This window comes from Thalia democratica, chromosome 5 (genome assembly GCF_965202585.1).
Source record: "Thalia democratica chromosome 5, ktThaDemo2.hap1.1, whole genome shotgun sequence".
NCBI lineage: Eukaryota > Metazoa > Chordata > Thaliacea > Salpida > Salpidae > Thalia > Thalia democratica.
Genome location: NC_139169.1, coordinates 61,041,426 through 61,113,514, shown reverse-complemented (window position 1 = coordinate 61,113,514; position 72,089 = coordinate 61,041,426). Strand labels below are relative to the sequence as shown.

The window sequence follows — 72,089 nt, the reverse complement described above, 5'->3', positions numbered from 1 at the left end:
CTTCTGCAACTGTAGATTTAACAACAGCAAATAGTCAACCAAACATAACTTCTGCAACTGTAGATTTAACAAAAACAAGTATTCAACCAAAGATAACATCTGCAAATGTTGACTTAATAACAGAAAACATCCAATCAAACACAACTTCTGGAACTGAAGACTTAACAACAACAAATAGTCAATCCAACACAATTTCTGCAATTGTAGATATAACAACAACAAATACTCAACCAAACATAACTTCTGCAACTTTAGATTTAACAACAACAAATATTCAACCAAACATAACTTCGGAAAGTGTAGATTTAACAACAACAAGTTTTCAACCAAACATAAGTTCGGGAAGTGTAGATTTAACAACATCAAATTTTCAAATAAACACAATTTTTACAACTGAAAACTTAACAACATCAAATATTCAACCAAACATAACTTCTGCAAATGTTGGTTTAACAACAGCAAACAGCCAATCAAACACAACTTTTGGAACTGAAGCCTTAACATCAACAAATAGTAAACCAAACACAACTTTAGGAAGGGAAAATTTGACAACAACAACAAATACTCAATCCAACACAACTTCTGCAACTCTAGATTTAAGAACAATGAATATTCAGCCAAACATTACTTCTGCAACTGTAGATTTAACAACATCAAATATTCAAACAAACATAACCTTTAGAAATGAAGATTTAACATCAACAAATAGTCAACCAAACATAACTTCTGCAACTGTAGATTTAACAACAGCAATTATTCAAACAAACATAACTTCTGGAACAGTAGATTTAACAACAACAAGTATTGAACCAAACATAACTTCTGCGAATGTTGGTTTAACAACCGCAAACAACCAATCAAACACAACTTCTGGAACTAAAAACTTAACATCAACAAATAGTCAACCAAACACAACTTTTAGAACAGAAGGTTTCACAACAACAATTAGTCCGAAAGAAACAACTTTTACAACTGCAAATTTAACAATAACAAATACTCAATCCAACACAATTTCTGCAGTTGTAGATTTAAGAACAACAAATACTCAACCAATCATAACTTCTGCAACTTTAGATTCAACAACAACAAATATTCGACCAAACATAACTTCGGAAAATGTAGATTTATCAACAGCAAAGATTCAAATAAACACAACTTTTACAACTGAAAACTTAACAACAGAAAATGTTCAACCAAACATAACTTCTGGCTTTGTAGATTTAACAACAGCAAATAGTCAACCAAACATAACTTATGCAAGTGTAGATTTAACAACAACAAGTATTCAACCAAACATAACTTCTGCAAATGTTGGTTTAACAACAGCAAACAGCCAATCAAACACAACTTCTGGAACTGAAGACTTAACATCACTAAATAGTCAACCAAACACAACCTTTGGAACCGGAAATTTAACAACAACAATTAGTCCACTAGAAATAACTTTTAGAACTGCAAATTTAACAACAACAAATACTCATTCCAACAAAACTTCTGCAATTGTAGATTTAATAACAACAGCAAATACTCAACCAAACATAACTTCTGCGACTTTAATTTTAACAACGAAGAATATTCAACCAAACACAACTTCAGGAATTTTATATTTAACAACAGCAAATATTCAAACAAACACAACTCTTACAACTGAAAACTTAACAACAGAAAATGTTCAACTAAACATAACTTCTGGAACTGTAGATTTTACAACAACACATATTCAACCAAACATAACTTCTGCAAATGTTGGTTTAACAACATCAAATATTCAACCAAACACATCTTTTGCAACTGTAGATTTAACAACAGCAATTATTCAAACAAACATAACTTCTAGAACAGTAGATTTAACAACATCAAAAACTCAACCAAACATAACTTCTGCAACTGTAGAATTAACAACAACAAGTATTCAACCAAACATAACTTCTGAAAATGTTGGTTTAACAACAACAAATATTCAACCAAACACATCTTCTGGAACTGTAGATTTAACAACAGCAATTATTCAAACTAACATAACTTCTGGAACAGTAGATTTATCAACAACAAGTATTGAACCAAACACATCTTCTGCAACTGTAGATTTAACAACAGCAAACAGCCAATCAAACACATCATCTGCAACTGTAGATTTAACAACAGCAAATAGTCAACTAAACATAACTTCTGCAATTGGTGATCTAACAGCAACAAGTATTCAACCAAACATAACTTCTGCAAATGTTGGTTTACTAACAACAAATACTCAACCAAACACATCTTCTGCAACTGTAGATTTAACAACAACAAACAGCCAATCAAACACAACTTCTGGAACTGAAGATTTAACAACAACAAATAGTCAACCAAACATAACTTCTGCAACTGTAAATTTAACAACAACAAGTATTCAACCAAACATAACTTCTGCAAATGTTGGTTTAACAACAACAAGTATTCAACCAAACATAACTTTTGCAAATGTTGGTTTAACAATCGCAAACAGCCAATCAAACACAACTTCTGCAACTGTAGATTTAACAACAACAAATAGTCAACCAAACACAACTTTCGGAACGGAAAATTTGACATTAACAAATAGTCCACAAGACACAACTTTTGAAAGTGAAAATTTAACAACAACATATACTCAATCCAACACAACTTCTGCAACTGTAGATTTAACAACAGCAAATAGTCAACCAAACATAACTTCTGCAAATGTTGGTTTAACAACATCAAGTAGCCAATTACACACAACTTTTGGAACTGAAGACTTTACAACAACAAACAGTCATCCAGACACAACTTCTGGAACTGAAACTTCTGGTTCAAGTGAATATTGAATTTTATTAGAGTAAAAAATTGTTTTACTATAAATTCTTTGATTTATTGGAAATCTCACTAATTGATAGTATTAACTTTTTAAATATAGTATATTTTGTATTTTTGTAGGTTTATTTCCAAAATAGAACAAAATTTATCAATTTTTTTTAAGTTATACCACTAAATCATTAATTTTATATACAGTTTTTAGATTAATCGTTTCAAAAAGCTCGTTTATATTTTCTAAATAGTCAGTCAACTTTCGTTTCATTTAAGTACTAAATTAATTATAAAGTATGGGAGCTTTTTAATTTTTCAATTCTTGCAAAACAAACACAAGCATTTAAAGGCAATGATGACCAACAGAACGCGCTCAGCGAACTTTTCATTACCCAGTTCAAGGAAATGTGCGAAACTTTTCGCATCATTGCTGATTTCGAAGCAACAGAAACTCATGTAATCCGACCCGAGGACCAATCAGACGCAAGCACGACGGTGCCCCCCACCGGTGAAAACGAACAGTTCGAAGAATTTGTCGACAAAATTTACTTCATCGAGGATCTGATGACATACACTGAGTATGACGTCAGAGAAATGCTTGACATCATCGGCATAAAGGAGAACATCGGTCTCAAACAATTGTGCTCGGAAATCGAAGAAAGTGTTTAATAAATACACTTTTGTTTTTTCGCCTTTAACTTTTGTTGACTAACGTTTTTTTTCAATGCGTTTTGTTCAAATTTTTTCCTAAATAAAACCAAAGCTAATTCGCTAAACTAAAGGAACCAAGCGTTTAAAACTAAATATTAATAGTGTAAAAGCTCACTAATTTTTTAGAACCCTGACTTTCTTTAACTCAAGTTTAACATTTTTTAATTGTTTATCGAACTCTTAAGTAATCTTTGATGACATGTTAGGCTTGTTATTCATAAAAACCAGCAAAAACTTTGGTGTGAAAAGATTTTAATTATTAATCACCTCGGGCGAAAAAAAAATAGTACTCACTAAGAAACGCTAAAATTATATGTTAATGCTAATGAAATTAGATCTTTCGTTATAAACTAGTAACATCTTCTTTTGAAAGATATAACCAATGTTTTTTATACTGCTTCAACTAGTAACCTTTATATTTAATTACATTAAACCTAATAGTCTTCAAAATAAACATAAGTTTAAAAACTTATTTTACTTTAAGTAAAATAAAACTGACTGTATATTTTTCTATTATGATTTTAAAAAACAGATTATTTTAATCTTTATCAGATTTATATTACTTTATATATGTCTCATGTTAAATATTCCATCAATCCAATTAAAAATTTAAAGGCACTTGTTTAATTTTCACACAATATTTTAAGAAAATCGACGTAAACTTTAAAACTAAAATTGATTTAATAAATTGGTTTCTGTTTTGATCATATTTATAAAAGGGACTGCGCGAACGCATGTTCCCCGTGAGAGAAATTGTACGGCCGAGTTGTTCACATTTGGAACAATCGCAGAGGTCAGTTCCACCAATGTGCAATGATGAAACCTCGCCCTGAGTCAACAGCCTGCCTGATCGCTGTTAAGACTCCCGTCAGGTAAGTTTAACTTTTAAGCAATCAACTGCTACGCATCCGATAGACATGAAGTACCAACTGGTTTTTGATGAATTGTGACGTCACAATTAAAGAGTATTCAAATGAGAGAACGTTTTGAACCTCCTTACATTACAACTTCTATTTTATTATGTAAGGGGCTCATAACAACTTTCTAAAAAAATTTCTCATATTTTTATTTAAATGTAAAAGTTTCATTGAAATTTTGTTTAATACATGTTATAAAAAGTAAAAAACTAAGTTTTCATTTTTTATGTTCAGGCTGACTAAGGCCAGATTTTGGTTATATAGGTTAGCTTTTTTAAATAAAAGAGTGACAACTCTGTCATAGTACTACATTTTAATTCATTGCTATCAATAAAAAAAAAGTGGTGCTCACTGTGTTTAACCATAATTAAAAGTTTTATGGTGTGACTAAGGTAATTAAATATAAGGAAAAAAACATAAAAACATGTTTTGTTTTTATGTTAACTGTTTTTTTGAATGTTAAACTATAACATGTCAAAAATATACTTAAAATTAAAGTAAAGTGAGTAGATCAAGGTTGCCAGAAGTTTTATAAAAATTCCGGGTATTCTGAATTTCTTCCAAATTTTCGAAATTAAAATTATTATTTTCAACTTTTATTTTTAAAAAAATTTAAGGTAAAAACAATCCTCAATGCTACATAGTATTGAAAATTCACTGTATAATGTGTTGTAAAATAAATAAAATTCTAAACAATTTAAAACTTATTGTGCAGATAAGAATAGTTAATAAATCTAAATTTTATCATTTTACATGTAAAGTTAATAAAAATCTATGTTTTTTTCATATATTTTTTAGTTTAAAACTTCAGGCTTTACCAGTTGTTAATTCAAAACTCTCTTAATTTTTCTTTATGCCTAAGTTATAAAATTCCAGTTGTTTCCATATTCTATGGCAACTCTTTTAAATGTAAAAAATTATAAAGTAAATAGTAGTAAATCATTGATGATACAAATAGAAAAAAGTATTGAATTAAGATTTAATTATTACTTTTTTTTTTGAAACTGACTTAACACTGCATTTTTATATCAAATAAAACAAAATTCAGAAACTGTAATTTTTAATAAGTTTTAATTAAGTTTTGAATAGCTTTAAAAAAACTCAGATTTTCAAAAAAAAAATAAAACTAATTTATCTATAACATTGATCTGTTTAAAATTGCTTTTCAAAAATTAAGCTTTTAGAAATTTTTGAACTGACCATTTTCCTTATACTTAAGTCTAGAACTTTTATTGTTATCTATATAGTAAAAAGTACATAACATTGATCTAATACAGGGTTGGGCAGCCTTTTGTAATTTATGGGCCAATTTTTTCATGAAAAATGCTCGTAGGCCGCACTTTTTACAAAAAAGTTTTCGAGGGCTGCAATTGTTAAAAAATACTCATAGTAATTAGTAGAAAAGTACAATTCTAAACTAAAATGATACAAAATAAACAGTAAAATAACACTAGTTAAGAGTAACTATTAAATTAAGAGCCTGATTGTAAGTTTTTACTGAAATAAAATTTTTTATATTCTTTTCAAAAAGCGTGCTTTTAGCTAAAAAGTACTTTGCGGGCCGCATTTGGCCTGGGGCCGTAGTTTTCCGACCCCTGATCTAATAGATATTTATTTGATAAACTGTACTTACTAAAATAGACCTTCAAGTTTTTGGCTAAAAATTTTTGTACATTTGGTAATCATCACAAAAACACATTCTACGCATTATCAGAGACGATTTAGAGAAAGTGTAGTGAAGATTTTTTTTTGTTCAAAAAAAACTTAAAATTAACAAAAAGTGATAAAAAATAAAGAAAATCAAAAATTTATTTATGAAACTTTCTTTAAAGCAGCTGAAATCGCGTAGAATGTGTTTTTGTGTTGTTTGCTAAATGTACAAAAATTTTCGGTAAAAACATTAAGGTCGAATTTTGAGGTCCCATACAACTTAAATAGTGTTGTTTTCAGAAAAATTTAAATAGTGTGATGGTAGTAAAAGCTAGGAAAACACTTTTTTTGTGTCTTTTTTCATGTGATTTGTCATGCACATAAAATTAAACTATGAATTAAATATCAAAAATTTTCATTTCTTAGGGGCAACAGATGCACACTGGTTTAAATATTATTTGCCTTGAAGGTTTCATTTTTTATGTTCAGCCTAGAGTTTGGTCATTAAGTTTAGATTTTTAAAATTAATGAGTATCAACACTGTCATTAAAAACCAGAAAGAAATTTTGTTAATAGCTATGAAAATCTTCATGTGAAAATGATTATATAGAACAAAAAAATGATCTCTCTAATTTGACCCAGGAGTGTGAAGTTAGCTGAGAATAAATTTTTAAAAAATGTCCAAACTTTGGATCTAATTATTTGTTTATCTTAATAGCTAATTAAAAACTTTTTTTTATTTTTGAGAACGGTCATTTGTCCAAAAACTAGAAAAATATCCGATGGATTGGGGCTTCGTTTTTTGATTAAGGCCCCTTAGAAAAAATTGGGGTTTTTATATTTTTTTTCATTTTATGAGTTTGAGTAAAAAAAATTAATAATAAATTTTTTTTCTAAACCTTCTGAATAATATGTGTATAAACGGCTATAATTTTTTTTTTTTACTATCTGTCAATATTTTGTACAATTTGGCCTTAATTGGGTTTTTTTATGAGTTTTTTTCTTTTATGAGTTTGAGTTCATAATTCATAAAATTCATAAAAAAACCCAATTAAGGCCAAATTGTACAAAATATTGACAGTTAGTAAAAAAAAAATTATAGCCGTTTATACACATATTATTAAGCAGGTTTGAAGATTTTTTTTTTACTCAAACTTAAAAAATAAATTAAAAAAAAACAATTTTTTCTAAGGGGCCTTACTCAAAAAACGAAACCCTAATCCATAGGATGTTTTTTAAGTTTTTAAACAAAGGACCACAAAAGGTATAAATGTTTTTTTTTTTTTTAAAGCTCTGAAACCAGTTTTTTATTTTTTTTTTCTTTAACCCATTATATTAATTAATTCAATTCGTTTTTAAAAATAAGTACCAGTTTAACCTAGTTATACTCTGACATGCCTGAATTTTCGTATATGCAACATTTTAGTTTTTGTTTATGTTTCTAACGCATGAATAAGTTTTTAAATAACAGTATAAATAACTAACATTGTTATATGCAGTTTAATATTTTATTTTTGCTTGAAAAGGTCGCAATTTTTTGCCACCGAAACCGGTTGCGAATAAAATATATATTTATAAACTTAGACTTAAAATCTATCATAAGATAATTTTAATTTTATCAGTTGATATACTGCTATTAAAAGTAATTGCAAAGTAGCATAGTTTTCAACTTATAGAAAAGGTGATAATCAGGCACTTATAGCAAATTTAAATTACTGTTTAAGTTATCAAATAAACAATACTTAAGTAGCTCATTAGTGTTAGTAGCAGAGAAGTTTCCAAAATTAATTGTTTTTATCCATGGAAATTTTTTATTTAAATTATCTAAAGAGAATACTGGGCCTTAATTTTTTTGATAATATAGAACACTATAAAACTTGGTTGATTTTTTGCTAACCGTATTTATTAATACGTAAGTAAAAAAAATTTACTTCATCTCTATCTTTAAGGTTAAAAATAGATATAGCAACTTAATTTAACAATAAAATAGACACCAATTCAATAAGAAACACATTCTAAGTTTAAAATTTATTCGCATGACGACGTTTCGACTTTCCATTAGTCATTATCAACAAAATACTGTGCAAAAATAACTAAAAATTAGTGATAAACAACTAAGTATACAAAATTTTAAGTAATACAGTATATAAACATTTATAAATTAAGATTATAAACTACAATAAAATAAAACGGTAAATAAATACTTACAAATTTTTAAATTTATACATATCAAACTAATCAAAAATTCTTAGTGTATGGGTAATACCCGGTTTAGTTAATTGTTTATTTAAAATTGGATTATAACGTTTAATTAGTAGAGCTTCACTTATCAGGGTCTCAAATTCATTTCTACATTCTTTCAAAATTCCAAAATTATTAATAGTTAGTTTTTAATTTTTACAAACATTACAATTGCTAATGTGGTCAGATACAGCTGTTTTGTCTTTTAAATTTTCTTTAATTCTTTCTACTAATGGTCGTGAAGTGAATCCAATATACTGGATATTCTTATCATAAGAGCATTTATACTCATAGACCACGTTTGATTTTAATTCATGGGGTGTCTTATATTTATTACTGAAGTAATTGCTTACTTTTGTTGTGGTAAAAATTACTTTGAAGTCTTCGATGTAATTGTTTAAAAACTTTCCTAGTTTCTTTTTATACTCATTACTAGGTTTTCCAATATAAGGTACCTTTACGATATTTTGAAGTCTGAGCTACTTAGTTTTTGCTTAGTGCAGTCTTAATAATCTTAATAGATCTTTCGGTTATGTCATCAACGAATCTCTTTGAATACCCATTTTTAAAGAATTTTTCTTTTAAGTTTGTGATTTCTTGTTTGTAAATGTTATGCGTAGAAGCTATAAAAATAAACAACAACAATTACGTACAGTTCATTACTTTCACGAACAAAAGATACAAAATGGTGCGCGACGCTTGAGGTTTCTACATATTAAACTTATATGAGCTAGTTTAATTTGTTTTACTTTAGCCTATCGTAAATTTTAATTAAGGAATAATGCTAAGTTGTGTTCGATTGGTAAAACTTTTTTTTTCATCTGCGAAGAGGCTAATGTTGCTGCTAACATCAACTTCTGAAGCTATATAATTTAAAAACTATTTTAACTTACTAACCAGACTGCTATGAATTTTGTATTGTGATAATGTTTTACTTTTTTCAAATGGAGAGACAGAGTCAAAAGCTTTTACTTTGTGTAGATAACTTAGTAGACTTATAGCTTAAAAATATACCAACCAAGAGTGTTAGCAATATAGTAATTGAAAACAGAACGTTCAACATTATAGTAATGCAATAATCCAAGCTTAAATCATGAAAAATGCGCTACTTTATTGCTCTTTTTATTCTCACGCTAAATTTACAAAAAAAATCCATACAACTAAAAAATAAACATCAAGTAAAATCTTAAACACCTTTATACTTCATAAATTAACTAATTTTTTTTTTTAACTTAACAAATGTTTAAAATTAAAATTAACTTTAAATATTTGTTTAATAACTATATATTGCTAATTTTAACATCAAGAGAGATTCATGATGTCTCAAGATTCGTGTTTTAAAGCCCTACTAAATTAAGTTTATATTTCTGTTTAAAAACTAACTAAATTCAGTTTACTTTTATTTAAAGTATTCAAAATTGTTTTAATTTTAAATTAAAAAAACTGCAGTTTGTTTAAATTAAGATTATAAATATGAATTAATGAATTGTGGTACGTAATAACGCTGATAAATATTTTCACTTAAACTAAAATTTTAACACTATTTAAAGAAAAATTTATAATATATTAGCAGTATACATTTTTTTTTACTGAGGTACAAGAACTAATGCTTTTTTTTTATTTATTATAGTATTCAAAAGTTTATAACGTTTTTCCTTTTTTATTTATTACTAAAATAGTTTTTAAAGCTATATGTAGCTTATTTTTAAGTGAAAAAAAACTATACCTTTATCAAAATGTCACTACCAAATGTTCTGTATCAAAAAACAGCTTGGATTATATTTATATGTGTGTTTTAATTTAATAACTTTCTTTTGTTATATACTATTTTATATTTCTTAAAATAAATAACTAAATTATAAAATTCCGAACGCAAATGAGCTAAATTTAATTTAACATATGAAAACTTCACTAACTAAATGTAAGTTTTAAATCTTAATAAATACTAAAACTTAAAAAAGCGCTAGTTGTAGTAAAAGTACAAATCTTAACAAATTTTGCGTTTATTAGCACTTCTTTAGTGACTACTAACTGTTATTGTCATATAAATGCATGTTTTAAAACAAAATTTACTGAACAACATAATCTCAACTACGGAGTTATAGCGAAAGTTTATTATTTTTATTGATACTTAACCCCTAGAAAGCTTATGCGTTTCTTTCGAATGGAAAATTATTCAAGAACTTCTATGTTTATAAAAGTATCTTAATTTTTTACTAAAATAATAGTATATTTTTACCTGCATTATTTGTTAAGAAATTAAAAATTGTAGATATTTTATCTCATAATTATATTTAATTAGTTAAGTTTAAGTTAGTTATGTTAATGCTACACATATAACTTATATACCAACAAGTTAGTTCGATAACGATTATCTTCATACAATGACGTTTGCTTACATATTTACATAAAGAACTCACGAAGCTGAAGACATCAGCAGCCCATCTAACGAACATTATGAAATTAACTCACAAAATGCACACGATCTTCATGCTACGCCTTGCATATCGTGTAATGAGTTTCAAATTACCGAGGGGAAAGGTTTAATTGATATGGCAAGTACGGAGTTAGAATAAGAAAAAAAACGCTTCTAAATTGCACTGAATTTTTAAAAATTGTATAACAAATTGTCTGAAATTATTTTTAATAATTTTTAGCTGAAAACCGCCAAGATTGTTACAGAAAATTTCTGCAAAACCACTGCTGCCTGCGTAACCAAAACAATTTGTAAAAAGTGCAAACAACCATGCCTGTTAGTATAAGTTGAATATTTATTTATGTATAAAGTAATTAAGGGTTTTTAATTGTTTCATTTTCCTACAGAGAAAACGCAAAAGTTCCATCTATTGAAAAATAGAAAAATAACTTCTTTGATTATTCAAATAAACTGGACGGTTGTTTAATTTTATGGTAAACTTTTACATCATATCAAAAATAAATACTCTGCATACAGATATAACGCAAAGAAAAATACATTTATACGCAAAAAACAAGTTAAAAGAGTAAGATGCAACTTTGAAATTGGTGAGAAGAAAGGTACTATTTTTGAAGGTTAATAAATAATTAAATAAAATATATGCTTAATTCATTTTGTATACTTTATTCTTTCTATGAGGCCATAGGTAAAAAAAATGAAATAAGATATAAACAAACTTATTAAATATATTTACTTTTTCGAATAACAACAAATATAACAAGTAAAAAATAAAATAGATTTTTGTAGATTTTGTCATAGAAACTTAAAAACGGAACTGTAGTAAAAGTAGTTAAAATTACAGTCAAACTAAGCTGTTATTACTTGTACACAGGCACAAAAGCGAAATACGGGGATCTAGTGTCATTTTTCAGCGGGTTCGTCAAAAAAGACTTTGTGAACGAGGATGCGTGCAAAATAGATACTTTCCTAAAGCCAGCATAAATGGTTGGTGGAAGAAATGTTGCAAGGTATTTAGTCGTCACAAAACTAATATGGCACTGACTAAAACTAGAAACAAACATTTCTTTGCAAGTTTAACTAATTAACTTTATAAGTTAAACAAGTTCACATTTTACAATGAAAACTCATAAACCTTAGCTTTTAGTTTAAATAAAAAATGGTCCATTTTTTCATTCCTTATTATCTTTATTAAGAATCATAAACTTATCATCTTTTCTACAAAGACATTAATCAGGACCAAAGATGTTTTATCATTAAAAAAAATGAATAACGTTAAATACTTTTTTAAACTTTATAACATTAATGTGTTCAAAAGTATAAAATGTTAGTTTAATTTTCTATTTACACTGCTTTCGATATAAAAACAAATTAGTATTGTAGGAAGGTTTTTTTTAGTAAACTAATATTATATTTATCAAGTGTCTCTTTCGTTAAGGATAACTTATTAAACTGTAATTATATGCTCTAATTTTAATGGGTGCACAGTAAATTAAATTCGGACTATTTAAACTCTAACAACTAAAATTCTCTAAAAATTTGATTAAAATAAGTTTCCAAAAATTTTACTTTTTGTAGTTTTTAAAATTCTCTTTTACTTAGTTTTTTCAAACGTTTTTTCTATTGACATAATTTTAAAAGTCAAACACATGTAAACTGTTTTTTTTTTTTTTTTTTAAGTTTTGGCCATTTAAACAGTTACTTTTCAATAATTTGAATAAACGGAATTGTCCAAATCCGAATTGTCATGCAACCAGTTTTTTAGGATTAGTGGCTAAAAATCAAAAGTACTAGTAGTAAAACTGGGTTTTAAATTAAATTGTAATGTTGAATGGTCAGGGAATAAAAAAGTTGAAAACTAAAAGAAATAGTTTGTAACACTGTAAGGGTTGTGTTTCAAACAACAGGGTAGTTAATTTCAAAAAATTATATAGACTACAGGGTAATATATATAGATTCAAGAATATTTCTTCAATTTTTCATGTTAGTATTTCACTAGTATGGGATAACGGTTACCAGTTAGAAATTTTTTCAACAGCTGTTTGTAAAAAAGGGTCGATGTAAATAATATATATATATATATATATATATATACAGTTTGGCTAATATATGCTTTCACTAAAAAATCAAAGTATAACTATACGCTTTACAGGTATGCGCGCACGCACTCGATAAGGACACGATCGGAAGTCAAAATTGACGACATCCAGTTCGAAGTAAACAAGGACAAAAGAACTGACAGGAACAAAATAAAATGCAGGCTGTTCGTGTTGTAAACGCGCAAAACCAGCAAGCAGTCGTCGTTTACTTCAATGACGTTGACGCAAATTTACCAATCGACGACTTGGTAAGAAAGCACGTGATGCCAGGCTCGATCGTAATTGGTAAGGGAAAGGCGGGGCACGAAAGTATACCGAGTTTGAAAAACTATGATGATACGTACGAGTTCGACGAGCGTCAGGACTATTTGCCCAACGTGGAGCATTTGTTTGCGAAATTGAGGTCAAATGTTGGCAGGAAGGGTCTGCACGCGTCCTGTTTGGAGGGGTACGTAAACAGGTACATGTACTGGAAGAAAAATCCCCGAAACACCTTACACCACTTGTTGCTCGACATCAGCTTTTTTACAACTTAAAAGATACAACACCGTGTTCACCACCGAATCATTCAGCTTTGGGTGAAGTCAAGTCTCGCGAAATAATTCAACATCGAATTCAAGTGGTGGAGTTTTAACTTGTGATTAATACTCCGAAGGTGATGAAAACTCATCAAGTTATTTCACTAGCTAATTAGCTCAACTTTCTATAAAGGCTAAACGTCCTAAAGGCCGATAAAGAACTTATTTACAAAATCCTTCTGTATTCTAGATACGAAAAAAGTTATTTATTCCCTTATTTTATATTTTGTTTATTTTTATTATAGTTTTTCAAATATAATCACATAACTTTCATTTTCCTTAATATAAACTCAAAATTTGAAATTTGATGAAAAATAATTAAAAAATAGATGAGGTAGGTTTTAAGTTTAAAATTTTTCTACTTAATTTTTAAGTTACTTTGTATAAATCATATAAGGTACGGTGTGTTGTTTTGGAGCAGAACTAATAAAACGAAAGTTAATGAAGTCAACGTTCTCATAAGTACAGCACTTAGGTGCATTCATTATAAAAAATACAACGAGAATTTAGGTTACTTCAAAAAGAAAACATTTTAAATACCGAAAGCTAGTTCAAATACAAGCCAATTCTTTTTTTATAATCACACTAAATTATTTATGTATTAAATAAACAAATTATACAAAAATTTCAAAGGTCATTTTAATTTTCAATGCTAATTTTAGTATGTTTAATTTGCCTAATACTTAAAAAATGCACTGATACTTATAATTACTAATTTCATTAAACTAAGTTTGTCTGGCAATATTTAAACAAATGCATTTTGAAATCTATTGAAATATTTAAAGCTAAACAACCACCCTTAATAACACTAGGTTTAAAAAATATTACTAAATATTTGAAAAAATAAAGAGATTACTAACAAAAACAAGTTAATTGAACAAAAACAAAAAAAAGACCTTTCGTCCATCGAGTCGTACCACTTTTGTAGAGTACTTACGTATTTAAAAACATCAAAAAACGTGGTTTGAAATGTTATTAATTTACTGCGGTATTGTAACTTTATCTCGTTGCACAATATTATGAGTTAAATGAATTCAAAAGCTTTACTACAGAAGCTGACGACCTCTTTAAGTTTTTATTACAATGCTTTTGCTACTATTATTAGAACCACTACTATAAAATTTTAATTTAAAATTTAAAAGTAAAGCTAAACGCTTTAATTGTATAAAAAAACAAAGTTATATAACCCTAATTGAAAAACTTTATAGGATGATTGAAAAAAAATAAGACTTCTTTAAGATGTTACTAAAAAAAATGTTTTGACGTTTTTAAATACGTGTGTACTCTACAAAAGTTATAAGACTCGATAGACAAAAGGTCTTTTTTTTTTTTGCTTTTGTTCAATTAACTTGTTATTGTTAGTAATCTCATTTTTTTCAAATGCTTAATATTATTTTTTAAACCTAGTGGTTTTAAGAGTGGTTATTTAGTTTTAAATGTTTCAGTAGAATTCAAAATAAAATATATTTGTTCAAATATCGCCAGACAAACTTAGTTTAATAAAATTAGTAGTTATAAGTATCATTGCATTTTATAAGCGTTAAGCCAGCTACTTTTACTAAACAAACATGTTTTAAATTATTTACTTACCAAAGTTTTTAATATAGTCTAAAACTTAAAATCATTTTATCTTTTGTTTTTAATGTTTGACTTATGAGTAAATTTGTTTGATTAAAAGTAAAGTATCCTAAAACTACTTTTGAAAACTTGATTAAAAAGCGTGGGATTAATAGCGTGGGAACAAAACGTATACAAAACAAGACAAAAAAAACTAAAACAAAACTTTAGTTTTCTTTACTTCTTTTGTTTGAACTCACTATATAACAATAAAGGAGGATTAAAAAGGCACTGAAAATTAAAGTTAGCAATAAAATTATATAAAACGTTTTTCACTAACATTTTTAACAAAACAAATAAAATTTAATAACTGAAATAAGCAATTTAGAAACTAAAAACTTATTAGAATAAATAAACTTCTTTAAGCTTATCTTGAACTATTTTTTCACTTTTTGATCAATTAAATGAAAATAGTTTTGTTTAGTCTATTTATTATTTTATAAATTTGCATTGCTTTTGTAAAATTGTAGTTAATAAAAATGTTGTTTACAAACTTTTTGAATAGAATTAAGTGCGTATATAAGAAAAAAAAAGTATTGCCTCGTATTTGAATAAACTTTCAGCATTTAAAGTATTTTATTTTTGAAGCTACTAAAACTCTCGTTGTAATTTTGAAATGAATGCAATTAAGTGCTGAATTTATAGGAACGTTGACTTCATTAACTTTTGTTACGAGCATAAAGTTATTGTTATAGGAAAATTTATTAATTTTTCAAAAAACATAAAACTTTAATGTCAATTATTTTCCTTATCTTAAAAGCTATCTAAAAATTTTTTTTTATTTTAGAGATCGCACCTTTGCCTTTAATTTAAAAAAAAAATTATTAAATTTGGGGTAGGAATTATTTCATGGGGTCCCTCCAAAAATAAAGGTTTTTTTTCGTTTTTTTTCATCAAATGGTATTAGAACCAAAAATAAATATTTTTTTTAATTTTTTTTTTTGATTTCCCTTAGTTTGCATGTTATTAAAACTATTAAATAGTTATTTTATAAATAATGTTAATATCTTTTACGATTTTGCCCAAAATCAAAATGTAGTATATTACACTATCATTTGCCTTGGCCATTTCCTAGATAAAAAATTGATAAAAGGAAAAAAAAAGTTAATAAGAATGTGAATTACATCAAACTAAATTAAAATAAAATAATTTAATTAAATTTGTTGTATATTCACATTCTTATTAACTTTTTTTTTCCTTTTATCAATTTTTTATCTAGGAAATGGCCAAGGCAAATGATAGTGTAATATACTACATTTTGATTTTGGGCCAAATCGTAAAAGATATTAACATTATTTATAAAATAACTACTTAATAGTTTTAATAACATGCAAACTAAGGGAAATCAAAAAAAAAAATTAAAAAAAAATATTTATTTTTGGTTCTAATACCATTTGATGAAAAAAAACGAAAAAAAACCTTTATTTTTGGAGGGACCCCATGAAATAATTCCAACCCCAAATTAAATATTTTTTTTTTAAATTAAAGGCAAAGGTGCGTTCTCTAAAATAAAAAAAAAAATTTTAGATAGCTTTTAAGATAAGGAAAATAATTGACATTAAAGTTTTATGTTTTTTGAAAAATTAATAAATTTTCCTATAACAATAACTTTATGCTCGTACTTTTGTTTTATTAGTTCTGCCCCAAAACAACATATGACCTTATTAGACATATATAAAGTAAATTAAAACTATAGATGCAAACTTTACTACAATTTAAACTTTTTTTATTGTTTATTTTAATTTTCAATGTGTATATAAACAAAATCTGATTTTGTAAATTTATGTAAATTTTTTCTTTAGTTTCCTCAAAGCTACATAAGTAGTTTTCTTACCATTAATCTCTTCAAGTCCACTTAAGACAATGTTGTAGACCTTCTGAGTTCTGATCTGTTTTATGAAATCAAGATGTAGGCTTATACTTTGTTTTATTTCTATAAAAAGCGATTCTCATTTTAATTTTATTATTTTCAACTAATATATTTTCAAATAACAAAGTGTAAGTAAGACACTCGCATTTCATAGAAAACGTTTATTGTTGCAAAAATTAAAGTATTAGACTAATGTTTTTTATTGTAAAAATAACTGACTCCTCCACTGAGCTTTGAGTTTTCAACATGGTCCTTTTCTAAGCTCTTGATTTCTTCTTTTAACAAATTAACTTCTTCATCTTATTCTTTAGGCCTTTAATTTTAATTTTCTCAAACCTGCTTGTTGTGCGACTCTACATTCTATCTATATTTTTTATAGCTTCTGTCATACTTAAATAAAATAAATTGTAAGTTAAACTTATTTAAACCATAGTTCGAAAATTTATAAATGCTGTTATAATATTTTTACATATTATTATTTTAGATTGACATAAAAGTGTAAAATCAACAATCTAGTTAAAATATTTTTTTATTCTCAACGAACGTGTGTAATCATTCATGGGTTGTGCATTAAAAGAAAATAAGTACATTTTGTTTATGTTTTGTAATTTCTATGTAACACTGGATTTAGGAAGCTAATCATAAATTTAAACAGTTTGTAAATTATATAAACTAAATTAATTTTATAACTGCATGAATTCCATACTAAAAAAAGTTTACCAATTAATTAAGGTAGATTTAATTTAAATTTATTTAAATTATTTCCTTAGATAAAGTCAGCCTTCTAAACATTACTAATGGTTTTTAGGGGATTTTTGTTTTATACTTAATTAGTACTAAACAAAAATGGTCAGTGTACCTGGTGTTCAGGAATACCTCAATGAGCTAATCACCATTTAGTTATGCTGAACTTTATAATCTTTAATATAACTCAACTGTAAAACTGTTAGAAAATAAAGCACACAAAACTACTTTGATTTTTTGTCTATGTGTAGATCATTGAGTTTGAATATTGCAACATTTAACTCAGATTGTTTGAGTTTTAAAAGCCCCATTAGGCCACACCACTAACATAATACTTTAATTTTTTTAATGTTGATCATAGTTGTTTACCAGTGTACCAGAACTTACCTTGCTTTACATATTGATTATTACAGGGTGAATGAATAGCAAACTTTGACAATTGAAACTCACACAATTCAAATTCTTGAAAAGAAGTTTAAAAGATCTTAACTAAAAATAATAAACTTAAAAAAATAAAAATAAAACAGCTTTGGTCTAATTAATACCTTCAAATCTTATTTTTATTTTGATTTTTAAATATTCTTAAAATATACAATTTAAATTATAGTAGTTAAAAATCATTTCTTTTACTTTTTTGTATATCGTTTTTACTATCTTAATTGTATTAATTAGACCAATAACATTATTTATAGTTTTTTCAAGTATGTAAAACTTATGAGTTGTTTCCCTTTAAATTTTTTTACAGAATTTGAATTGTCATGTATGGGTTTTACATTCATCTGCATCATTTTTTTGCTTGTTCTGAAAAGTAGCCAGTAAAATACAAAAAGTTTAAGCAATGTCAAGTCAGTAGTATAAACATGATGTTATAAAATAAAATTTCCCCAGAAAACGTTTATAGTTGCAAGGGGTAGAGTTTGAGACTGATTTTTTTTTACCATAAAAAAATACTATATATTAATTTATAAATAAAAATTTTTATAACTCCCTAAAGTTGAAAACAAAAGGTAAAATAAAAACATAAAAACTAAAATACAATAGTGCATGCAGTAAAACTATGTTTTTTTCCTTTAGTTATTTTCCTTTATGAAAGCAACTCATTTATGTGTAAATAACTTACTAAATAAATACAAATAGCAGAATTTGTCTTAGTAGAAAACAAATTAAATAGAAAAACGTATTTTAGGAAAGCTTAGTGCATAAATAGCAGGGTTGTCACCTAATCAGGTTACTTAGGATAACTCAGCCTAGTCAGTTTTTAAAAAACTAAGGCCAATTTAGGCTGGCTAAAGATTTTTTTTTTTAAACTGATGCAAATTTAAATATGGATCCAAAATTTCAGAATTTTTTGATTTATTATTAATTTTCTTAGAAAATGTTGGATTTTCTTTAGTCTTTTTGTACTATTTTATTTTTCTTAGTACAGTGCTTATTCACTTATCCGGACAGGTTGGGCAAGATTTTTCTGTAAACATGTCCAGATAACTAAAAAAATCTATTTTTTTATATAATAATATAACTGCTGCATACAATGCAATGCATAATAAAAGTCTTATGGTAAAACAAATATACAGTAATTGTGAGTAGTATATAATAAAATGATAAATAATAAAATCTAAATTTAAGGTTAATTAATTAATTTTTTGTAAGGTAGAAAAAAATCAGACTTTTTAAGCCTCTGCAACGGTATACGTTTTTTGAGGGTCAAGCAAGTAAAATTCATGATTTGTAATTCCACCTGCTCTAACTATTAGTTAAAAAAAAGACTAATTTTTGTTTAAAAGAAAAAATAAATTAAATTTATCTTTAAAAATAAAAAGTAACGTAAACCTATCTCTCTGAATGAATAAAAAACTTTCTAAACAAAGAAAAAAAAAAAAACAGACATAAAGAAAATGAACACAATTGCAGAATTTATAAAATCACTTAAAGTTTTCCTACAGCATGAAAACTTAAATATTTGTATCATACAAAAATGTTAGTGTTTAAATTAATTTTTAAATTAGTAAATTAGTAAAATATTTTGAGTTTTCTTCCGACCGAAACTGTCTGGATAAGTGAATAAGCACTGTATTTAAAATTAGTCAGTTGATTTTTTGGTATCTACCTAGGATGATGTTGCACCAGTATCAAATTAAAAATATATTATATTTGATGTCCTATTTAACCATAATTATAGGCTAAAGATCAATGTTTTAAGCCTAATATGTTTAATCTAAAAAAATAAATTGTTTCAAAAAAGCTATATTAATACATAGTAAGCATTAAAGTTATTTATGATAAACTAAAATATTAAATTGACTTTATTTTACAATATTGTAATCAATATAAATTATTGTGTTGACATAATAACTTTATATTGTCAAATAAAAACGATTAAATATTTTAGTTTTGTTAGTTTATGATAAACAAATTTAATTTTATTTATATATTTATAAAATAAAAATTTTTAGCCTAAAAATATGGTTAAAAAAGACATTGAATATAATATATTTTCAGTTTGATATTGGTGCTACATCATCCTAGGTAAATACCAATTTATTTTTTTGTTTTTGGCACTCTCTAATTTGAAGTCAATTTATTTGTTTATTTTTTTGCCACAAAATAGTTTGTTTTTCAAACCAAAATAACTTATGAACTAACTGTTGTTGTGACATCATAGTTACATTATGAATCAAATTAAAATCTTAACCTAGAATATTACTTATATTTTGCAACAAAATGTAGTAGAAAAAATAAAGCTTGCAAGTAATAATATCCTTAGTTTAATTTTTCAAATAAATAAAGGCTATATAGAAGAGGCTTGTACAAATTGGTCATACAAGTTAATCTTATTTTTTGAGCTGTGTAAGAATTGTAAAACATCTTTCACAGTTTAAGAAAGTTCAAAGAAATGTTTGAGATATAAGGGATCAATGTTAGTGAGTTCTAGAGGTTCCCTATTTGAGATTGTTAATCTCCCAGTCAAACTCCAGACTAGTTAATATTATATTAGTAAATTTCAGAGTAATTTTTATGAAATTAAAATTAACTATTTCTTGAAAATTATGTATTTTTTTTTATTACTATCATATTTTTACAGAGTTTCAACTAACACATTTATACATAAACAGTAAAATTTTAAATTTTTGGATATTACTGATAGTTTTTTGAATTTTCTTTTTAAGTCAGGCTATTTTGGTTTACTCCTGCTAGCTTTTGTCACTTTGGCTGGCTTTTTTTTTGCTTATAAAAGTGACAACCCTCAGGGTTGCCACTTTATCTGGAAACCTAGAAAAACCTGGAATTCAACAGTTTAGGCAAAAATAACCTGGAAAAACCTGGAATTTGAGAAATTAAAAAAAACTTAGAATTTTGAACAAAAATCACTAAAAAACTTGGAATTTAAACAATTTTCACATGTTCAGTAGTAAAATTTCGATTTGACTCAAAATTTGTCATCATCTAAAATTTTTTTTATTAAAAACATATTTAAAGTAGTCTTACATTATCTTTTCAATGTTTTCATACTATTTAACACAGTTTCTTACCTTAGACTTAACTTTAAACAAAAAATAACCCCAAAGTTGTGTACTTTAAAAAACCTGGAAGAAATTTGGAAAACCTGGAAAAATCTTGAAAAAGCAAGTGGCGACCCTGCAATCCTTTACAATAAATCCAAACTAAAACAGCAAAAAAATTAGACTGAGTTGGTACTTTATTGTAGTTTTTAACTAATTTAAAGTTTAAAAAATTCATTCTTAGCTAAATTTAAAAAAGATGAAGTGCAGACTAAAAAGAAATCTATTTTTTAGGAAAAGCATTGATCAATTTAGGAAAAAGCAAGAATCCAATTTTTTATTTTATCAATATTTTAAGTGTTATTAAAAGTTTGGCAATTTTTTTAGTTACTGATTTACCAGAAAAAAGTATATTCTGCAGACAGGACTTGTGTTGAAAAATTTTTAGGTGGCGTACAATATAAAAAACGGTAGATTTAAAATTAAAAATGTTAAGAAAAGTTGCAACAAAGTCATTGATGGGTATAATGGGGAGTAAATCAATACTCTTACGACTTGATATTGTTTTGTAGAGTTTTAACTTAGCTTTAAGTTATTTTCTACAGCTTTTTTATATTCAATCTAATTTTTGAGATATAGGAGGTTGAAATTGATAGAGTACAGTAAATTCTTATGAAAGGATAAAACTAAAACAATAAATTTACAAAAATAACTAAAAGTTTATATTTTTGAGATAAATAACAAAACAACTTTGAAAATTTTTTTATGCAAAATTTTGTAAAATCTGTATTAATATATTTAAAAAAATAAAGATTAATAATTTTATGACTAAAATATCTAAAAAGATATTTTTTAACTTTAAAAGATAAGACAAGTCAAAAATTTAACAGTTCCTTATGAAATATTTTTATAAATATTGAAAGGAACATTCTCTGAAAACTTGAGTTATTTATCTCAATAATGGTAGAAGAAAGATCAAATTTTTTTTTGCCTTTTTAGTTTTCTTGTCCCACCTGGAATTAAATTCTCTGGACTTAAACCAGCTATATCTCAAAACTTAGTTTAAATATCAAGAGTAAGTAAAAAGCAGCTTGTACATTAGTTAAAACTCTACAAAATAAAATAAAAATGTATAAAAAAAGGTTAATTCTATAGTCTTAACTTTAATTTTTGTTTCTTAGAAATAAATTTTTATTAAATCTTTTTGTTATTTTTGTAGTATGTTTAGTTATTTAAGCTTTAATAAGAGTTTATTTTTCTGGTTTTGACTCAAATAATAATTTTTTAGACTTTCTTATAAACTCATGCTAAATTTTTTGGTCACTCAACCTAGCTTTTTTGCCTTAAAGAGTGGCAATCTAGTTCTTTGTTTTTTTTGGAGTTTAATTTTCCCTTATAATTTATGTTTAGTCAATAACTTATAAAATCTTAAAAATATCTTTTATTCCCAAATTAATAAATTTTTGATAATTATTAAAATATATTTCAATAAAAAAAAGCTTTTTAAAACTGTAATTTAAATGTTTTCTGAAAACAAGAAGTCTTTTGCTTGAATATAGTTTGACTTTTAGTGAACTTAAAATAAATAGAAACACTCAAATAATAGATTAACGGTCTATGTAGTTCAATGCAAAAATTGTTACTGAATCAAAAGTATTTCAAAACTTGAATAATTTTTTTAAATCTATAAACATGCCTAATGCTCTAAATATACTTTTAAGAATAAATTTTTATAGAGGTCAAAAATAAAAAATCATTAGATCAACTTAGAGTTGTAACAAGTTATGTTATTATAAAACAGTTTTAGGACTTTAATCCTATAGTTTCAAATACTTTGATGAGTAGAAATACAGCTAGCTATGAATTAGAAAAAAAATATCTACAATGACTTTAAAAAACTACTTTTTATTTATGTTTATATTTACATTAAAACAAGACAAGAAACTTGATCTATAAGACTTTAAAAAAAGTTCGAAAACCTAGAATAAGATTAGAAAACCTAAAACAAGTTTATAACTATTTAAGCTACATTTTATGTACTTTAGTTAATAGTTTATGTCTTTAAATGAATTTTGTACACTCTAAACATGTTTATGATTGCCACTTTCGTAGCCAAGAAAGTTGTAAAAGTGAGATAAGATTTTTTGTTTTGAGAAAAAGTACAAAAATCTTTGCTGAATAAGTCACAACAATAAGTTTAGTTTATTTGACTAACACTTTTATTTATTAAATAACTTATAGTTTATATAATTCCTGTGGTTTTAAACTTAAGTTAAAAAAAAGTTTTAGTTTGTTTTCAACATTGTGTTCTTAGTTTCCAACTTCGATTGCTTATATCTCAAAGTTAAATTAAACTAAAAAAAAGGTAAAAAGCACATAGTAGCTTAGTTGTTAAAAAAAAACTGTTTTGCTTTATTCTTCAACCTTAAATTTTAAGAAAAAGTAGTTTATCAACTGCTATATTATTTGAAAAATTTTCGGTAATAAACTTTACTCAAATAAATCAAAAAGGTTTTTTTGCACTAGTCCTAGGAACAAATATTTAAAGTTTTTTTGTGCTGCAATAAACTATAATATATTGAAAAAAAAAAGTTTAAAGCTAGTATTGCTTAAAATGACTTATCTTTTTAGTCTAGCCTAAAAAACCTATTTTTTAATTAAAATTAGTATGCAATATAACTTCACTGTTATTTTGCATTTCTTAACCTAGATTTTTACTGATAAAAACTTCTAAGTAATATTTGATATAAAACTGAAAAAAGTTATAAAATTCTATTAAGATTGTAATAGCTAGTATTTATTTCTGCCATCATCAACAAAGTTGAGATGTTTTTTTCCATCAATAATAAACAATTAACTTCATTGCACCATCAACAACAACAGCATCTGAGACCACCGGTTTGTCTTGATTGCTGTTGTTGTTGATTGTGCAGTGAAGTTTATTGTGTATTTTTGTATTATTGTGATAGAAAAAGTAAACTTACAAGGCATAACAGCTATTTTATTATAGGAATACCTTCTACAGTTTTATACCATTTGCTTTTAATTATTTCAGTCTAAGTTTTTTTTTTGACAAATTTTTAAACATATTGTAAAAGTTGTTTTTTACTTAAACTATCTTTTTCTGACTCAAATAAAAAAGTTTTTTTTCTAATTGTTAGGGCTTAGCAGACTATTTTATTGTTTACAAGTTTATTTTTTTTCAAGTTGAACTAAATGTAGTGTATTACAGCTAAACAGGCAAATCAAAGTTATACTTTTAAAATAAAAACTAAATTAAACTGACAACAATGTTTGTTAGATTTTAATAATAATGGTATGATCTGTTATTAACCAGGACTTTGCTCAGTTTGCACTTTGGGGTAAACTGTAAGTGCAATCAAGGGCAAACTACTACAGTTCATAATTTAAACTTTCAAGGCCATGGGGGTCCAACATTATTTTTTGATTAAATTGACATTGGCTCTTATAGTTATATTATAGCTAAAATTATGTATTATGATAATACAAAAAAATATAAACTTTGATATATAGTCAGTTGTGTAAAATGTTTCCAATACAAGGAGAAATTTTTATTTCCATTTTCTTGGAATATTGAAATGTTTACTAAAAATATATCTTCTCCTTCATTTTCAACCAATTAACCTCAAACTTTTATAAAAAAATTTCTTGCAGTAGTAGGACCTATTGTAACTAAGTACAAACATCAGGGTTACAAAAATCTGGAATGTTTAAAAACCTGGAATTTAAAAATTTAGGCTAAAATCCAAGTATTTTGAACAAAAACCGTTAAAAACCTTGAATTTAGAACAACTTTTGTATGCAAAGTAATAGAATTTTGGTTTGACACAAAAAATTTTTCATATCGATAAAAAAATTACTATCATTAATATTTTTTAAACACATTTAAAGTATCTGTACAACATTTTTTCAATGTTGTTATATTATTTAAGACAGTTTTTTACCTTAAACTTAAATTTTATACTAAAATTAGATCTAAAAACTTTTACTTTTTAAAACCAGGAAGAAATTTTTTAAAAACTCTTATAACCCTGTAACACTTAAGAATTTTTTAAGCTAAAAAACATTTTTTATACAAAAATATTTAACTCAAAAGCAAAAATATCTGCAATAGGATTGTTTATTATAAGTCCTGATTTAACTGAGAAAGTTTAAGAACAATTGCTTAAAAATGATAGATTTTTGATAAAATAGTCTTTTTTTTGCCCTTTTTCCTTGCTCCTTTCACAAGTAACCTATTGAACTCTTTGACTTAGTACCCTTAAATCTCAAAAACTAATTTGAGTTAATTTTAACAGTCCAGTAAAAAGCAAAAGCTAGCAATTCTACAAATCAGTTTACAACCTTTAAAATAAGATCATCATGTGAAAAAAGTTTCTTAACCCTTATGACCTTAACTAACTTATAAATTTAAAAATATACTGGTACAAACAATTTATATGATACAAAACAGTAGCACCTAAAACGCACAAAAAAAAAAGAATTATATTTTAAACTTGATCAAATAATCTGATAGACTTGATTTTTCAAATAAAATATTTGTTTTAAATTCATGGAATTAAATTTCAAACATGTTGCAAAATAAATATTTTTCTAAAACTAGTATAGACACTTTAAAATGACACTTTACGATTCAGGTCAAGAGCTAAAAAGTATGTTATTCTAATTAATTTTTTTTGTTAGGGCATAGGAAGACCAACATTTTTTAATAAATTGAATTGAATTCTATATGAAATCTTGAAGTAAATAATAAATTATTTTTATAAAATGTAGAAATATAAATTAACTTCTGACATATACTTTATTTTGTGAAACGTTATTCATACAAATCTGTGTACTGAAAGTTATTATTGTCAACTTTCTCAGATTTTTAAATATCACCAAAAGTTTATTTACTAGAAACATTACATTTTCAGGAAATAATTATTGCAATTTTTAGAAAAATCTGTTGCACAAATATTTCCAAGTTTTAAATATAAAATATCAAAATGTAAAGTTAAATTTTTTCACTAGCTTTTGCTAACAATAGTTATTTTAGTTAAAAGTTTAAAAGAACCTTCTGACTAACTTTCAAAAAGTTTGACTGAGAAAATTAAAAAACAGTCATTTATAATTCAATATAAAAATATACTTAAAAAAAATGGTTTTTGCATTTATAGTTTTCCCCATCTATTAGGATTTTTAGATACTGTAAAACTCTAATTGCTTATGTTTCAAAACTTACTTTGAGTTTTAAAAACTTCACAAAGCAACTTTTTTTATAAAGGCCATAGAGTAGTTTATCTTGTTTTTTATACAAGTTAGTTTAATTTGCTAGAGTTCTATCTTAGCTACTAAACATTCTTTACCACTTGGCAAAATTTAAAGTAATTTTAACATTCAAGCCCTCGAAGTTTGTGACTTTTGTAGGTTCACTATGGAAAGGGACTGCTTAGCAACAAACAATAATTTTACCAAAAATCTACAATTAGGCTGCAGCAGTAAGGTTTTAGTATTTTTTCATTCATGATATTGAGCAAATGTGGTAAAGTAATATTACAGAAGTACATTTATAGCATCTAAACCCATTTTACTTAAAATTTTCCTTAAACCTCTCTACCCAAGCTTAACAAATAATTAAAAAAGTTGTTAATTAAAACTTGTAAAAAAGACAATTAAAATCAAATTAAAAGCGCCTAGAATTTTCTGCTGATAAAAAATATACCTTGTTGATTTTTGAAACATTTTGGTTTCAAGTTTTTACATTAAGACCATTTCTAGTATTTAAAACTTTTAGTGTAGAATTTTTTTAAACACATTTTTCTAATGATTTTTTTTGTATTCAATGGTTTTAAAGTTCAAAATCTTGAAAATAGTTTGAGGATGTTTCCTAAAAATTTAATTTAGTTGCCTCAAAAGTGAAGAAGATTTGTTAGTAAGTTTTTATGCTTCTAAAAATAAAATAATGCAATCCTTATATTTATAACAAAAATTTTACATAAAAAATGATGACTTACAACAAGAAAACTTAATAAAACATACAGTAAAAATAACCATGCCAGTTAAAAAATTAAATAAATAACCTCTTTATTAAATAGTATATTCTTCTCATTGTTGTCCAAAAGAATTTTATTTGAGCTAACGTGTTTGTGTTTTCAGTTTTTAGGTTTTGTGCACAAAAAATGAAAGAATACAATAAGTAAGTATTTTTTGCAATTTTAGCATTAAATGCCACAATTAAATCTGTCATTTCTCTAGTCTTTGTTGGTTAGTTACCTGCCCTGTAGGGATTATCACTAAATGAAATAATTTAGTCTGTTAGTAAAAAAGCTATTTGCTTTTTATTTCAATTTTAAAAAGTTTTTTAAGAATGACCCTGATTTACCTTATGCATAATTATGCTGAAAAAGTTTTAATGAACTTAAAACTTAAAATGTGAGTCTTTAAATTAACTAAAATAATTTTTATTTTTTACATGGTTTTTACCTTTAAAAAAAAATTATATCTAAAAAAATTAATAAGTAAGTAAAGTGTTGTTGCAATTATTTTATTTTAAATGTATTGTTCAGCAATTCTGTACTAAAAATTTAGTGGGTCAAGATGATCTTATAAACATTTGTCCACATAAAAGCAGTTTTTTTTTGTATATCAACCAAACAATGCATAAAATTGATTGAGGGCAGAGGGGGGGTTAAACACTTTTTTCACAATTTGGTCTTATTTTGTTGAGTTTTAACTAAGCTGCAATTTTTTTTTACAGATTTAAAAATTTCAAATAAATTTTTGATATATAGCTGGTCAAAGTTGGAGCCAACAATAAGTTTCTTATGGGAGGCACTAACTAAAACTACAAAAAAAGACAATTTCATTAAAAATCAATCTCCTCCTAGGTTTTTGAGATAAATACCTCAAACTTTTAGGAAATATTACTTGAAATGTTTTGAAAATTCTGTTGCAAAGATTAAAAAAAAAGCTTATTAAACATTTTTTTAATTTTGTTCCGACATAATTATATAAATATTGCAAGGAACATTTCCTAAAAGTTTGAGGTATTTATCTCAAAAAACGTAGGAGGAGATAGATTTTTAGTGAAATTGTCTTTTTTTGCTGTTTTAGTATATTTTTTAATTGTTCTACACATATTAACCTAAGTCAACTTGGATTTTTAAAGAAAAAACAAATTAGTCTAGCCTCAGTTTAAAAAAAGTATTCTAACTAGCCTGAGTGTGTGGCAACCCTAATTCAAAACTACCCTAGTAATTTTGATGAAATAGAAATATTATTCTTAAACAAAGTGTTTATCAAACAATTGAAGCTTTAATTTAACAAAGCTAAGTAAACAATTAAAATTTAGTCTAATTGATTTACTTTCAATTATTTATATCAAATAGCAATGTTTTGATCAATGAGTTACAGCATATGTATATATACATATAAGGGGGCAATTGCTGTTTGGAGAACATTATTTACAGAGCCACAGTTAACTCTGTCGTTGAGACAAGGTTCTACGTCCGGCTTGTGCTTGACTCAATTTAGATTCAGGTATGCCCATCATAAATTTTTTTTTAAAGGCGGCATATATGAAAATGACACTTAGCTTTCAAAGTATGTTTGTGGCTTAAAGCGCAGCGGCATTGACTTTGAAATATCCTGGGAAGTTATAAAAAGAGCACAACCTATAGCTGACGGTAATAGCCTGATATGTAGGCTGTGTCTCAAAGAAGCGACAGCCGTTGCATACGCACTGAAAGACAAAAGGTGCTTAAAAAAAAGAAGCAAGTTTGTATTGTCCTGTAGACATGGCATGAATTTTCATTCCTACTCAAAAAATCCATTATATCTTTTATATGATGCAAGACAAGTTTATCCTTATGTGGGAAAAGGTCAAGTTAAAAAAAAGTGTAGTAACATAAACAATTTTATTAAACATTTTTCTTATATTTTATAGATATATATTCATAAGAAGAAATCCATTACAGCACCAAAGGCATAATTTTGTAAAAGACTTTAGGAACAAATTTTAATATGGACACCACATCATTCCTAAATTGTTAACAAATGCTTAATTATAAGTTGAATTTGCTAAATAGAATAGAATATAAATGTTAAGTGTCAAATAAATCACATATAAATACTTATAAAGATAAAATATACTTATTATTAAAACTAGTAAAAATTTTTTACAAGTTATATTAATTTATATAAATTTAACTCCTTTTTTTAATATATGTTTAGTTTAGTCTTTTGTTAATTTATAAATAAATATTGTTAAAAGTGGGAAAGTCCCCAGTCTGCTTTAAACTAGAAGCAATATCAAAAAACAGCCATTATAGTAAGTATATTTGGTACCTCTTGTTTCTTTACAACCTCTTGTATCTCTACGCACTTTTTCTGTGGACACAATGTGCGTAAATAGGCGAGAGGTTACTGTATACTTATGAGCTTATTGAGGAAATAAAATAATATTTTAAAGGAAATAAAAGTTTGATGATAATTTTGAATATATAGAATATCTGTTTACTAAAATAAGTATTACTGATACAAGTACTAAACATAATTATAAAAGTTTAGCTCTATTATTTACAACAGCTAAATATTTTGATAATGATAAAGAAAAGCATAAGATTGCTTTATTTTATTAGTTTTATTTTTAAGACTAAAATTTAAACTTAATTTTAAGCAAGAGTAAAGCGAACAATTAGTTTGCTAACTAAAATATGTTGTAAAAGGTAACGTGTTATTTGGGAAGAAGTTAACTTAACTTATTTTCAAATATTTCAGAGGCATTTTTTTCCTAGTTAAAAAATAAATATTAAAACTCTAATTTTGTTACACCTATAGTTACATTATTAAATTTAATCAACTTTTTAGTTAATAAAATTCCCTAAAAATTGAAAACATTATTTTTAATTTGTTTTTTTTGTGTTTTCAATTATGTCTCATTTTAAAAAGTGGTTTTGTGTTTGTCTCTTACTAATTGGTGCGAAAATTATTTTTTCAATAGTCAAGTTTTACAATTTAATTGTGCAAGTATATGTATATTTTTTCATTCCCTTATATTTTATTGAAGTACAATATAAACTGTTTTTACTAGGGTTTGTATTCATAATAGTTATAATTAAACTCTTGAAGCTAATTTATTGTGGCTTTTTGATTAAAGTCTAGATATGTTTAAGTAATTATTTAAGAAATATTGTTCAATTTTGCAGATGATTTTATGAGTATTTAAATTTTATTAACATTTACTGCAGCCATTGGGCATATTAATACTAAACACTCTAAAACTTCTAATACTCAAAGAGGCGGAAAAGTTTCTGATCAAAACTCATCATTAAGTAAAGACAATCATATGGAAGACAACAAAACAGCTCAAGACTCTCCAATCACTCCAATGGTTGATGAAACTAACGAAAGCGAGATTAAAATGGAAACCGAAGAGCCACCAAACAACCCTTCAGACCTGACAGTGACCAATGGAAACAGCTCAACCGCTGTTGAAGAGTCAAAAATGGAGGATATGACAGACGATGAGTTTGGTTATTACAGGTCTGAAGCTACATTTAAGTTTACAGTACCTGATTTTCACAAGCTGTCCGAGTCAGTCACCAGCCCTTCTACTTATGTAAGAGGGCTACCCTGGAAAATCTTGGTAATGCCAAGGCCAGGTCACGACAATCGAACTAAAAACCTTGGATATTTTTTACAATGTAATGCTGAAAATGAGTCCACTTCATGGTCTTGTCATGGTTCTGCAGAACTTCGTATTTTACCTGCCAAGGAAGGTGTGGAAATGATAGAAAAGAAAATTGATCACATTTTCTATTGTAAAGAAAATGATTGGGGCTTTAGCACATTTATGTCTTGGAATGATGTTACCAACCCTGAAAAGGGTTACATATCTTCAGATAAAAAAGTAACTTTTGAAGTTCATGTTTTTGCTGATGCTCCCCATGGCCTTGCTTGGGACAGTAGAAAGCTTACTGGTCATATTGGCCTTAAAAACCAAGGAGCAACCTGCTACATGAACAGTTTGCTTCAAACATTGTTTTTCACTAATAAGTTCAGAAAAGCTGTATATCAGCTACCTACTGAAAATGATGACTCATCAAAAAGTGTCTCACTTGCTCTTCAAAGAGTCTTTTATGAGCTTCAATACAATGATAAACCAGTGGGAACTAAAAAGTTAACAAAGTCTTTTGGCTGGGAAACATTAGATTCATTCATGCAACATGACGTACAAGAGTTGTCCAGAGTACTACTCGATAATGTAGATCACAAAATGAAAGGAACCAGTGTAGATGGCATGGTAAATAAGCTTTTAGAAGGAAAAACTAAATCTTATGTAAGATGCAAAAATGTGGATTACATTTCTACTCGTGAAGAGTCATTTTTAGATGTTCCACTTGTAGTAAAAGGACAAAAAGATGTTATTGAGTCATTCAGGACTTACGTAAAGCCTGATATTCTTGATGGAGAAAATAAGTTTGATGCTGGTGATTATGGCATGCAAGATGCTGAAAAGGGTATCATATTCAAAAAGTTTCCTCCAGTCCTCCATCTACTGCTGCTGAGGTTTCAATATGATCCAGATACAGACATGTATGGAAAAATCAATGATAGATTTGAGTTTCCAGAAGAATTAAACCTTGACGAGTTTTTGGAAACTCCAGATCCAAATGAGCCAGCTTTGTACACTCTTCATGCAATTTTAGTGCACAGGTATTTTTGACAATCTTTGTATTATACTATTGAAAAGGAAGTTATAGTATTTACTTAAGGTATTATTTTATGTATTTTTCATACATATGTTAGTTTTTTAAGAATCAATAAAACAATCTCTTTGAATAGTTTAAACATCCAAAGTAATTTTATTTATACTGTTGTATACTCCTTTAAAGCATTTTGAGTATAATATTAGCGCTTGAAAAACTTATTTTCATGTACTATAATTTTAACTCAAATTTACTCACTATAAAAAAGTAGTTTTCTAGTAGCGTTGTAAATATAATCACATAATGTAAATCTTGCTTAAAGTTCTAGAAATATGTTAATGCATAGAGAGTACTAAGGTAAAGTAGATAGTAGGATTATAAAAAAAATTTACTAATAAAAACTAACTTAAATATTATTATTTTAAACTTTAAAGAGTGTTGACTTGGTACTACTCATTATGATAAATACTAAAGCAAGTTATTAATGGATACTAGTTTGAAATCATACTATTTTCAAAATAATTACTAAAACTGAAACATTGTCAATTATTTTGAAATTGAAATAATTTTCTTTAAAATTCTAAACCTAAAAGTTTTTGTTTTTAAATATCTCAAAATCTACGTTGAGTTTTGTTATCGTGTAAAAAATATGGATAATTAAGATGAATTAAGTCTTTAAAGTAGGACAAACATGGAAAAATAAAGGTCTTGTATGTTGAGTATTCTTTTGTTTATTCATAAAAAAGTATGGTTTAAAAATTCTATTGTAAATTATAAGATAAATGTTTAGGTTTTGCTTTATAGCATCTTTATAACTACTTTTAAATTTACTAGTTCCCCTCCTTTTTGTGAATGATCATCTTAAAGATTTTTTTAAATGACCTTTATTTTAAAATTATTTTTATTGACTGTTTGCTACTTTCTTTTCATTCTTTGTTAAACTCAAGAAATTTACATTATTACTTACATTATAAAATAATTGTCTACCATTTTTGCTAGATTAGATAATTGGATTTCAAAAATTATTCTTAATAACTTATAAAAATTATGACACAATTTGTATAACAAAGTTTTACTAGAACAATTGTCATAATTTTAATTAATTGCTGTGATGATAAAAAATGTTAAAAGATAAAATGAAAACAAAAATTTAGTAATCTGTTATAAAAAATTATAACAAAAATTTTTATAGTCAAAATACTACAAAAGTAGTCAACACTAAAAAATATAAATTAAAAAGTTTTAAATAATATTTTAATGCTTAAATATATTTAATTTATTAAGCAGCACTTCCCAAGTTATTAATGTCTTATAAATTTATCAAGAAAAAATAATTATGTTATGTGTATTTTGAATCCTTTAAGCTGTTCTTTTTATAAAATTTATCTAAAGAAGATTTTATAACCACAAATTAGACTTTTTTAGCCTTTGTTGTAACTTTTCTACATTCTAACTTTAGAGTTCCTGAATTGTGTCTCTAAAATAGTTTTGGAGTATAATGAAGTTAAAGAGAATGATTAAAAACTTGAAACTTTATGAAGTCTTATAAGAATACGAAAATATATATTGTTGGGGTTAAAATTTTCAATATGTGAGGGTTTTATCAACATTAGATCAGTGTTGCTACAAAGTCAGGAAAAAAAAAACTCAGGAACAAATGTGAATTTTTAAATAAAGAATTCAAGATATTTGATATAAACATGCTCTTATAAGAAAGTTTATCATCACTAAAAACTGCATTTTGCTTATATTGTTTTCTGAAAAGTATAGCTTTTGCAATAATCTTTTTTTCAGGGTCTAATTGAATATTTGGATTGAATTGAAAATTTTCAAGATTTTTGTTATGTGTTTTTGAATTTGTTAAGAATTTGATTTAAAAAAGTCAGGAATTTTTTTTCAGCTTGATCTTTGACAACCCTGTTAGATTCTTGTAGAAAATTGTTTTAATTTCTTAACATAAACATAATAAAAGACAGTATAATTAAAATTATAAAGATTAAACTAATTTTTAGTTTCTATAATGTTGATAACAAAACATTCAAAGCCTTACTGTAACTTTCTGTTAACTTTTAAAATTAGACTGATATAGGCTGCATAACGTGAAAACCCTGTAAAACGTTAACTATGAACTACTACCATCAGTATAACAATTTATTATAAAACAAATTAATTTGGTACAACTAAGCAATCTTGATTTTTTTAATTTTCAAGGCAGGTGTTGGCAAACTGAGACCTGCCAAATTAAATTTTATGGCTCACAGTGTCTTTTTCCTGAAAAATTACTTATGCAAAATAGCAGTTAATTGCTTTTTCATTATAAAATCAACGATATGTTTTATTGCTTGTGACTTAACTCTGCTGCCTACATTGTATTTGTTTCATCATGAATTTGATCTTTAGTTTTAATTAAAATTATATTGTTAAAGGTACTGAGGTTCGTAAAGATCTTTTTTTAGTAAATCTGACCAGTTTCTGATTAGTAATAAAACTAAATTTTATTTTAAAGTAAAATACGAACTTTGATAATTACTTATTCGTAAAACTAGTATGTTAACCGGCATTGTGACAAAATCTAATGATTTTTATTTCAGCGGAGACAACCACGGTGGCCACTACGTCGCGTTCCTCAACCCGAAAGGCGACGGAAAATGGTTCAAGTTCGACGACGACGTCGTGTCCAAGTGTTCCAAGAAGGAAGCTTTCGTGGGAAGCTTCGGAGGCACAGGCGACGAATCGTTTGTTGGAAGAAGCTCAACAAATGCGTTGGTTTGATTATTAAGATAAAACGGATGATAAGTGTGTTATTAGTTTCTGCATGTTGTGTCTTACGACTTATTTCTAAATAAAACTTTTAAATAACTTTGTAAGCTAGTTAACTTTTAGAGCTTTCTCAAATCCGTTTTAAGTATAAAATATCCTTCATGATTTTTAATTCAACTAAATCTTGTTTACATCTGCTTGGTTTGAATTTTTATTTAATAAATTAGATGTTAGAAGTAGCAATTTTATTTCAAGACTATGTTGTTTTAATTATTTTGTATCTTTTCTCACGCTTTTAAAATTGTAATTAAGTATGTGATATTGAAAGTTCTATTGTAGTTTGAATGATAATTTTTATATTTAGTTGTACAACTTTTTGTTTTATAAAGTCAAGTCTGTTCTTGATAATAACAAATACATATACTCTAAAAAGCTATAAATTAAAGATTGTTCATTTTAAAATTTATATAGCTACATGTTGGTGTATGTGCACAAAAACCAGCTGGAAGATGTGTTGTGCCCGGTCACTGACAGCGATATACCTGAGCAACTCATGACCAGGTTAACTGAAGAGAAGAAACTTGAAGCCTTCCGTCGCAAAGAAAGGTATTTCAATATTTTGTGAATAGAATCTATGTGTTTCAAATATTTGTAACTTTTGTTGTGTATGGCTAGGTTTTAGATTTATATTGAATAGTTTTGAAAAACTTAAGTTTATTAAAATATAATTAAACTTTTTTTTCATTGTTTCTTAATTATTTATAAAGGCTGATGATTATATAATAAAAGCTATATTATATATGGTGATTGAAATATTAAAAACGATGTATAAAAAGCCTTATGTTGGTTGTCAAATTTTCATTAGTGTAATACTTTATTTAAAAAAAGTACTTGCAATAATTTTAACTAACAATTTAAATTACAATATACCAAAAATCTATGGACTTTTATTATTCTATCAAAAAATTTACAAATTTACTTCCGTTTATATAATATAAAAGTCACTAAGAAAATAGTACATCTTATAAATAAAAATTAACATCTACTAAATTTTAAAAACAAATCATAAAAAATAGGTTTTACTATAAATAAGCGTTTAAGGGCATAAGGGGGTCCGACATTTTTTTTTACTTAAAATAACATTGGATCTTATATGAAAGCTTGAAGTACAAAATACAAGTCAGTTGTTATAGAATAAAAAAATCTTATTTAACTTTTGAGATATTGTAATTTTTATAAAACGTTTCCGATACAAACGTATGGACCGCAAGTTTTTCGGTTCAATTTTCGTAGAAAGTTAAAAAATCACTAAAAATCCATCTTCTCCTTCATTTTTAAGCTAGAGACCTCAAACTTTCAGAAAATGTTCCTTTTATATTTTAAAAGACTTTGAATGTTGGAATTTAAAAAAAAATTAAAAAGGAAAATTTTAGATAAAAAAACAAAAAAAATAGGTAGTTTTTTTTTAATAAAAACTTTATTTTCGGAAATTGAAAAAATTCCTGCTTTCAATATTTTTAAAATTTAATAGTACACTTTCTGTGAAAATTTGAAGAAGATTGTTAAAAAAAAGAAGGAGGAGATAGGTTTTTAGTGAAATGGTCTTTTTTCGCGTTTTTAGTTTGCGTTTTTTATAAGGAACCTATTGAGGTCACTAACTTTGATCTCTCATATCTCAAAAATTACTTTGAGTTTTTTAAAGCGGTTAAAAATGTCTGATAGCTCAAATAAAACTCTATAAAATAAGATCAACTTGTAAAAATCAAGGTGGATACCCCTATGCCCTTAATTTATTAAGACTTTTTTTCTTGATTAAAATAAAAATGAGTTGTCATTTAATTCGAAATTAAAACTGCTATATAAATTCTTTGAAGTTGATATTTTCTGAGTGGCCTAAACCTGGTATGGCCTTAACTAATGTTGGCTTAAATAATCTTTTAAATGGAAAACATAATTTTTATATTTGTTATAAATGAGTATTTAAATATTTAAAAATAAATTTTAATGTTATATTGTAATCTGGAATTCATTAAAGTATAAAACAATTTCCTCAAAACCAAACTTGATAATTTTAATGTTTTATTTCAGGCAAGAAGCTCACTTTTACATGTCGGTGAACATCATAACTGAAGATTTGTTTTGCGGGCATCAGGGTGAAGACTTGTTCGAGTTTGAAAGGTGCCATTTAACCAGGTGAGTTATAAAAATAGATATTACAAGTTGAAAAATTACCTAATATACAATATTGAAAGTGCTTAACGTATTAAGTATTTTATAGTACTTATTTTGTAATAAATTTTGTGTAAAAGTTTTAGCTGTTAATTATAAAAATACTACTAATTCTTGAAGTCACTTGTTTGTTTGAATAGTTTTTATTTTTAGTATTGTGTGGACCAAGATTTATATAAGTTTAGACCAGGGGTCGGCAAAATGCGGCCCGCGGGCCACATTAAAATTTTTATTCAACTTGTTTAATATACAAAAACACAAAAAATAAAATTTTAGTGTTATATTTAAAAGATATTATATCGCCTAATATTTTTTGTTCAAAAAAATTGTTTTTAAATATTTTTTTTAAAGCACATAAAAAAACGTGCCTTTTTGACCTGCCGACCCCTGGTTTAGACATTCAAAAATTATAATTTGATCTTCCAAAATCTGTATGACTTCCTTATATTTATATTAATGTTTTTTAATAATTTCATTACAGTTAATACTTCCCCTATAAATTTCAGTATTAAAAAAGAATTATGACTTGAACAAGTATATATTACAGAAAAATTTAAAATTAAGACAAACCAAAACTTAAAAGCTTATAGTTTATATCAAACATGCAAAAAAGTAGCTATCATTCAACCAACAATTTTCCAGGCACGTGAAAATATTGAAAACTGCTTCGTACACCGACCTGATGGTGGCCATTTCGAAAGCTTACGGGTATCCGACCAACCAGTTCAGATTGTGGCTCTTCTCGCAGCGGCCCAACAACACGTGGAGGCCCACTCTGCTCGAAATTCCAGAGGTTTTTGTAATTTTGTGTTATAATATACCAATAGTAATGTGAAAAAGATTTTAGAAAAGTTTTTGTCATTGTTTTAAAATAATTAAGGCTTAGATTCGTTTTAAACTCTTAATTTTACAAGTTTTATGTAAGCCTATAACTGTTGGTATTTGTTGTAATCCGTAAAATATAAATTAAAACTTACTAAGAATTTAAATGTTTTTGTTTATGTCTAGTCAAAAAGTGTTTACTGTACTTAGTCTTTGGATAAGTTTAAGCTCATTGTTTGTAAACAATGCAAGTTATATACATATAAAATATGCATTGATGTTTAGCTTAAATTATTATTATATTTAATCTTAATGTAGTATATCAATAATTTTTCGTAAATTGTTAAATAAAAAGTGGTAACATTTGTTATTGATATTACCATAGTTTAAAATTTAAATACAAAGATTATACATTTACGATGACCAAGTGAGTAATTTGCAACAATTTAAATTTGCCTGCAATTAAACTTATTACCTTTCAAAATATCTTGGGTTTGGAAATTAGTTAATAGTTTTTTATTTCTGCTATCGGGTATTATATATTAAATAAAGCTACTTTTTTTTTAATTTTGATTTTATGTTTTTATGTTGATCTATTTTAATTTAAACTGTTTTAAAAGTTTTTGTGTATTTATAGATAGTCATTATAATTAAAACAATACCCTCAGTTTGTCAAATTTAGTTTACTTCAACTTTAAGCTTTTGTTAACTATAGGCGTGAAAACAGTAAATGACAAAAAAGTGTTGTATATATTTGCACTTTAAATCTAGGTTCAACATACAAAGTTGAGCAGCAAGTGACTACATATATACATACATTTTTATATCAAAATATAAACTTTATATCATTTCTTTTTATCATTTCATTATAACGTGTCACAACTGATTATGCTAATTGATGAGTTTACTTTAAAATCTCCACATCTCACGTAAACCATCACCAAACCAACAGTCGGCGTCGAACAAGCCGCTGATCGAGCTGGCCGAGAACGAGAACCCGTGGCACGTGTGGCTCGAGTTCGCCTTGCCCGACGCCGCAACCACTCAGCTTCCGTCGTTCGACAAGCAGGGAGACATCTTGTTGTTCCTGAAAATGTTCAACCCCCGCACCCAGACCATCTCGTACTGCGGCCACCTCACCATTCCCATCGACGGGCCCACCGTGAGTTGATTTGTTTTTGTTCACAAAAACATTAAGTGCTATGAAATGTTTTGTTTGACTGTCAGAAATAAGTAAACATTTGAATTAATTAAAATTATGTTTAATTATATCAAAAAACTTTTATAGTTATTTGTCTTAATTAAAAAAGACTGCTCAATTTACTGAAATGTAAAGAGCTTGTTTAAATTTTATCAAAAGCTATGTATCCAAATATTTAGAAAATAACTAAAGTCTTAATTTACTTGAAAAAATATTTAGCTCAGTTTTTGTTTTGACATGTATAACATAACTAAATCACACAACTTAAAAGAGTTTCATAAGTGTTTGATACAAAATTATTTTTCATTATGTGTAGGATTTAATTGCAATGCCGAACAAAACATGTTGTTACATAAATCCTATACCGTAATGAATGTTATGAATAATACATAATTTATACCTTCATTTTTTATTGGTAAATTGAGTTATAGTGACGTTGCTAACTTAATTTACTGAAATTCCATTCGATATAACTTAAAAAAAAGAGCAATTGGACTTGTTTTCACAGTACTTTTTTTCTTCAACAAAGATTTTTGTAATAGGTTTTTAAGTTTAAAACATATTGGATATTTAAAAGCACAAAATTTTTTAATTATTAGAAGATGTTCTTTTAAAAATATACGTTGTATTTAAAAAAAAACATTACTGATTAGTAGCTAACAAATTTTTCATCTATAGTTACACCATTTAAGTTGAAAAATTTGTAATAAGACGTAGTTAGCATTAAATAAATCAGTAATAATAATTATAGTCTAATTCGGAAACCTTGACTTTTTGATAATTTCATATAAAACTTGAAACGCATGGCAAAGTTCATCATTTCCTCCCATAAAAAAGCTTAAACTCACAATTTTTTTTGTTCTAAAACTATTAATTTTGAGTACCAATTGTTATGAAGGTGAATTTATTTGTTGGCAAAGTATCACTCATGATCACTACAAGTTGAAATGCAACATCAACTTGAAATTTTTAAGATTAAATTTACTTAAAACCATGTCCAAAACTATCAAATATTTTTTCCTTGTTTTTTCACAAAAAACCTGAGTTCACAAAGAGAGCGTATTTGCTTGAATTAAATATATTGCGAGAAATTCTTAATCAATAGATTTGTTTATATTCTATTGACAAAAAAGTCAACAAAGGTCGGCGAAATGGAGGTTTTGCTGCGGAAGCGCGGAGGCCTGCCCGACGACACCCCGCTGCAGGTGTACGAGGAAATATCGTCGGCCGAGGTGCGCCAGATGAAGGAGAAGGGGCGGCAGATGGGCGAGGTCATGGACAAGCTCATGGACGGCAACATCATCGTGTTCCAGCCCGAGTGCGAGGACAAGCCGGACGCTTCTCAGTACTTTTTGGACATTTACTACCGGGTCGATGTGCTCATGTGTGACAAGAACGACCCGGCCGATTCGGGGTTCCTGGTGTCGCTGAACAGGAACTGGAACTACAATCAGGTTGGTTGAGTTTTTTTTTGAGTAAATCAACAGTTTTTTGTGAAATGGTAGTGACTTGTTTAATAAATTACTTTTTAATAAAGAACAAGAAAGTAAGTTTACTTGTATTGATTTTAAAGTTTTTTTGTTAAAAGCTTTAAAGTAAAAACATTATTTTTTTAATAATTTGTTTTTACAAGTAATTTTTTCAAGTTTTTTTAATATTTTTTTTTAATAAAGATAAGTTAAAAAACTAAGTTTTATATAGAGCACAGTCATATGTTGAAATTAAGCTTTGTTTTTGTTGTTAAAAGCACAAACTTTTTCCTTAGTCTTTTATTTCAACAAAGAAATAATATTTTGTTTTTGTTAGCCATCCATTGTAATTAGATTTTTTGTTAATTGTTTATAGAAAATTTCAATTGTTTCTTTTACTTTTTATTTATACTTCAACTTTAATGTTATACAACTACTATATATGTTATTTTGTTACAACAAAGCTAAATTTTTATATTTTGCTTTAAATTCAGTTATGCTCGTAGTAATCTATTAAAGTTAAATTTAGATTTAAAAATTTGCGCCCGAAAAACACAATTAAACCGCCAAATAACAAATATTTGAAAATACAATCACAACATTATTTTTCTCTCAGATGGCGGAGAAAGTGGCTGAGAGGCTGGACACGGACCCGATGATGCTGCAGTTTTTCAAGGTCCAGTCCGTCAGAGACATGGTCGGCGCAGTCATCAGGTCCAATTTCGACGGCCAAGTCAAAGACCTTCTTCAGGTTCGCTGCTTTTTATGCTTTGCTTGATTAAAGGATTTTATTTCGCTTTATAAAAAACAAATTGTTTAATGATCTACTGTATCAGTCTAATTTTACTTTGAAAAAAAGATCCAAAATTTTGCTTTTTAAAATAGATTCTTTCAAAATAACATTTCAAGCCATGTTATAGAACAGTCATATAGAGTTTGAGCTTATACAGCGAATGTATTCATTAAATTTATATAAGCATTAAAAATATAGGTTTAAAATCTAAATATATTGTGTTATACTTTTTACACTTAGGTGTTACTTTTTCTCACAAATACAATGTTAACTCCGCGTACAAAAAACAAAAACTTAATACATTATTTTCAGTCTAATTCATACGTAAACAAGAAATGAACTTCTAACATTTATCAGTTGTACGGCGCTCGCAAGCAGACGAACAGAAGGCTGTACTACCAGCAGCTCACCATGAAGGTCGAGGAGTTCGAAACGAAGAAGGCGTTCCCGTGCCAGTACGTTGAACTCCCCAACAAGGAAGAGGACATGGTCCTCTACCCCAACAAAAACTGCAAAGTGCAAGAACTGTTTGAAGAGTGCAGAAAAAAAGTGTGTTTGTATTTAACTTGAATGTTTGTTTTACAAAAGTTTTGTAGCGTTTTCCAACCAACTAAAATTTTAATACCGCACTTCAAATTATTTAAGTTCAGCAGTTGTTTAAAAAAAACGAGTTGACCAGTTATTTTTTTCAAGCAATATTATTAAAATATTTCAGATCAACATTCCAGAAGACAAGCAAATGAGATTAATGGAAGTAGTTGGCAATAAAATACAGTCAATTGTTTCGCCTGAAAAGACAATTGAAGAACTACTTTCATACACAAATGCTACCAAGACCTTCAGATTAGAAGTTATTCCGGACAGCCAATTAAAGGTTAGCTTTGACTGCTTTGAAATTTAGTTAAACAATATTATTTTTTTTTTTTAGTTTTGATCATTAATACAAAATGTATAGTTTCGTAGTTGATTTACGAGTCTACAATTAAAGAACTCTACCTACCAAGTGCCTTTTCCTACTTATAATTTTGTCTTCTAAACTAATTTACAATAAGTTTTACTGCAAACTAAAGAACAGACTAACAATATTATAAGTCAAGTGTGTTTAAAAAAGATAAACTGTCACTATCTTTAAAGTTAGTTATTTTTAGTATATATTATGATGATGTAAATCATTTGTTGTTTCCAAATTAAACGAGGAAATTTGATTTGAAAACTTGATTTTACTTTTTTTATAGTACTACAGTTTGTTAAAATTTCAATTAAAACTTTTATTTGAATTTTTCGCCAATATGCAAATTGCTGGACAACTCAGAACTTCTGAGTTTCAAGTGAACATTGAAGTTCTACTAAAAAAAATTGTTACAAACTGGAAAATTCATTTTTCAAAGCAACACATTTTTGTTTCAGTTAAACGAGGACGAGGCGCTGATCGGGTGCGTTCATTTTCACAAGGAAATATACAACACGCACGGCATACCCACCCTGGTGAAAGTGAAGACCGGAGAGTCGTTCGCCCACATCAGGGACAGGATACAGAGTTACTTGGAAATTTCGCAGGAAACTTTCGACAAGTACAAGGTGGCCGTCATATTCAACGGACAGGTTGGAATAAAAAGTGTTTTGAAGTTCAAAGTTTAACTTTTATTATATGTTGTTAACTTTATACTTGTAAGTAACTAGTTAAAATTGAGATTTTAAACAATAATAATGTTATGTAAAACAGATCTTGATGTATAAAACATAATCTTGTTACAACATTTAGTTAATTTATTTTAAACTAAACATTAAACATTTAAGTTTGAGTTTTTATTTAACAAAAAAATATTTAAGGTGAAGTACGTACCTGATGACATTGATGATACAATACAAATAAATTTGAAAGAGTTCATGTCTCCTACGCTTTTCTCTAGCTCTGTTAGTCTAACAAAACTCATTATTTTTATTTGATAATGACATTGTTTTATAGTTTTAAACATAGTTACCGTTTTATTATATAAGAGTAAAATTACAAAAGCACAAGACTTAATTTGAACAAACCAACCGAAGCTAGTGAAGTTACTTTTCTGACTCCAAATTTGATTTATTTAAAAATCTTAACAGGACACGAAGCTTTGTACCAAAGCGTGGATCGGACTGGACCACATGAACAAAAAGTCCAGCAGGAGCGCCCGTTTCCTCTACCAGGAAAAACCAATTAAAATCCACAACTGAGTCGACTTCTTTTTATTTTGAATTTTATCTTTTTCTTTCAAAAGCATACTGTGTCAGTGTGTTTCGCTGCGCCTACTATGTTGTTTTTATATAAAAAATGTTTTTGTTAAGTTACATTGTTTCATTTCTCTCTGTTTAATTTTCGCACTAAGTCTCTCACATTAAAAAGCCAGATATTTAAGTTAAATAGATACATTTCAGTTATTAAGTTTTTATTAGTAGACTTAAAAATTTGATTTTTTAATTACTTATACTTATATTTATATTATTATTTTTTAGATAGAAAATAAACTTTCTCTTTTTCGTTCGAATACTTTCATTTACACTGGCATGGTATATATTTCTTTAAGCGGATTTTCTACAGTGGGGCGTACTTTGATTATTTTTCTATATGGCACTATTAAACGATTATTTTAACCAAATTGATATAATGTTTGCCATTTTACGTCTTTAGACCCGTTATGTATTTTTTTACAGCGCTTTAAAGGAACTTGGACATCTAATGTTTTTTGAGGCATGCCTTTTTACTATAACCTATTTTTTGTTACAAGAATTGATTTGTTTTTACTATTTGGCTCTAACTATACATAATAAAACGTTAATGTGGTATTTTGTGAGTCATGGATTTATTTAAAGCTTGTGATGAACATACAGCTAAAGTACTTGTTATAATAATATTTGAAAGTCTGTTAGACACTTGTTTTTGAACTAAAATGATTAAAAATATTCTAAAATAATCTTTTAATTAATTTTTTTAATAATCAAACTAATAAATGGTATATTTATAAGAAAAAAAATCTACTATAAATTAATATTAAAATGAACAAACTAATTTTATTGAGTTTAATTTTTTAACAACTATAAAGTTTGAAAAATATTTCTTTTTGAATATTATCGTGTTTTTACTAAGACTTTAAGAGAAATTAGTTTGTAAAAATTAAAAAATTCAAGCTATGGGATGCCAACATGCACGTTCAATTACGTTAGTTTTTTCTTAAATACAAAACTGATCAATATGATTTAAGGCCCAGGAATTTAGTATGTTATAAAGGGTTGTGAAAATACATCCCTATGAGCTATTACATTAAAAAAACTTTAAAGATTGTCAATCATAAGTATAAAGTATGTTTTCAATTATCATGTTGCTAATCTATGGAAAATGTTTGAAACTAAACGCAGATTAAAGTAGTAATAGGTTGCACCTCTACAATATAAAGTTTTATATTTATAACAGAAATAATCTCTTTGTTTGCTGTAGAAACTGAAAAAAAAAAACGCAAGATAGAACAGCTTGAGGAACTCGAGAATATAACTTGGTCAATTTTTTAATAATTAAACCGGTTTTAGTTTTTTATTACAGGTAAATAATATAAATATTTTATATTGTACTGTTGTTCTTGTATAATACCTGGTTAATTTAAACTAGTTTTATAAACTAACTATGTTGGCAAGAAATAAAGAACTTTCCACGTTAAATGGTTTTATAAATCTTTAAGCACTCCACAACTTTCAATAGCTATAGATTTACTTGAAATGAAAAAAGTTGTTATAAAGTAGCATAGTCATAGCTGCAAAATTTTAAAACTTTTTTTTATATAAAATTTATAAGTAAACATTAAGAGTTTACTATATTTAATTGCATTAATCAAAAAATTGTTCTAACATTTGTAACAACATATAAGATAACGAAAAGAAAATTTAAAAAGTGTATTTATTATACTAGTAAGTTAAATTTCAACTCTTTAATCATATATCTCCGTTAATTATTGTTAGTCGAAGTTTAAATCTGGAATTACATTAGAAACAACAGATACCTTTGAATACACTAAAAATTTGAAAACTTTTTCAACTATTTCTTTCAAATTTTCCGAATATTTTAAATAAGTAGAATCTGTGATTTTCTTAAGCAACAAATTCTTCCAATATAAAAAATACTATTTTACTAACTTTTACCACTTTCACACCTCTGTACACAATAGTAACATTCATTAAAAATATTTACTGTGCGCAGCAAATTCAGTAAAATAGTATTTTTTATATTAGAAGAACTTATTTATAGATACGTTCAAAAACATTTAATACATCAATATTTATAAATTACTTTTAAAATGTTAAGTGTTTTACATATTCAAAAAACAGTAAAAACTCACTATAAAGTAGGTGACAGCTTTTAAAACCTTAAGGGACCAATTAAAATTTTTTAATGGTTTTTTAAAAATCAAGCAAATGTTTTGTTTATAAAAAATATTTTTCTTTCCAAAAAAAAAACCCTTTTACTAAAGTATATTATTCTTTTTTTTACTATAACATAAAAAAAAAACCATTCAAATTTATAAAAAAAAAGAAATCTATTTAACTGTGTCTTGTTAAATCGATTAGCTTAAAAACTTTATTTATGCACATAAAAACACTTCTAAAAATAGCAAAATTTTACAACATGAATTTTGTGAAGAAGTTTAACATTATTATTACAAGTTCATAATACATTAGAATTTAAAGTCAGCCAAATTATTTTTTTATAATGCTCTAATAATTCAATACTTGTGTACATTCATTCTCTTACATATTGTTTAACTGGCATATAAACTAAAAACATGTACAATTTACAAGGTTTTGCTATATAAAAAGGAAATATTTAGCTTTATCTAATTCATCTAACTCGTAACGTACAATTTTAATTTTTTTAACATAACAATGATAGTTATTCAATTTCCTACAAATTAAACTTAACGAGCAATATAAAATTAATGTTAAAAGTAGTACAAGTTGAAGTTTGTACATTTAATGACTGTTAAAACATATCTTGTGTAAATAAAATAACAAATATTTTTTGTGCTTCTACCTTACTAATTTACTTGTATTTCACAGAAATTCCATAGTTATCACTTTTTTTTTTCAAAAACATAATGTTTATTTTAAATTGTTTTAATCTTCAAACTTAAGCAGAAACAGTATTAAGATTAACTGTTGTTTCTTATTATAAAACAAAGCTTATTTCTAGGTTTGAAAATCATTCAACTATCTTAGTATTAGCAGTAGTCGCATCGCATCGCAATTATACGTTTTTTACTTAGCTCAGAGATAGTTTTGGAAACAATTTTATTCATATAACTTACGCAAATTTGAAAGTTTCAAATTGAAACAGCAGTTATATAACATAACATTACTATAGTAAACGCTTCTACTCTAACCTATTTAACAAAGAAAAAACAAGTTGGGTTCATTAATTCAGCCCACTTAACCCATGCAGAAAAAAAAAATAAAAAAGTTTAACTTAAAATGAACAAAATTTAAATCTTAGCCAATTAAATTCTTGCAGCTGGCAGCAAAATTGTTTTTACAGTAAGTAGTTGAACAATAGCTACAGAAACCAAATTTCAATAAAACTTTAATGATCGCAAACCTTAATTTATTATGACAAACTTTAACTTTAACTCTAAAAAAACTAGCTAACATATTTTCTTTAAGCTTTAAATTAAATTTGAATTACAAGTTTTTTTATAAATGTTTAAATATCTAAATAATTTTAATATCAAATTTACATAGCTAAACTGTATTACTAACTGATTTTCAAAACCTACTCAAATAAAGAAAATGAAAAACTAGTGGAAAAATAAAGACAAAAATAAAATGCGTTAACAAATGATCTAAAGAATTAAGTTTTTTTCACAGAAAAAAAAACTTTATTTAATTTGAATTGTTAGATAACTTTTTAAATAAAATACGTGCAGAAACAGAGCTTCGGTTAGTAAATTGGTATAAAAAAATTCTATAAATTGTTATGAGTTAAGATTATAGTTTACTTTACACTGTAAAGTAAACTATAATCTTTAAAGTTTACACTATGTTGGACAGTTTATTTTATTAAAAAAGAGAGGCAATCCTGTTTTACTGATTTTTCTTTTTTTAGCTATTATTGATTTTTTTTATAAACTTAATCCAAAGTAGACTAGCTTGTTCGACTTTAAGTAGCCACCCTTTAAAAGTCATACTTTACAAAAACAACTTATATTTTATAGCACTTTTTGGTTACTAGTTTATTATCATGTTCATTATGTTATAACCTATAGTTATTGTTCTTAGGGGTGTACAACTAATTTAAACTCTTAAAAAAACTAATTAAGATTCCATATTTCAAAATAAAAAGTTTCATTGGAGAAATAAAATTGCTCTTGGAAAGTTATAAATTACCTATGGATGGCCCTTTTTATTCTTTTCACAAAATTTTAAATACTTTTTTAGATACAGCTAAAATAAATCATATATATAGTAATTTTTCAAATTTGTTTTTAATAAATATTTTTCAATGCTTTTTTTACTATAATATTCTTATAAACTACATAATACCAACACCCACGTTTAAAATTTTCTTCCATTGTATATTACTTTTTGAATTGTGGTCTACCAAATATTTCTTTTAGTAATTAGAATATTTGTACTCATGTAACTTGTTCTTAGATAATAAATAATACTAAACAGTTATTAATTACTTCAATAAGTTTAAACTCTTATCATATTAACTTTTATAAACTATTAATTTTTCAAATTGGTATTTTTGTTGACAATAAAGAATTATTAATGACACTTAATCAATATAATAAAACTTATGAAGACTGCTTTAATTTTAAACTTGAACATTAAAAATTAATGTAGAAAGGAAGAAAATTTTAGATGTGGTTGTACTTGAATTGAAAGTATGTGATAATTTAATAAATCATAAACAAAAAAAGGTCTCTAAAAATATAAATTATTATATAACATTTTAACATTTTTATATGGTATTTTTGTACTATATATTATGTGAAAAAAAATTATTATTTAATTAAAAAAAAATTACCTTCTTTGTATTCAATTTATTCTTAAAATTTTAATTTTTAAACACATTCATAGCTGAATTTCATATTTCAATATTATACAAGCTTAATAATTTGTAAAATATACTTATAAAAAAAAGTTACACAAAATACTCCAGTTAGATATAGTTAAGTTAAAGAATTAAAAAAAAAAAAGTTTTTTTTTTATATGCCGATGAACAATTATCCTAAAATGTTTTAAATTTAGTTTAAAAAATTAAAGCATAGCTGTTTTAATCTTAGAATTATAAAAATGTTACTTTTTACAGAGGGTTTTGTCATTATACACATAATATCAATTAAAATATTCTAAGCAAATATAAGTTTTTTTTTTGATTTTATAACGCATTCTTTTGTTTACTATTTAATATTAGTTTATAAAAACTAAGTCAAAAGTTTTTATTTATTTTCTAAGTTATTTATTTTAAAATACAAATTAAATTTTAATTTTTTACTATTCTAAAAATTTTTAAAAGTGACATTTAAGATCACATAAAATGTTCATTGATATATTTTATACTTTAGATTACAGACTTGGAATATTCTAAAAAATAGGATTTTTTTACATTTTTAGTTCAGCTGTATTTAGTTAGCATGGTTGCCACACAATCAGACCAACTCAAATGTTTTGAAATTAAAAAATAACTCAGGCTAGTTGAACTTGAAAGTTTTACTTTAAACTTTCTTATTTTTCACAACATTTAAGCCTTTTTTATACTTTTTAGCATTTTTTTAACTGTTAGTTTTTTTTTCAAATATGATTAGGCCAGTTTTTTATCACTCGTGATAATTTATTTTGTTTCAAGAGTGGCAACCCTGCCTTTTTTTATAACCATTTTTTTTGAAATTAAGTTAACTTAATTTGATGTTGAAATAGCTAGATTTATAAACTAAGTACGAAATTAAGATTTTTCAGCTACCCAACTAGCCACATAAACCAGTCTGCAGCAATCAACATCTTTCCAGCAATTTGCCTGTCCAGATAAATGCGTCGTACAATTTTATGATTTGATTTTGTCTTATTTTTGATCAATAAACTAGTCATTTTATAGTCCTGGACAAGACATTAAAGTGTATCCAAGTAGTGTACAACTCAATTTTACCGAGAGATTTTTCAAACAATAGGCTATTAGACCAAATATTTTTGACTTCTTTTTTATCGTTCTATAAAATATTAGTTTGTTTTAAATTTATATGTTACAACCATTAGAAGTATCATCAAAATGTCCTTGATTTAACCTTTTTATAAATAACATACTTTAGGTACGATTTGAATTGCTTAATTTAATTTGTTGTACCTGACATATACGAAGTTCCGATTGAATTAATAAATTGTATTTATTCAAGTTTTAATTGTGATAGAGTGGTTTTTATTTAAACAAGTTTAAAAAGACTATTTAGTAAAACCAGATATAATGGTAACTAAGAACGTCTGGAAATTCGCATAAGTCTATTTAGAAAATTTCTAAAATATAGTCGTTGAGTTGTAATGGCGTGACGCTGTTTTAATATGAATGCACCCAGAGATGCTAAATCGCAGAGCACAAAATCCCCGCAGTAGAATAAAAAATAAAAAGCATGACAATAGAATTAAAATTTCTTATGAAAGCAAAAGCTGTATTTTACAAGTTGAGAACATAAAAGTTTCATATATTCAATTACACCAACATATTTAAAAGCATATTGTTTTTATAAGTATGAATGCCTTAAATGTAAGTTTATGTTTTTTATTTTCATAAGGTTAATTTTATTCACTTTATTGTTAATTTAATCATAACTACCTTTTAACCTTGTAGTAGTAGGTAATGTTTGGTTAGAAAAATTAAAGAAAAGTATCTTCCACTTATTTAAATGGTTAATAAACTAAAAACATAGTAGCTTTGTAACTAATTGATGTTAAATTAATTTATTATTTGATTTTTTTTTCCAAAAATTAGATACAATAGACAAATTATTTTTTCTTATATCCTACTTTTATCAAATTATTTGAATTTTTAAACTTAAAAATAAAGTTTGATTATTATAATTTTTTAAGATTCATTATAAATTATTTTATTAAGACATAGATTTCACTTAAAAGTAATTTGAATATAATTTATTATTTTTGTTTGCAAAGTTGAAACTACTATTTGCTTAGATTAAATCTATTTAAAATTTTTAATGTGACAAATTTATTGAGTCTTTTTTTATTATAATTAGGTAGTTTATCTAAAAAAAATATTATACTTGAAAGTTTTAGTGTACAACTCAAGGTTTTTAAAACTAGTTTTGTAAATTAAGCAGAGTTTAAACAAGGTCAGGAAAAGTCAAAAAACTCAGGAAAAGCAGAAAAAAAAGATAAATAACAAGAATAGTAAGGTTTTTTTTTTAAACAGTCAGGAAGTTTGACTAAATATTAAAAAATACCAGATTTTGTCAGTTTAAATTCACTGAATTCCTTATATTCAAAAACAAGTCTTTGAATGGTAAAAAATTAATTTAAATTCTTCAAAGTGTGATTAAAATTGAAAAAATTTCCAAGAATTTTACAAAATTACTTAATGCCTTCATCTGGTAAAATTAAATGAATATCCTTTATAAAACTGCAAAATGTTTCTATTAAAATTTTTTTAAACTATCCTACTAGAACAAACAGTTTTTGTAAGCAGTTTGATAATCTGTAGCATTTTTTAGTAAAACAATGATAATACACATAAGTTTGTTTATCTAGCATATGTTAGAATTGAATTGTTTTTTGTTTAAGTAAATAAATAATTTCATTCTAATTAAACACTAGGTTTAGTGTTTTGGGTAATAAGTTTATGTTTATAATTTACCTCATTATAATTTTTTCAAAATTGTTTAAATTTTTAAAATAAATTATAAAAGAGGTGAACTTCATGGTTAAGTTTAATTATTTATAGTTTATTATAGAATAGTTGTTTTTTAATATTTTTTACATAAATAAGGGTAAAATATTTACTACTAATTTTATAAATATTGATAAACTGAAATATAAAATTGAAGGCTTTATTAATTCCAAGTGTTTGAATGTGTATTATATTATTTGTTTTAATTGGTAATTTGATTTAGAAAAGTCAGGAAAATTGTAATAAAAAGTCAGGAAATTGTTTAAAGAGTGGATAATAACTATAGGGTTGCTATTTTACCTAGAAATTAAAAATTCTGTACTTTGACAATTAAGGCAATTAAAATCTTAGCAAAGCTGAAATTAGATATAATTTAAAAAAAACCTACATTTTTTAACAATAAACCTAAAAAACCTGAAATTCTTAACAAGTTTACATAGTTCGGTAATAAAATTTAACTTGATTCAAAAATCTATCATATAAATAAGTTTTTTTTTATCAGCAAAAAAAACTTTTTTTTTATAAAACGCATTTCAATAAACTTAAGTACTTTTCAATGGCTTATGCTATCAGGGTTGCCACTTTACCTGGAAATCTGTTTTTACCTGGAAACCTGATACTTAACAACTAAGGCAAAAAAAACTTGGAATTTGAGAAATTTTTAACCAAAGACTTAGAAAAACATTCAGTTTTTAACAATTTCAGCATGTTAAGTAGTACAATTTTAACTTGACACAAAAAAACTATCATATAAATAAGATTTCAATTAAAATTTTTTAGTTATAATACACATTTTAATTAACTTTATAGTACATATACCATGTTTTTTTATTATTTAACACAGTTTTTTATATTAGACATAACTTTAAACTAAAAATAAACCAAAATACATGTAATTTTAAAAGCCTTGTAGAGATTTGAAAAACCAGGAAAAATTTATAAACATGAGTGGCAACCTTGTACTATTCCAAACAGTTTATTACAATAAATTTAACTTTAAACTAAAGCTAGACTCTAAAATGTGTATTTTTGAAGATTTTTTGAAATCATGTAAAAAATTTAAATAAAAATCAGGTGGCTATTCTCAGGGTTGCCACATAGTCAGGAAAATTCAGGAAATCAGGAAAAACTAAGAAAAATGACAAAAGTCAGGAAAATTCAGGTCAAAATGGGGGGTTTTTGAAAAATTCAGGAAAAAGTCAGGAAAAAAATTTATAAAAACCTCAGATATTGTCAGTTCAAATTTATTTATTTCCTTTTATTTCAAAGCCTTCGATTAGTGAAAAATTAATTAAAAATTCTTTAAAGTCAGACTAAAATTGCAAAATTTTCCTTAAATTTTACAAAATTACTTAATTTTCAATGCCTTTTTTAGTAAAATTATAGTAAAAAGTCAGAAAAATCTTGAAAAAAGTCAGGAAAACTTTAGTAAAATGTCAGGAAAAGTCAGGAAAAATTTCTCAGCTTGACTTGTGGCAACCATGCTATTCTGTAGTAGTTAAGGTAAGTCTCTAATGGTTTTTTTTTTCTTGGATTTACAAATAGTTATTAAGTTACACACTAAACACATTACTTTAGCAGTTACATTTTCGTAGGTAACAACCGTTGAAATTATTTTAGATGAAATTCCAGACCAAGAAGATTTACCAACTTTAGATTTTCCACCACCTAAAAAGATGAGGTACTAGAAATCTTGGGAATCTGTTTATGAGTTAAAAGGTTTTTTTATCTCTAACAATTTGTAGTATTTAAGAATACACATTTGAGTATTTCAATTTTGAATTCAACAACAATTTTTTTTTAATACTGAGCTTTTTTATTAAATATTATAAAGGAAAGTTCTCATGTTTTTATAGAATTAAATTAATTTTTGCATTGTAATTTTTGAAAAAAAAATAATTTTTAAATAGTTTTTAAAGTATTTTTTGTAATTTTATTTCAATAATGCACAAAAAATTTTATCATCTAAAGTCAAAAATTCCAATTCACTTTTTACCTAAAAATTAACATTTTGTTTTAATAATTTAATAATTAACAATACTTTAGCATGACATTTTTTTAACTTTTGTACTAACCTTTGACTACTTTATTTAAATAAATATACTTAAAATACATTTTATAATAACAACACACAAATTAAACTGTTAATTTTATTATAAAATTAAAACCAAAATTTGTTAGTATAAAACAAAGTTCGCTTCATAGACAAAAATTGAATTTCTAATTTTATTATTTAAGTAAAATGGTTCATAGAGGCCATAAGGCGGTGAGATGGGCAAATTATTTATTTACAACAATTTTTTGGTTTTACACCTTACAAATTATCATGATTTTTGTTTGTTAAACAAAAAAAAAATTTTTAATTTTTGTCATAAAATACATTTATTTGAATATTAAAAACATTTTTCTGACAAATGGTTTGTGGTAATATCAAGAAGTCTTTATGAAATTTTTTAGTATATTGCTTTCAAATACAAAAAGGAAATTTTTATTTACTATTTTATAAATGCTAAGAAGATTAGCTTTGACTGATTTAATTACTAGACAGATCTACTTAGTTTTTTTATTTCAAAAAAGAGTTATTTCACTGCATTGATTAAATTTATATATAAACTTTTGATAAAAGTTGTGATATAAATAACAATTTTATTATAAGCAAATTTATTATCCCATTTGTAAGCTTAGATTTATAAATAGATTTAACTAAAGCTTTTATTAATTGAGAATAAATAAATTAAAAAAAAATTGTTATTTATTGATCTTGTAGTGAAACAAAACTTTAAAAAGCACGTTTTAAAAGTAAATACATACTTAATTAGCTCAAGTTGAACTGTGATGCTTACATCAGGCTAGCCACTTTACCTGGAAGCCTATAATTTGTCAAATTAACCCAAAAAAAAACCAGGAATGTTTGTATTTTTGAAAAAAAATCGGAAAAACTTCAAATTAAAAAAAAACCTGGAAATTTTAACATTTTAAGCATTGTCAGTAGTTAATCTTTCGATTTGACACAAAAATTTATAATATAAATAATATTTTTTTTCTTCATCTAAAAATTTTTTATCTACCAACACATTTATTGTAAGTTTAAAGTATCTTTTTAATGTTGTCATACTATTTAATACAGTATCTTACTTTGAACCTAATTTTCGACCAAATAAAGATTAAAATTGTGAACTTTTAAAATTCTGTAAGAATTTTGGAATACTTTGAAAAAAATTTGAAAATACAAGGCAACACTATTACATCTATTAAACTGTTTAGTTTATTGTGAAACGTTTTTGTTAAATCATTGAAAGCTCAATTGTTCACTTATTAATAAAATAAATATTAGATACACAACTTATTTATAAACAAATATAAATAGTGTTTAATGTTTTATTAGTTATATCTGTTATGTCAACTATGTGTAATGCTGTTTTACTTATTAGATTGGATTGCTCCAACAAATTGTGAAACTAAAGCTTATTGCAAGTGGTGCAATGTGGAACTACAAGCAAAAAAGAGCAACTTAAAAGTTCATTCTTATTCTGACCGACATAAACGCGCATCTCCAGTCACAAATAACCACAACTCAATAAATCAGTTTAGGATGGAAAAATCTTTTAAACAGCAATTCAACAATTTCCTTAAAGAAAACGTACGCCAGACAGAAGTCCGGTTAGCATTGCAACAAGCTCTTCACGGGAACTTGCTAGCAGGCGAACACCAGATAGATGTCATGAAGACACTTGGGACAGCTCACGAATCAGCAACGCTTAAAAGAAGGAAAGCAAAAATGATTCTGTGCAATACTCTCGCACCAATTTGCAGAAGACTAATCATAACTGATTTTATGGTGAAGCATTGTTCTTTCTATCTGGATGAGAGTACAGATACTGCTGGACAAAGTTTTCTAGGTAAGAAAATTACTTTTAAGCTTTGTTAATTTAATTAAGTTTAAATTTGTTATTTATTTACATACATTCTGTTGAATATAAAAATATTTTAATACAAAAAGCTTATTAAATTTAAATTTCAAACATGAAATAAGCTTTAAACACATTGTTCTTTGTTTTATTTTTTTAATATAGATTAATTCTTGTAACACGTTAGCTGTAAAAGAAAATATTTTGTTATGCAATGAGTTGGACATTGTTAGATTACTCAGATGTAAGTAGGTTTAATGACAGTTAAAGGAAAAAGTTTTTATTTTACAGAATTTAATAGGTTAATAAATTAAAATTTACATAAAATTAAAGTTAGAATTACTATGATTTTTTTTAATAATTATACAGTAAACTCGTTCTAGTAAACTAAGTCAGTTTCATTTCTAACATATATTAGATTTTTGTGTTGACTTTTATTTAATAGTTTAAGAAATATGTCAAAATATTGTTGATTTTATTTTTCTAATAAGGAGAATGATTTAATTATTATAATATTTATTAAACAGCAAAAATTTTAATTAATAAAGAAAATAATGAATAAATTAGCAATTTGTTGCTTTAACGAGCAGGGTTGCCACTTCACTTAGAAACCAGGAAAAACATGGAGTTAAAATTTTAGGCATAAAAATACCTGGAATTTTGTACATAAATCTTTAAAAGACGTTGAAAAACCTGATATTTTCAATAATTTTTACTTGTATAGTAATAAAATTTGGATTTGAATAGAAAATTATACCCTATTTTTCAAAATTTTTTGTCATCATCAATTTTTTTTTATTAATGAACCATTTATAAAGCAGCTTTAGTGTACCTTTTCCATGTTTTTATACTCTTTAATACAGTTTTAACATTAAACTTAACTATAAACTTTAAACAAACCTTAATATGTGTAATTTTAAAAACGTGGAAGAAATTTAGAAAACCTGGAAAAAATTTTAAAAATACCGAGTGGTTAACCGGAAGCAGTTTATGTTCAAATAATTATAACAGTTTTCCTTTTATATACAGCGGTTGTAATTACAATTAAACCTATACTTTCTTAAACTTTTGTTCTACTACCTTCAGTTGTTTAACTAGAACAAAGTGGTAGTCCTTTAATTTCACAGATTTTATGTACTTAAAAGTTCGACTATATTTGGTATTTTTTAACTTTCTTAGATATCTAATTAAAAAAGCATGAGTAGTAGTTACCAACAGATAATTTTAAAATATTTATATTTTTTTTATTCCAAAGTATACAGATTATAAGTTCTTTTCATTCAAAATTTTACAGTTATTAAACTTATAACAAAAAGAATTAGAAAGCTTTATGTTTGAATCACAGGTGTTAGTATTTGTTATCTAAGCAAAATAAAGAAAACTTCAGTATCTACATTTTTACACCTCGAAGACCTTGGAAGAGACAAATCAGCGTTATCTATTGCTAACGCATTCAAAAGAGTCTTAAAGATGTATAATGCTGAGTTAAAAAATGTAGTTTCAATATGTAAGTATATATGAACTGTTACTGTTTTTTTCATTTTTGTATTCTAGTTATGTATTTATTAAATATGTACTACTAACGTGTTTTTAATTTTAAATTTAGATATTAATAGTAAGTTAATTTTTGTTTATTTCAGCTATTCTCTGTGTATTCTTGCTAACTTTTATAAACTAGTTTTAATATCTTACAATGATCTATCTTTATTAATAGACTTAATTTGATTTTATTCAATTGTTTAAGAAAAGTATAAATTTAAGCACAAACTGGTCTTATAATTTAAGAAAAATATTTTTTTTTTTTTTAACTTAGTAAATATATTTTTAGGTACAGACGGAGCTGCTTCCATGACAGGAGTTAAGAATGGAGTAGGACAAATTCTGAAAAAAGATAATCCCAGGCTTATAACAATATCCTGTACGAATCATGCTTTGCAAAATGCATGTTTAAATGCAACCAAAGCTACAATACCTAATGAAGTAAGTATTAAAACTATTTTATATAAATTATTAATTCAATTGTTGAATGAGAATTTTAGTAAGCTGCATTTATTCAAGTTACGAAGTTGTTTTTTTATATTTTTTTATGATATTTTATTATATTTTAATATGTTGTATTAAAAAAAACCATTGTTGTTGAATAAAAGTGTGTATACTTTTAAATTAAATAAGGTTGAGGAGCTTATTAAGAAAACGTTCAACTACTTCAAGTTATCTAACACAAGAAGAAGTGACTTTGAAAATTTAGGTGTGTGTATGACGGGTAAAATTCCGTTAAAATTTAAAGCCTTAAGCAAAACTAGATGGATATCACACTTTCCATGCATTGAAAGAATTTTATTGAATTGGGAAGTACTCAAAGCTTTTTTTAATGAAGTAGGTATTAAACTATTACTATAAACTTCAAGACGCTTTAATAATTAGAAAAATTATTAGTATAAAACTTAAAACAATCCTGTTTTAAATTATTTAGCATTTTTACAATTATATTTTTACAAATATCTATAAATTTAAATTTCAATCTGCCCTGAAACTTAGTAATCATATGTTTATTAAGGTAACATTTTATTAAATCAAATATATAATCAGAAGATATATAATAAATGTTTAAAAGCACAAATTAATTAACATAGATTTAATAAGAATATATATCTTTTTAAACAAAACTTTCTTTGTTAATGAGCCTTGTTTTATAAGTATTAGTGTTTATTAACTATAATGATGTTTGTTATCGAAATTTTTATTCTTACCTATAACATTTGTTTGTATATTAGCCAGAAAGAAGAAGAAACGATTTACATGCTGAAAGTATTCGAAAAATGCTAAATAGCAATAGATTAAATTTTGTTTTTAAATTTATGGGCAAAATTTTAGAGAAAGTTAGTTTCTAAGACCTATTATCTGCTTAATAATGAATTAACACCCTAAGCACTATAACATAACTAATTTCAATCATTCTAATTTGATTTTAAATGTTTATTTTTAATTACTTATTTTGTAGTCATGCCAAGTTTAGCTGTAAGTATTAAATGTAAAGCAAGACTAAATTTTTACAGTGTAATAATTAATTATTTTTATTCATCAGGTAAATTCTGTTAATATTCTTCTACAAAAAAGTAAAGTAGAACCTTTTAAGTTTGGATTAGCAATAACAAAACTTATACAGCATCTAAAAGACCTCATTTACCAACCAAATTCAAGTAAGCTTAATTTAGATCACAAGGCAACTAAGAATAATTTTTAATTTTAGGCTATTAATAATAAAGTTTCGTTTTATTTTATATCTACAACATTTTGGCGTAAATAAACATTATTTTTTAATTAGTAACGCAAACAAACGTACAATAACGTTCTTATAACAAAACATTACTAACATTTTGTTAAAGATTTAGTAGATTCAAATTTAGATTGGATTTTATACAGAGTAAACGATATAAGTAATTATTATCAATATTTTATTTTTTTATTAAATTAATTGTTAAATTATTATTTTACTATATAAACTAAGTTGTAGTTACTAAAATTTACATTTTTTTTGTAGCTAACCTTTTGGAAGAACCTATCTTTCATGTAGAAGTAAACGAAGTTTATGCAAATTTATCCATTAGTAAGAAGGCAGAGGTTAAACTAATTAAAATTCACGTTGTTTAGTCAATTGGGTTTATTAACAACTAAACTTAATTGATTTTTTTTAAATAGGATTTGTTTAATGAGAATAATTTCTGAAATTGTTTTTACTTTACTTGAAAAAATTTTAAGTCAAATTACAAGTTATTATAATAACTGTGTTTATTTTTTACATAATCGTTTTTTTTTCAGTAAATTCTCATACTTTACTTAAGTAATTTACTTAATGTTGTGTATTACACGTGAAAAAATTTCTGTTAATGACACGCTACGGTTCTAATCTGTAACTAATTTTCCTATAATTCCAAACATTTTTATAATTAATTGTTTTAATACAGGTAAAAAATATTTTTCAAAGTTTTGTTGTAGTGTTTATAATTGAATTGGAAAAAAGAATGCTGCAAAATCTTGAATTTATGGCACAGTATGAAGTTGTAAACGATGTTAGTTGGTATTAAATATATCTTCAAAAAATAAAATAACTTATTTAAATATCATTAAAACTTATAATTTTTTAAAGGCCTTAAATAGACGGATGCCGGATATTGAGAAGTTTTTAGAACATCCAAAAATTAAAAAATTGTTTGAAGGAAACCACAGAGATACTATCTCACTTCAATACAAAAGTTTGCATGGACGTCATCAAACAAGTATCGGTTAGCTAAAGGAAAATAACAATAGTAACCTACTACTTAAATATAAATTAAAATTTTCAGTGTTAATGTTAAACAAGTTTTGTAATTTAGTAAACATTGTAAATCTACCGAAAACTAAGTTCTGATAAAATAAAAACATGATTTATTATTGTAAGAGTACACTTACAATTGATTATGTACATAAAAAGTTATCAGTTTATTCTTAACAGATAAATCAACAAACGTTAACTTTTGGAGCAGTGTTCGCGTTGAATACCAAGAACTTAAGGAGTTAATGATGAAACTACAAACGATACCTTTTAGTAACGCGCAAATCGAGCGAGACTTTTCCTTGATGAATATCTCGAAAAACAATAGACAAACTAATATGGGCCATATTTTGTTAAACTCCTTAATGATTATTAGGTAAGTAAAAATTTAATGTATTTGGATTTATGTCTTTTTATTTTAAACTATTTATTTCATAGAAATGAAATTTTAATGTGTAATTTAAACTGTAAAGTTTTTAATCATTATTTAGATTATTTAATTTTAGTTAAAGTTGGGTATGCAACTCGATGACCGAGAGGTCTTTTTGTGTACCCGGATCCTTAAAACAAGAAATTTTTGAATTTTGTTTTGTTATTATTCAACAAACCTTATCATTTTGATTTTTACTTTTAAAAAACATATTTTATTATAGGAGACATAAAGGCCCTATAAATAACTTGTTTTTTTTAATGTAATCCAATTAAATTAATATTTTGTATTACAACGATTTGTTTTATATAATTTTTTTTCTTTTATTTTAAATATAAGGGAAGAATAAATGCATAATAAGAATTGAAACATTTTTTTGCTAAATTTATCGGTATATTATCAGTAAAATTCAATAATATATATCACTAGTAAAAGTTACTAGAACTTTTTTAACAAATTTTAGTTTAGGTAGGTTTTTAAATTTTTTTTCTAATTAAAACTATTTGTACAAGGTTAAAAAGCTTGGCGTTTGCTTATTATTTAAATATTATATAGGTTGTTGTCTTTTTAGATAAAGTAAAGTATAGTGTTAATCTGTTTGTTGAATATTTTTATCATAAATATAATATTGGTAAAGTACAAAATTATAACTCAATGTATGGTTTATAAATTACTCTTTTTCATTCAAAGGTTCAATTCAAACATTAGTAATAAAAAATTCCTACAATTACTTTTTACATTCTTAAGCCAATTATTACCCAAAATTATAATAAAATCTATTTTTCTCAGATCAACCTGCAAAAGAATGGAGTTATGCTGTGACAAGTTTCCACTTTCAGATACATTAATAGAAGAAGTTGATAAGTCTAGTTTGTACAAACCAAGAAGCCAAGATGTCAATGAAATCTTGACAAACGAAGAGTACAGCAAATTTAAACCTTCAAATTTGACAATGTTTGCAGCAAACAATGTAATATAAAATTTCAACAAAATTTTTGCGTGTTAAAAAGCAGTTAATTTTTTTCAAAAAAAAAAATGCTTTTCATTTAAAGTCAATTCACTATTTTAAAAACACTTTTACTTGAGTGACTGTTAAAGCATTCTACTGTTTAAATTTGTTGTGACTGTATTTTATTCAAAAATTTCAAATTTGTTTATTTACAAAGTTTTGTACATTAATTGCTAAAATTTCTTAGACTATTTGTAATTTTTTACATTTTTTGTAGTAACAATAATAAGTTCAATAATAATCCAACCGTTAATCGCGCTAATTTTTTATCATATGAGTATTATGCTAAATTTCTTTTGCCTAACAAACTTTAAAATTTCTCATTTTCTTAGTTTTTATTAAGTATTTTTTAATACTTAAAATTGTTATTTTAAATTTCCGTATTAACTTTTGTATTTTTTAAAATTTTTATTTAAAATTTTAGGTTTTTAAACAAAACATTTTTACTTCAATTCAGCTTTTTTTTTAAACAATTTTCTTTATTTACCAATATAGATTTTTTTTAAATTTCCATAACTGCTAGTTATTGCAATACAAATTAGTTTAAGTCATAGTGCTGTAAACTGCCCTTATGTTATGCACTTGTTCTTTTATTAATAAACATATAAAATTAATCCAAGCTCTTTATATATATATCAAAAAAGTATGTAGAGTATATAGCTTGTATTAGTATAATATTTTGTAGTGTCGAATGTTTGTATAATTTTTTTAATTACAATATATCCTAGTTTTTATTTTTTCACAAACTTTGAAACTTGAATTAAATGAATAAACCTAGAAGTATATAAGCAACTTACAAAAATAAATTACTTTTTAGTTAACTATACTTACAAATTAAACATTGAAAATGGTTTAAAACTTAAAGATAAATGAAATAAGTAATACTAGTAACCTTTTAGATTTTTTTTCTCTTAAATAAAGTTTTGTTTTATGAAACAAATTAAAGTAGTTTAACATGAATTCCTTTAAATGTACAATTTCAGTCTTTGCTTTATATCATAGTCATTATTATCTAATAAAATATCTTTTCACTAAATTAACATTTTTAGCTGCGAATATTCTTACTGCAAAAGCTTTAGTATAATTAGATTGTTATAAAACTTATAGCAGAAAATATTTTTAATTTAGTTTAAAAAAGTAAATTAAGCTTAAATCTTTAACAAACCAGTTAAACTGACCTTATTTTTTTTCATTTAATAAAAATTTAAGGTATATAAACAAATAAATTTTTGATAAAAATTTTCATAAGAAAAAAAATTGTTAAAATAAGTAAGTAAATTGTAAATTAAACACTTATTTAGTTTTTCACTTTAATAAAATTTTTGCAGGAACAAAAAAAAATTTTGACTTTAGAAATATAAGACAAGACGTGAAAGTTAGTTAAAACTTAAAAAATTAACATGCATTATTAAAGTTTTAAAATTAAGTGAATTACTCAAGCGTACGATTTTGGCATATAAATTTCTTTTTTCTTCTAGCTCTCTCACTTTTGCGCTAAAACTTTGCGTCTATTTGTAAAGTTCTTAAATGAAGAGAATAACTCGAGCGCGCTCCAGCGTACCACTCACTTTTCACTTTAGTTTCTTTTATTTCTCCAAATTTCTCTCAATTTACTATAGAGCTTTAAAGCGCGTGTTTACAATTAAAACAGCTGTATTTAACTGCCATCTTGATTATACCATGTCTGCATTTGCATTATGCACCAATTAAGTTTTAAATGAATCAAAAAATGTGCACAGTATAATTTTGAGAAGCCACATTGGAGTGGAGCCACGGCCTTTTAAGTTTTTTTGAAACCATATGAAAGAAAGTTAGGGAAACCCTGATTTAGAGTTTTATACAAAGTATGTAAACTATGATAATTTGTTTTTTTAAAGACTCTCAAATGAAATTAAGTAAATAGTGAAGGCGTTTAATTTCTTTTTTGGATAACCATATTTACTTATTCATCATATGTTAAGTTTTTATGTTTGCTCGTAAACCCATTTCGGTTCAAATAACACTTTGGCTTTTCTCCTACGATAATATTAAAAGTAAGGTATATGTAATATACTTGTAGGTAAATTATTTCATTTTACTTTAGCAAGGTTTTCCTCAGGTCACCTCAATTCAGTGAAATCTTATCTGCAGAGCCCAGGCCTAATCAAGTGTTTTTTTCCAAATGTCTATATTAGATTTATCTTTAAAATGTATGACATATATATTATATAGACAAACTTGTGGAGTTTTTAGTTGACAGGTATAGTTTACAAAGACCATCTAATTATTTCAAAGATTAAATTGCTTTTCAGTCTCCACTCTCCAGTTAGATGTTATTGGTTATTTATTTAGTTGTGTCATGAATGACTTGTGACAAGGATTAATAAGATTTATATATTTTACTTTTATCTTACTCTTTAATAATTTATCATATTGTGTCTTTTCTGGAGAGCCTGTTAGTTGGAATAAAAACTCTCAGTTTTAATAAAGGTTGTTTTTTGCCACAGACTCAGGGTATTTAAAGAAACAAAAATATTTTTGAATTTTAGAAAATATCTGCTAGACTCAGGGAAACTCAGCGTACTTAGACTTTGTTTTCTTAACTCCGGGTGACTCATGTTAGTTTTAATTACATCTCAGGGTAGTTTTAAAACTTTTAAAAATGTAAGGCTAGTTTTTTTTATAGATTTTGATTGAAATTTTCGTGATTTAGTTTAAATACTTTGTTATTTTATAATGAATTTTGTTAATGAACTTGAATTTATTGATTTTGAAAAGTTTTTTATTTTATATAATGATTTGAAAAATCTCGGTGACTCGGGACACTTTAAGGTCAATCAGGGCAGTTTTTGGTCACTAATGGTAGTTCTTGGTTTCTCAGGACAGTTTTTTTGGCTACCCTGAATAGTGTATTTGTTATTGGTTTTATATTCATGATGAATTTATTTTTTAAATATTCTCATAATTTTATAAAACTTATCTAGTTAATACTTTATTTAAGAGATTCTGTTGGTAAAATTTATAAATATTTAATTTATAAATATTTAATGTCAAGTATTTATATCAAAAAAAAAAGTTTTAACAGTTAGAATAATAAAAGAATAAATTATATTGAAGCAGATGTTCGCAAATTTTTAGCTCTGTATTATTATGCTTATATTTAATTATCTATAATTTTATTCTGTTAGGAATGTAATATACATACAAATGCTAAAATAAAATTTAGTTAAAATGTTAATTTTAAAAAAGAAATTTGGAGACTCACTAGGTCAGTATAAAAAATATGAGCTCTTTAATAGTATAAAAATAATGATAATTGAAAATTTTTTAAAGATACATTGGTTTGTATTTTGTAGTATCGTGTTTTGTATTGTAGCTTGAAATACCGTTTTTTTATTTTTTATTAATAAAATTTTTGATATAACTGAAAGATTATAATCTATAAGCTTGTATTGTATTTACATTAGTCAACGACAAGATAGAGTACTAAACTACAACAGTAAAGATAAAACTATAAAGTCAAAAAATTACTCAAGATACAAAATTCAATTAAATTGAATGCAGGATACTAGCAAGCTAAAAAACTAAGTACATTTATTAAAAAATTACGTCAAAAAAAAAATATTTATTACTAATAACTACTATTTGAAAAATAAAATCAAGTTAGAAAAGTTCAACAGTTCAAGTAGCAACTTACAAAATGATTGAATTTTCAAATGAAAACAACGTGAGCATGCAACAGTTTGATTGATTTAATCAGCTACTGATATTTGTTCTTAAGTTTTTTGCGAAACTTCAACACCACTAAAGAAGCGTTATTTTTTTCAGATTATAATATCCAAGTATAAAATGATGGAAACAGAGAGTTTCAAACTGCTGGAAGAAGATGAAAAACGTGGAGTGAAACTGCGCGTGAGCACAAACAGAAAGATCAAAGACAAGGACTTGCAACTTTGCGACTTCAAGCAAGGACGCGTGGGCAACTGCGGACTGATATGTTCCCTGGCGGCTCTTTCGACGCGAGCCGAGTTTTCAAAAGAAATTTCTCCGACAATCGACGGTTGCTTCACTGAACTCCACTTCAAAATGTTTTTCGAGGGCGAGCCGGTCCGGGTGACGGTAGACGCCGCGCTGCCGTTCGACGAAAACAACCAGCTCGTTTACTCCCGCTCGGCCCGAACCGACCATCCGTGCTTGTGTTCGTTTTTCGAGAAAGCGTTTGTGAAGCAAGCGTGCCACGGTTTCTACCAGCATTCTTATTCGACAGATTCGTTTTTCGCGTTCTCTTGTTTCAGTGACAAAATGACCAACTATCGTGTTTACGAGGCCGACCAACCGAAACACAACCTCATGGACCACATAGCGTTTGAAATTGATAACAAAAGTTCAGTCACTCTCAGTGTTACACCGGATATTCTAGACGACGAACCCCTGAGCGATGACAGCAAGGGACACGTCTACGTTGTTATTGGCTACGATAGTGAGCGAGAAGCTGTGAAGCTCTACGATCCAAACTGTTGTCCGACTTTTTGTGTATCAAGCGAAAACCTACCACGCTCACTGAAAGCAGACGCAGACCCGAACAAAGGCGAACTGTGGATTCTGTTGGACGAACTTCAGCACCGTGAGCTGTCTGTCACTTCCCTTTGCTCCATCAACATGCACAAGTCGTTATTTCACTTCAAACGCAAGTTGAAACCGTCCGACTTTGACGAGGAAAATTTTGCGAGTTTGCAGGTTTGCAAGGTTGTTGTGAGCAAAACATCAACGTTCATGATAAACCTTTTCTCCTACTCGCACGAGTTTGATTGGTGCGATGTTGTTGTGCAGACTGGTGACGGACAAAGTGTTGAACTAGATTTGCAACTGCCTGATAAACTGGAGACTTCGTACGGTCCTTATGCCTGCAATGGTGATGTCGCAACTCAGTACAATCAAAAGTTTGAACTGCAACCAAACAACTACTTTTTTTCTTTAGAGCTTCAGCCAATATGTGAAGGAGTAATAGAGGAAGAAGTAAATGTTCTTCTTAAAATAGGTTCTGTTGAAGAATGCACGTTTAAAAAATTAGAATGTGAAAGTTAAAAGCTGTTAAAGAACTTTTTTTTTCTAATGTTAGTTAATATACGCAAGCTGTGTTGTTTTAATAACTTTTAAAATTATAAATATACTTTTTTTTTACACTGCGCTTTTACTTTGAAGCATTAAAGTTTGTAGTTTATGAATAATATTTTTTTATACGTTCTAGCAACCTTTCTAAGTTACAGTTATAAAATTCAAACTTAAAAACATGTGATTTTGTGAGATTATTCCTTTATTACCTTTATTACCTTAGTGATGCGTGAGTAAATCTAAATCTAGTTAAAAATAACATTTGCTATTTGATATAATTTATTTGTTGCTGTACTATATTGTGTTTACATAATTTTTGTAAAATGTCTATTGCAAAAGCTTTTTAGACAATAGCTTTGAACAAGGTATTGCATATTTGTTTAATTTATGTGTATACTACGATATCAACGATAATGCAAAATGTCTTTTTCCAAGGCTGCTTTGCTATAAAATATGTTTAAAATCTATTTACGAGTGCTTTAAAACTCAATTTTAATGTTATTTTAATATACATATAGGTATGCAGCTTTTGCTAAAATAATGTTTTGTGTTTCTAGAAAACAGTCATAAAAAAAAGAAGTGTTAGTTAATCTGACCCTTAAAAATTTTGTAGTTTTTTAAGACTAAGAACTATTGATTTTTTAAGTTGAATTTTTTATATGTTTTATGATTATTTTGAGCAACTTTAATTTTTTCGTTGCAAATTAAAACAATGAGCGGTGAATTAGGGTGATAAAAATACGGCGACCATTAAATTTTTAGCTAATTCTATTTTTTCACATTTGGCAAATTTTGCAAAAACGCATTGTGCACAGTTTAAAACGGTTTTAAGAAATATTTATGGAGGCGATTCTTTGTATTTTACCGGAAAAATAACTGGAAGTTTAAGAACATGTACAAAATGTAATAAAAACTAAATAAAATAAAGAAGTCGCTCCATAAAACTTTCTTAAAAAGGTTTCTTTAAATTTCCAGCCAAAAAAGACGTCGTATTTGTAAGCAATGTACTACATATCCTTGTTAAAATAATTTAATGTATTAAATAAGTTACTTTTATTTTTAATAATTAACAAACATACTACATGGGTATTTACTTAAATCGTAGATAGCGTAAATTTAAAAGTTACTAATACAAAATTACTATGCTTACATTTCTATTATTTTTTTGTAAAAACAAAGTTTTAATTTTTTGAAACTAGTTGTTTGTTTTCAATTAAAAATTAATTATGAAAACTTATCTGTCCAAACAAAATTAATAAAACCTAATAAGAGTTTAATCTAGCGTCAATAATAAGCTTAGAAAATAACTAAATTAATATTTTTGTTTCTAAAGAATAAAAGGGCTAAAAAATGTATCGTATTAAAGTATGAATTAACAGTGTTATAAGACGCACAACTATGTTCATAAAAAAAAATTTGTATTTTTATTGAGAATTAGTTCTAAGATCTATTTTGTCAAATAAATTTTATTATTAAACAACCAATTTAATAACAAGTATATATATATATATATATACATTAACTAAATAAATACTTAATTCTTTTTTTTCTAGTTTATGAAAACTAAAAACCGTTATATATTAAAATAAAAGCTAGTAGTAATATCTTTATAGTATACGAAACTTTCAATTTTGAACACTTAATGGTAGTGAAGACAAATTTATAAGATAAAAAAAGAGACTGACGCTCAAAACATAGTCAAAATAGCTTTTGGTAGGCGAAAAATTGTTGACAAATTTTTTTTATAATTTAATTAGGGTTCAACGAATTGAATATTGCCAAAATAAAAACTCAAATATGTGACATGTTTGTTTAGTAAATAGAACTAATTTATTAAAGTAACTTTAAGTTTATTTACAATATGAATTACTGAATTAATTTGTTTTTTGCCATTGAGTAAAGTACTGCTTAGTTAATGTTACTACTAATGTTTCTCGTAAATAGTTTTTCTAAGTTAGAATTTTTTTTTTCAATATCTCGGACAATTATCGTCAGTATATATCTCATTTTTTCTCGTAAAATGCTGCCAAGCTCTGATTTAATATTCATGTTATGCAAAAGTATTGCTAGAAAAAAAAAAGTACCTTAAATGCTAATTTAAAGTTTTAATATGTGGTGATGATATCTCTCGTTTATGAATTTTTGTTTTGCATACAAATTATTTGATAACTAAAACGTGCTAAGTAGTATGTTCCTAACGTGTTTTCTCTATCAGGCTCTAATATTACGAACAATAGTTGAATAATTCTGGTAATTTTGAAAGAGTTTGTAAAAATCTAAAAATATAAACCGAAATGATAATATTTAAACGAATTGTAAATAGACCTATATATTTTTTGAAATTAGTCGGCTGCTTTCTATGATAAACAATCCAATTTATTGAAAAAAAAACGGTTCTTTATCAGGGTTGTCACAGATCGAGCTGAGAAATTCCTGAATTATTTAAATCAAATTCTGGATTAAAAATGACTAGAAAATACATAACCATAGACTTGCAAGGTTTTAATATATTGAAATTAACTTTAAAAAGGGCAAAGAAGTTATACACAAACCAAAAACTTTAAATATAGGAGAACACTCACTTTCTTCTTATACATAAAACTTGGGTCACCAGACAATTCAAGTTCTTTAAAAAAATTAGAAGGGGTCATATCTCGAAAAGTAATATATATCTTGAAAATAAAATTTTAGGTCTATGATAGTTTATTTTTATAAAAAAAATACTATAATTTAGTAAGTTTAAAAATTTATGCTAGCCACATCTGAAAAAAATGTTTTAATTTTCACAAAATTAAGAACACTCATGTAGGTCAAAATAACAAAGAGTAATACTAAAACATTTTTGTTTTTTATTAATAAATGTAAGAGAAAATAACAACAGCACAGAATTATAATCAAATGAACTCTGGAATTTTAGAGCTGTGTACCAGTTAACTAAACTTTTCAGATAAAAGTCACAACTGGCCAGTGGTATGCTGACTACTGAGCTACATTATTAGAACCAGAAAGCTAAATTTGTTTTCTTTAAAACCTTTTTTCAAATAGATTAAAATTAATGTTAAGAGGGTATTACTTTCAGCAACTTGTATCATCATTTAAATTTAAATAACCCGTTTAAATGCTTTCATAAACTTAGGCAACAGAGTATCAATAAAATAAAAACAAGTTACACCTAATTTAATTACTAGTAACGAATATTAAAAACACATTAAGCCTTCTGGTTCTTATAATATAGCTCAGTAATGACTGCGGGTTAGATGTGATTTTTATTAATAACAACAGATATATTTACTCCAAATATTGCCCTAATTTTGAATACGGAAATAATACATTAGCCTTTACATTAAAAGCGGTTTGCTATGACCGTACTTACAAAAGATTTTAAAAAAATATCGTACTATACATGATTGGGAGCCTAGCTATGTTCATGTTTTATTATAAACATACTAAAATAGAAATAATTTATAATTTAGTAATAGTGATAAAAGTTATAACATTGGTATAAGCTTAGTCTAACAGTTTAGTTATCTACTAAAGTATATTACAACTAGTTTGATTTTGTAAGTAGTAAGGGTAACAATAGTTTAGTGATTACAACCAAAAAAAAAACTATTGTTAATGAATTTAAAATACAACACTATTTTGAATGGACTAACTATAAAAAGATATAAATATAAATAACAAGTAGTTTTCAGATTTTTAAATATCAACTTAAATATAATAAAAACTTTAAATTTGTGTAGAACACAAATACTGATAAAACACTTTTTATTACTCTTATAACTTTTGTCAATTTTAACTAAGAAAACTAACTTACAATCTAAAAGTAACAGTTAGTTTCACATATCTAAAAACTAAACTGTGATAAGAATGTTTGTTAAAACTTTAAGAATAATAGCAAGAAACTATGAGGTTGAAAAATACACAATATTTAAACTCAATCATCTATACTAATTTTCTTGGCCTAAAGAAAATATTTTGACATAATATGTAAACCAAGTACATGTAAACAAAAATACTTTTTTAATTAAGAAGATTCAAACAACAACAAAAATTATGCACGTTAAATTTCAAAATAAATATGAATCTTCAAATTATTGGTTTTCAAATTCAATAGCTCGACAAGATATCTTGATAAAAATCTGCAAAAAATATGTAATATGTATTTGTTTTGTATATTACAATATCTGATTATAAAATACTGACAAAAAGTTATAATTGCCAGTTTCAAGCCCTTAAAAAATAATTAGTTTTAGAAAAAGAAAAGAATTGTTTAATAAAACAGATTTTTTTTAATCTGGTATTCTTTAAGTAGTTTATACTAGGGGTGGGAAACGTTTTTCAGTCAACGAGCCGGGTCCGGAAAAATTTAGTCTGTTGCATGCCGGAGCATTTCAAATTACTAATTTACCGGATCCAGCCGAGTAATGACTTTTTAGTCCGAATCCGACTGGAATCTTATTTTATGGATACAGTTAATCACTTTTTTAAATCCTTAAAATTCAAAAAACTTTCTCAAGTCTGACAACTTAGGATGTAGATTGAATCATGTCAAATGTATAAGTAATTTCTATAAATATAATTGACATTGTAACTGACAAAGGTCGGTATGTAAAATATCGTTCTTGAAATAAAAATTTGCTTGGGAAATTTTTACAAAAAGATATTCCAACTAAGTTAGAATAACACAAAATATTAGGAAAAAATGGTGTATTTATTAGTACACACTAATTTATAAAATAATTTTTAGCATGTTTTTGAAGTTAAATTCTTACAGTTTTGGTATGTAAAAAAGGATACATAGTTTTACAATTTTTTTTGTTTTATTGGCCCTTTGCAGGCCTGTAAATTCGCTAGCGGGCCAGTCATTTTCATTTGCGGGCCAGATCTCATTAAAGTTTAAAAAACGGTCGGGGGCCGGTCATTTTCACTCTGCCGGCCCGCAGGCCGTACGTTGCCCATCCCTAGTTTATACTGATAAAACTGGTCTAATAAATAAAAAATATTTTTTAGTTGCTACAAAAGAACGTTGTATGTAGCTTATATTTGAAACGTTTTTCAAACAACAGTTTACTGTTTAAACTTTAACAAGATTAACAAATTTCAAAATAAAAATTAGCTAGCTTTAAGAGTATATAACAGTAAACTAAAAAAATACTTTAAAAAAACATTAATTAGATGAACTAATTAACTTTAAGAGATACTTACACAATTTAGTTTAACTCAAATACAAACAAGCATAAAGTTTGCAAAAAAAAGATAAAACTCAAGCACTGTTATTTGATTTATCATAAGTTTTTAAGTCAAAACTTTCTTTATGTATCAAAAACCTTACTGACTTTATTCTGAAAAACTCAAATGTATTAAATTGAAAGCTGTTTTGATACAAAATATTTAAATAAAAAAGTATTTAACCTTAGATTAAGTGTAAAGGCAGTTAACTTGAAAAAAATATTGACTTTTACAGTAAGATGCATAAAGTTGGGCTATTTCAATTGGTCAGTGTAGGCTACACAAAATGAAAGTAAATGGGAAGAAGAGGTTACTTTAATCAGATACAAGTAATAAAAAAATATATCTAAGTTGAGCTAGCTTCAAGGTTTTAAAATAACATAAAATTACCAAATGTATAAAAAAAATAAGGTTCTCTAAACCTCATTTAAATTTAAATATAGAAAAGCATTTTTATTTGCTTACATCATAAGCTAAAGCATTAAAAAACTATTTATAATATATCTAGTTATTTAATTGCAATGAATAAAAACTTTGAATTCTGAATTTTTCTACCAAAAAACGGCAGAATAAAAAACTAAAAAAAAGAAGTAAACAAATAACTAGTTAAGAAACTTTAACTGAGATATGAAAACAGTCCTTGAAGTTTAAAGTAGTTTTAAGTCCTATAACATTTAAAAAACAATTAGATTCTTTAGCTTTGCAAACGAAGTAAATAATTATGATATGCAAACTTATTAAGGAGATTAATTAAAAAAAAAATGTTTCTATTATATCAATTTGTTTAAAAAAAAATTTAATTTAAGGACTTACTTATAAATAATTTTGAACTGATAATAAAAAAATAATTAACTACCATGGAAAACAGAAACTGCATGTAGCATGAATTTTGTGCTCATTTTCGTTTAAACTTTGAATCCTTTTATGTGCGACCCTGCATGTGCTACTATTGGGGTTTCTACTCTGGTGATCAATTAGACCCTGGATCTATAGGCAACACACTTGAACTTCCTGTACAAAAAAAAAATCAGAGTCAAAG

At 25.9% G+C, this 72,089-nt stretch overlaps 2 protein-coding genes and 1 non-coding gene across 4 annotated transcripts; 2 read left to right on the top strand and 1 right to left on the bottom strand.

The window, feature by feature from the left end:
• Positions 1–4,235: 4,235 nt before the first annotated feature.
• Positions 4,236–4,399, bottom strand: LOC145837336 (U1 spliceosomal RNA). The gene has a single exon (XR_014369972.1). It is a non-coding gene; the product is annotated as a U1 spliceosomal RNA (small nuclear RNA).
• Positions 4,400–30,382: 25,983 nt separating this feature from the next.
• Positions 30,383–43,975, top strand: LOC145837059 (ubiquitin carboxyl-terminal hydrolase 7-like). Its single transcript, XM_082944825.1, has 13 exons — positions 30,383–31,888; positions 34,473–34,643; positions 35,113–35,247; positions 36,730–36,834; positions 37,513–37,663; positions 38,645–38,854; positions 40,036–40,347; positions 40,979–41,113; positions 41,513–41,704; positions 41,871–42,029; positions 42,563–42,757; positions 42,986–43,069; positions 43,256–43,975. The coding sequence occupies exons 1-13, from the start codon at positions 30,519–30,521 to the stop codon at positions 43,364–43,366; spliced, it is 3,330 nt and encodes a 1,109-aa protein (XP_082800951.1). The 5' UTR covers positions 30,383–30,518; the 3' UTR covers positions 43,367–43,975.
• An 8,765-nt stretch (positions 43,976–52,740) lies between these two features.
• On the top strand, positions 52,741–60,740 carry LOC145835813 (uncharacterized). 2 transcript variants are annotated; one of them, XM_082943535.1, is made up of 11 exons: positions 52,741–52,787; positions 54,500–54,967; positions 56,805–56,956; positions 57,149–57,352; positions 57,751–57,855; positions 58,062–58,176; positions 58,518–58,597; positions 58,942–59,046; positions 59,124–59,259; positions 59,469–59,664; positions 60,508–60,740. In XM_082943535.1, the coding sequence occupies exons 2-11, from the start codon at positions 54,661–54,663 to the stop codon at positions 60,695–60,697; spliced, it is 1,590 nt and encodes a 529-aa protein (XP_082799661.1). In that variant the 5' UTR covers positions 52,741–52,787; positions 54,500–54,660; the 3' UTR covers positions 60,698–60,740. The 2 variants fall into 2 exon arrangements, with proteins under 2 accessions (XP_082799661.1, XP_082799663.1); XM_082943537.1 differs by lacking the exon at positions 57,751–57,855.
• Positions 60,741–72,089: the final 11,349 nt, after the last annotated feature.

Excerpts from the sequence above, each read along its gene's own strand:
- LOC145837059 (XM_082944825.1), top strand. The coding sequence starts at position 30,519 with ATGGAAGACAACAAAACAGCTCAAGACTCTCCAATCACTCCAATGGTT. Across the intron at positions 37,664-38,644 it reads CTCTGCTCGAAATTCCAGAG|TCGGCGTCGAACAAGCCGCT; the intron begins GTTTTTGTAATT and ends CCAAACCAACAG. Across the intron at positions 41,705-41,870 it reads TTGAAGAGTGCAGAAAAAAA|ATCAACATTCCAGAAGACAA; the intron begins GTGTGTTTGTAT and ends AAAATATTTCAG.
- LOC145835813 (XM_082943535.1), top strand. The coding sequence starts at position 54,661 with ATGGAAAAATCTTTTAAACAGCAATTCAACAATTTCCTTAAAGAAAAC. Across the intron at positions 56,957-57,148 it reads AAGCTACAATACCTAATGAA|GTTGAGGAGCTTATTAAGAA; the intron begins GTAAGTATTAAA and ends AAATTAAATAAG. Across the intron at positions 59,047-59,123 it reads AGTATGAAGTTGTAAACGAT|GCCTTAAATAGACGGATGCC; the intron begins GTTAGTTGGTAT and ends AATTTTTTAAAG.